At 37.8% G+C, this 72,089-nt stretch overlaps 3 protein-coding genes and 2 pseudogenes across 5 annotated transcripts; 1 reads left to right on the top strand and 4 right to left on the bottom strand.

Annotated features, from left to right (window-relative positions):
- Window positions 1-5,353: 5,353 nt before the first annotated feature.
- LOC131006892 (cytochrome P450 72A397-like) lies at window positions 5,354-8,042 on the bottom strand. The gene is made up of 5 exons (XM_057934038.1): window positions 7,629-8,042; window positions 6,978-7,198; window positions 6,538-6,782; window positions 6,009-6,396; window positions 5,354-5,940 (listed from the first exon to the last, which is right to left on the bottom strand). The coding sequence occupies exons 1-5, from the start codon at window positions 7,900-7,902 to the stop codon at window positions 5,515-5,517; spliced, it is 1,554 nt and encodes a 517-aa protein (XP_057790021.1). The 5' UTR covers window positions 7,903-8,042; the 3' UTR covers window positions 5,354-5,514.
- Window positions 8,043-10,006: 1,964 nt separating this feature from the next.
- LOC131006893 (cytochrome P450 CYP72A219-like) lies at window positions 10,007-16,923 on the bottom strand. 3 transcript variants are annotated; one of them, XM_057934040.1, is made up of 7 exons: window positions 16,598-16,923; window positions 13,750-14,265; window positions 12,432-12,659; window positions 11,561-11,781; window positions 11,165-11,406; window positions 10,673-11,060; window positions 10,007-10,604 (listed from the first exon to the last, which is right to left on the bottom strand). In XM_057934040.1, exons 3-7 carry the CDS (start codon window positions 12,529-12,531, stop codon window positions 10,179-10,181), a joined length of 1,377 nt encoding a protein of 458 aa, XP_057790023.1. In that variant the 5' UTR covers window positions 12,532-12,659; window positions 13,750-14,265; window positions 16,598-16,923; the 3' UTR covers window positions 10,007-10,178. The 3 variants fall into 3 exon arrangements, with proteins under 3 accessions (XP_057790023.1, XP_057790024.1, XP_057790022.1); XM_057934041.1 differs by lacking the exons at window positions 12,432-12,659; window positions 16,598-16,923 and having other exon boundaries at window positions 13,750-13,881; XM_057934039.1 differs by lacking the exons at window positions 13,750-14,265; window positions 16,598-16,923 and having other exon boundaries at window positions 12,432-12,720.
- LOC131006900 (uncharacterized) lies at window positions 13,597-14,252 on the bottom strand. The gene has a single exon (XM_057934049.1). The coding sequence runs from the start codon at window positions 14,250-14,252 to the stop codon at window positions 13,893-13,895; it is 360 nt and encodes a 119-aa protein (XP_057790032.1). The 3' UTR covers window positions 13,597-13,892.
- Window positions 16,924-17,581: 658 nt separating the features above from the next.
- LOC130993416 (pentatricopeptide repeat-containing protein At2g36730-like) lies at window positions 17,582-19,167 on the top strand (annotated as a pseudogene).
- Window positions 19,168-63,802: 44,635 nt separating this feature from the next.
- Window positions 63,803-67,866, bottom strand: LOC131006889 (protein kinase STUNTED-like; annotated as a pseudogene).
- Between the last annotated feature and the right edge of the window lie 4,223 nt (window positions 67,867-72,089).

Here is a 72,089-nt window from a genome sequence, read left to right as displayed (position 1 = left end):
GACTCTTTTATCAGTTTCCCCAGCTTGCTCTCCTCACTCACTACCAACTATGGGCTCCTAACCTTGTGCACAATAATTGTAAAATAATAGTAACACTTGAGCTGCTTCATGCATGATTTTTTTACGAAAATTAAGCACAAAACAACTATAAAACCAGGAAAGAAAAAAAAAAAAAAAAAAAAAAAAAAAAAAAGAGCCCAATTCATCTCTACAAGACTCAAAGGGTGTTTGACTAAGCTTATTATAAACTCTTTAGAATAACTTATAAGTTCTAAAGAGCTTATACGCTCCATAAAAAATTAGTTCATCTACCTCAACTTACTTTTTGATAGTCTTATACTCCCTCCGTTCACTAATTGTTGGTCTACTTGCCTTTTTTGTCCGTCCACCAATTTATGTCCTATCTACTTTGGGTAAGTTTATATTCATATTTTAATCAAAATTGTGGATCCCTTTAATAAATTGTGGCCTAATTGCATTGACTTTAATAAATTGTGGGTTCCTTTCTCCACTCAACTAATAAAAATACATTTTTTCTTAAAATCCGTGTTTTGCCTCCTAGGCCAACAATTAGTGGACGAAGGGAGTATATAACAATTATTTTACAAATACTATTCAATTATAATTTGTTATTTTCTTTATTTAACATTTCAAATTCATGTCTTTTCGAATTTTTCTAAGAAATATTTTCTTTTTTTAGCAAAATATTCACTCTTTAAATTATAAGCTCGATTATTCAAGGCTCAAGCACTACTTTTACAACTTATAAGCTCTTGAAAAACTACATTCTATAAGTTCTTAATACATCTTATAAGAACTTATTATAGAGTTGGTCTTGGATGAGGTCAACCTCATAGGGTGAGACGGGTCGGATCTGTCTTGACCCGACGCAAATATTACGGATATATTACTCTTTCGACAATTAAAAGCAAACTGAAGGCTGTGGTGCACTGACAATTGCGCGTGTTTATCTTCTGCATAAGGATATATTTTGTTTTAGTTTTTCCATCTTTTTGGTTTTTGCTTCCTTTTTCGTTTTTTTTTCTCTTCTGTATTTGCATTTTTTTTCTTTTCTTTTTCTGTTTTGTTTTTATTTTATAGTTTTTTTCTTCTTATATCGCTTAATTTGTATTTTGTTTATTCTTGTTTTTTTTTATGCTTTTTCTTCAGCACTTTTTTATTTTATTTTATTTTTGTATTTTATTTATTTTGGTGTTACTTTAAAGTAATTATTATTTTTGTGTTTTATTTTTTTCATTTATTAAATTTTTTTTAATATTACCTTTATTTATATCAATTGTTATTTTTTCATACGATTATAATTACTTGATCAAATAATTAAAATTAAAAGTTTTTGTGAGTAAAAATAACAATTTCGTGAAAAAGTAATAATTTTGAAATATTACATTTTTTTATATGAATAATTATTTTTTTTTATTAAGATTATAGTTACTTTTAATAAGTATAAAACGTACACTTGTTTGCACAAATGTATACTTATGTTAATATAAGTATTTACCTTTATTCAATATAAAGTATTATATTTTCTAAACTCTAACAATTGAAAACTAAACCCTGAACACTAAATCTTGAACTCTAATAGAAATATTTACTTTTATTAAGCATAAGATATACATTTGGTAGCACAAATGTATTTTTATATTAATTTAAATATTTACCTTCATTCAATATAAAATATTATATTTTCTAAACCCTAAACTCTAAACACTAAACCATAAACCCTGAATACTTATTAAACTGAAATTTTATTAAGGAAGAAAAAAGAGAAAACAGAAAAGAAAAGAAAATCTAGGAAGAACCCTTGAAAGCACAAGAGAGCAGACTAAGGGCCGAGCCTCATTAAAACCTGTTTAAGAAAAACCCAACACGGGAAACCTTAAACAGGAAAAAGAGTGCTCGTCTAGAAGACCACGCGTTCATAAGCGGAGTTAGGATTATTTCAGAGGTTCCGGCCTTACCATCACCCCTAAACAATCCCGGCTCACAAACGATTACAAGCTCAATTCATATAACAATTACAAACATAATTCGTAATTAACGTGAATTTAATTAACATGAGCTTAATACCATAAATAAAAACTATAATATTAATGTTTACCTCTTATTCTTTCTTGTGTAGCCTCCAATCTTCTTCAATTGACCACTAAACCACGATCAGAGCGTAGTGAGGTCGTCGCCGGAAACTAAAACTCTGTGAAATCTCCGATTGCGCGATCTGCCCAACAATCAACGACCATGCCAAAAGCAACTCCAATAGAAATATTTACTTTTACTAAGTATGAAATATACAATTATTAGCACAAATGTATACTTATGTTAATATAATATTTATCTTCATTCAATATAAAGTAGTATATATTCTAAACTCTAAAGCTGAAAACTAAGTTGTAAACCATGAACACTAAACCCTAAAACTCTGAACACTAAATCATAAATCCTAATAAGAATATTTACTTTTAATTAACATAAGATATACATTTGTTCGCACGAATGTATACTTATGAATAAAAACAAACATTATTGTGAAAAATATAGTGTTTCAAAACATTACCTTTCTTCATAATAACAATTACTTTTTATTACAATAATAATTACAATAAATGTAATAATTTTAAAATATTATATTAATTGTGCATATCAATAATTACTTTTATTATGATAATATTTACTTCGTCAAATAAATAAAAGTACAAATTCTCATTCATCAAAGTAATAATTATTGTGAAGAAATGTAATAATTTCAAAATATTACATTTGTGCATATCAATAATTGCTTTGTATTATGATAATGTTTACTTCGTCAAATAAATAAAAATACATACATATATGCAGTGCTCCAGATCTTAAATTTGGCTATGCACAAACACAATAAGGCCAGATTCTTAAAATTACAGCAAAAAATCTCACCCCCTTCTAATAAACTGCACACATTGGCGACGACACTTAAATATTTTACACAAATTTCTAGTATCTTTCCTTATCCTCCAATACTCACCCAAGATGAAGATTGAAATAGTATCCACACAAATCAAGCCTTCTTCAGTGACCCCTTCCCATATTAGAGATTTCAAGCTCTCTTTTATTGATGAGAGGATTCCAGCTTCTTGCATACCTCTCATCCTTTACTACACTTTCAATGAAGACAAGAACATTATCCAATTCGAATAAAAGTAATAAATTATCATGAATAAAAGTAACAACTATCGTGAATAAATGTGATAATTTAGAAATACTTACATTTCATTGTAACAATAAGTACTTTTTGTTACGACAATAATTACTTGACCAAATAGTTACGAAAAAATGTATTAACATGTGAAAATAACATCACTTTTCTTCACACCAAAATTACTTTTACTCACAAAAATTATTACTTGAGCAAATAACAAAAAGTAAAAGTTCTTATGAATAAAAATAAACATTATTGTGAAGAAATGTAATGTTTCATAAACATTACATCTTTTCATAATGATAATTACTTTTTATTACAACAATTATTATTTTGGTTACACCAATAATTATTTGATCAAATAATTAAAAGTACAAATTCTCATGAATAAAAATAGAAATATAATAATCTAGAAACATTACATTTTTTTATATCAATGATTATTTTTTCTTATAACAATAATTACTTGACCAAAACAAACTTTAGCAAAAACATCAAAAATCAATGTTGGAGCAAAAAAAATAAACATCTGAAAATGCATAATCAAGTTATCAAATTCATCAATGCTGAGAAGCAGAATTCCATATGCTATTAGAGCATCCACAATGGTGGGTGCGATGGCCGGATCGAACCCGGCCTATCGCACCCACCACCGTTGCTGCTCCCGGGTGCGATGGAGGGGAGGCGAGCGCTCGCACTCGACGAATGTGGGAGCGAAGGAGGGGGCGTGTAAACACGCGCCCCTTTCCGAAATTAAAAAAAAAAAATTTAATTTTAACGGTCAAAAGACCGTTGCTCAACGGTCTTCGGCCGAATTTTTTTATTTTTTTTTATTTTTTTTTCTTTTCTTTTTCACCTATATATATCCCCTTCAATCACAAACACAATTCATCCAACAATTCTCTTCAACTCCTAAAAAATGTCTTCATCCACCAATTCTTCCAACAATAATTCTTCCTCAAATTCTTCATCCGAAGAAGAAGTTCAAGCTTGAAGGATGCACGATTGCATGCTCGCCTCCGCGACGATTTGGTTGAGCATATATGGGCACGCTTTGGTCCGGTTGACCCGTAGTTTTAAATATTTGTTGTTTTTTTTTTTAATTTTATTTGTAATGTTTGGATTTTTAATTGAATGAATTTTATGTTGTTAAAATTGAAGTTGTTTAATTTAAATTTAAAAATGAATAAAAGTAAAGAGAAAATGAAATTAAAATCTATTGCACCCGGGTGGGTGCAATACCATTGTGGGAGTGGGTGCAATAGAAGTGGGACCCATGGTATTGCACCCACTATGGGTGCAAGCATTGTGGATGCTCTTAGAAATCAAAATCAAAGCTGAATTGATTGAATGATACACCTTAACACCTATGTCATCACTCATCAGTCATAAATAAAACCAATAACAAGACCAAATCCCTGCTAACTTTGTTGGAGACTTTGAGTCTTGACAGGTGGCGGACTGAATGGGTATCTCAATTTGAAAACCACACATTCACCAAACCAAACATTCCTCTCTCTACAAGAACTGGGAAAGGGTGATGGAAGGAGGTAGCAACAGCGAAGCCATATTCGAATCATTAAATCTAGGTCCGCGCCTCTTCATTAATGAGGTTCTCAATGGTGTAGACGACCTGCTTGACGAGGCCCCTTCTGTAGACGTCGGCGGCGGCTCCGAGCGAGGCGGTAGCTGGAGGTCAGACGGCGACTTGAGGCAGCAGCAACGGCTCCAGGCTGCGCTGCTTCAGCGGCGGTGGCGTCGGGCAACTGCTGTCGGAGCGACGCGGCAGGGCGGCTCTGGATTCGAGAGAAACAGCGACAACAGCGTCGCGTATGTGTGTGTCAGCGAGACAGAAAGGGGGAAGGGGGAAAGAATAGAAAACCTTTTATATTCTGTGGACCGGGTCGGATCGGGCCTGTATATGGGTAGGGTGAGGTCACCCAAGTTTTTGCGCTTCTTTGAAAAAAGTTAGTCAACACCCTCTCAGTCAATTTTCTTTGATTAATTACACTTTCATATGGTTCCAATATTACGGTTTCAGGCTCAATAGGTTTCTCAAGATGATTATTGTTTGAAAGGTCGAATACATATTATCATTCCTCAACAACTATATTAAAACTAATCCGTGTTCAGCATTTCAAAATGAGAAACGTTTTGGCTCTCTTGATAGCAAATCTTGAGCAATGATTTTATTGCAATATAAAGTCCAAATATCAAAAGTGTTTAGGGTTTAAGCTGTACAATATATTATGCATCAAGAAGGGCTGTGTTGAAGATTTATGACAATAATATCTATACATTATCAAACTGTGAAGGCTGAAAATCTAGAGCTTGTGCAGGAGCAGGTGAGCACCATGCTGAGGTTGAGTAGTAATCAAACTGAGAGGCGCATGCGTATACAACGGAGAAAGCTCGAACGAGAAGCTTCTTAGAAGCACAGCCACTGCCATTTTCGCCTCCAGCATTGCAAACACTTGCCCTATACATATTCGAGGTCCCCAGCTAAAAGGGAAAAATATACCTGGACCCTTTTGTGCCTTGGCCACTCCTTCACTGAATCTCTGTGGATTGAACTCCATCGCATCGTCTCCCCAGATTTTCGTGTCGTGATGTAATACAATTATTGGCAGTGAAAGCAGAACTCCGGCTGGTAACGTAAATTTCCCCAACTTGGTTTCCTCACTGGCTCTGCGGCCAAGAGCTATCACCGGTGGATAAAGCCTCAACACCTCATACAAAATCATTGTAACCTGCAATCAAATATCATCAAGGTAAGTTTATTCAATAAGATTAACATGTTTGATAGGTAGCTACTTACAATCTTGAGCTGATTCAGGCCATCGAAATCTGGCTTTCGGTTACCAAAGACTTGCATGACCTCTTCCCTGGCTCGTGTCTGCCAGTCGGGATATCTACTCAGTAAAACCATTGTCCAAACAAGCAACACGGAGGTAGTCTCCTGCCCAGCAAAATAGAACAGCTTGCACTCTTCTACTACTGCATCTATGGTCATCCCGGAACTCTTGTTACCACTTTCCTCGATTTCTTGGGAGTTGGACGCCAACAATATACTTAGCAAATCCTCATCATGTCTAGCCTCCCCCGTCTTCATAGCCTCGATCCTTTTACTAATGAGACCTCGAATTGTTGACTGAACTTCTCTTTCAATTTGTTTCATTCTCCGGTGCCTTTTGGTGGGCACAAATCTACAACATTGAGAAAACACATCACACATGAAAATGGAGAAGCTCATTACTCTATGTAGCTACTTAGAACTACTATCTTTCTTGATGGGATCTAACTTTAGCATTAAAGATTTTAGTTTCCGTGATTCATAATGTTATTACCTCCATCCCGGAACATATATAGAGCGCACAGCTTGAATGATGTGCTCAACTTGTTCTCTTTGAAGCTCGAATATTCTCCTACCTTCTTGGTAGCTGCTACCAAATGCAGTTCTTGATATTGCATCGCTCGTTAGATTTTGTAAATAAGGCCATACATCCACCTCATAAGATCCTTCCGATGAAACATTCTTTTCCCACGTTTTCAAAACTTCATCACAACTCAAATAGAAGGCTGGGATCATGAGCTGTGCCCGAGCAATAGTAAGAAAAAGGTAAACTTATCTCAACACATTATCCTATAACAGAATCATCAAAATTGCTTCTCAACTACATAAACTTGAAATGAGATTGTTTCATCAACAGGGAGATCAATTTGGGCTAAAACACTTCAATTTCTCAACTATAAGAGCACACAAATACAAGAATTTGCAATAGAAAACCTTCAATTTGTCAAGATGGAAAGCAGGGTTGATGATTTTTCTGTGCTTGGCCCATTCATCTTTCTCATAGCTCACAAGTCCTTGTGCAAGCAGCTTCGTCATCGGATTCCTGTTCACCGGCTTCAGGTACAGGTAACTCTTGATCAGAACCTCCTTAACTAGCTCTGGATCAGTCAGGATAATGGAAGGCCTTGGCCCAGCCCAAATAAACGACTCATTTCCTACATAAATCGGTATTAACCCAAATAAGAAAACAAGAAATTCAGTTTGATGCTGAAAACTCAATTCAAGATAGCTGAACTCACTGAAAATCATTGGCATCATTTATCACTAACCAAACTAAATTGATACATTCAACCCCCCAAAAATTGACATCATTAATTATCACTAACCAAACTAAAATTAACATAAACTCACTGAAAATCATTGAATTGCATATGGTATTACTGCAAACCTATCCACTCCCCATCTTAAATTATCTCAAACAATTTAACCAATTCATTTCTAGTCAAGCTACAGGACTTCATTTTTCCAACATATGGTAAACATAGTATCAAAGATATTAATCAAAAATCAAGTTATGAAATCCCTCTATCTCTCTCTAAACGTCCGATCAGAGCAAGATCGTAAATAACTAGAAAATCAGCATACCATGCTTGTGAATAGTGTTGACGAGAAAGGGAGCAACTCTATTCTTGATATCATCATCAAGATTGATGGGCTTGTTCCTGGCTTCCATGCTCAACTGCATGAGTTCCTTCAAGTCGCCATACACCAATTTGTAGGAATTACCTTTGAACCCTTGCTTACTGAGGGCTTCACCCAGCCTCTTCGGCGTGATGTAGGCCCAATTCAGTAATTTCCATGTGTATATCAACGCCGCAAACGCCAAAGCAGACGCAAATATTTGAAACACAGCTTCCATTTTTCGTTTTGAGCTTGTACATATCTACTACTGAGCTGTTGCTCATTTTATAATGTAGTTTTGATTACTTAGTAAGGTGGGTTTCTGACTCTATTACATTACAAAAAAAAAAAAAAAACAAGTGGGTTTCTGACTTTCTTGAGCTGTACAAAGAGTGAAAGAGACCCATATGTTATTTGGAAAAATGGAGTTTATGATGGTAAATACTATCCTTCACCAAGGTCGCCAGCACTCCTATGGCAAAGTAAACTTTATGAGTTTAAATAAAGTTAATTCCAAATTAAATGAGTTTAAATAAAGTTAATTCCAAATTAAAAGATACCTGGACTAACTTCCGTTTATGTAATCATTTGTAGTAACCCATTTTTAAAAATTTGTCTGATCTAGGTTCAGTGGTCATTCAGGGCACATGTTTCGATGTTCTCGGCAAGAAATTTCGGCAATTCCAATTTAATCGTCGGCAGATAATAATTATATATACTTAAACTTATAACTATTGAAAATAGTATTTTTTTGAAGCATGTTTATTATTTGAAATAAAAACAAGCAAATTGAAATTGAATAAATTTCCTTTATTCTGTAAAAAATTCTACACACACACACACACACACACACACACACACACACATATATATATATATATATATATATATATATATATATATATATAGGGAGAGGTTCAAATAAGAACCACTAATAAAATAAGAATAGAGAACCATTTTAAGCCATTCGATCATCAAGATCTACGATGGATGCATCATCTTGGTGGATGGATGCAGATGCTGGGTTCGAATCCTGAAGGGAGCAAAAAAATTATTTTTTTTGGATGCATTAAATTTAATAGCGGATGCATTAATTTGTATAGCAGATGCAGTAATTTTATTGGTTCTTATGTTCTCACGATAATTGTGGTTCTCACTATAACCGCACCCTATATATATATATATATATATTCCTTTCACGAGAATTCATCTTTTGGGCAGGTACTATTCGGCAACACATGTGTTATGGTTGACAGATATTATTTTTGTTCGGCAAACGTATTTGAAAAATTTAATATATATTAAACTTATAATTATGGAAAATAATAATTTTTATAGTTAGTTTAAGAAGTTTAATAAATACAAACTAGTTGAATTTGGAAAAAAACTTGAATAAGGCTCAAATATGTAATACTTTCAACTTACCATAGACAGGAATTGTATGTCATAAATATTACTAGTATATCAACTATACTCATTTACATAAGTGAGCACCCATCCAAAGTCCAGATAAGTATGTTGATCTCATTTTATAGTCTCCTTTTGCCTTGTCTACACAATGTGGGACTCTTTTATCAGTTTCCCCAGCTTGCTCTCCTCACTCTCTACCAACTATGGGCTCCTAACCTTGTGCACAATAATTGTAAAATAATAGTAACACTTGAGCTGCTTCATGCATGATTTGTTACGAAAATTAAGCACAAAACAATTACAAAACCGAAAAAAAAAAAAAGAAAAAAAAAAAAAGAGAGCCCGAATTCATCTCTACAAGACGAGGGTGTTTGACTAAGCTTACTATAAGCTCTTTAGAACAATTTATAAGCTCTATGAGCTTATACGCTCCCCAAAAAATTAGTTCATCTACCTCAACTTACTTTTTGATAGTCTTATATATAACAATCATTTTACAAATACTATTCAATTATAATTTGTTATTTTCTTTATTTAACATTTTAAATTCATGTCTTTTCGAATTTTTCTTTCTAACAAATATTTTCTTTTTTTAGCAAAATATTCTCTCTCTAAATTATAAGCTCAATTATCCGAGCACTCTTACAACTTATAAGCTCTTGAAAAACTATATCTTATAAATTCTTGATACATCTTAAAAGCTGTTGGAGCTTATTATAAGCTCTTTGAAAAAAGTTTAGTCAACACCCTCTCAGTCAATTTTCTTTGATTAATTACACTTTCATATGGTTCCAATATAACGGTTTCAGGCTCAATAGGTTTCTCAAGATGATTATTGTTTGAAAGGTCGAATACATATTTATCATTCCTCAACAACTATATTAAAACTAATCCGTGTTCAGCATTTCAAAACGAGAAACGTTTTGGCTCTCTTGATGGCAAATCTTGAGCAATGATTTTATTGCAATATAAAGTCCAAATATCAAAAGGGTTTAGGGTTTAGGCTGTACAATATATCATGCATCAAGAAGGGCTGTGTTGAAGATTTATGAAACAACTATTACAATAATATCTATACATTATCAAACTGTGAACACTGAAAATCTAGAGCTTGTGCAGGAGCAGGTGAGCACCATGCTGAGGTTGAGTAGTAATCACACTGAGAGGCGCGTGCGTGTACAACGGAGAAAGCTCGAACGAGAAGCTTCGTAGAAGCACGGCCACCGCCATTTTCGCCTCCAGCATTGCAAACGCTTGCCCTATACATATTCGAGGTCCCCAGCTAAAAGGGAAATATATACCTGGTCCCTTTTGTGCCTTGGCCACTCCTTCACTGAATCTTTGTGGATTGAACTCCATCGCATCGTCTCCCCAGATTTTCGTGTCGTGATGTAATACAATTGTTGGCAGTGAAAGCTGAACTCCGGCTGGCAACGTAAATTTCCCCAACTTGGCTTCCTCACTGGCTCTGCGGACAATAGCTATCACCGGCGGATAAAGCCTCAACACCTCATAAAAAATCATTGTAACCTGCGATCAAATATCATCAAGGTAAGTGTATTCATTAAGATTAACATGTTTGATAGGTAGCTACTTACAATCTTGAGCTGATTCAGGCCATCGAAATCTGGCTTCCGGTTGCCAAAGACTTGCACGACCTCTTCCCTGGCTCGTCTCTGCCAGTCGGGATATCTACTCAGTAAAACCATTGTCCAAACAAGCAACACGGAGGTAGTCTCCTGCCCAGCAAAATAGAACAGCTTGCACTCCTCCACTACTGCATCTATGGTCATCCCGGAACTCTTGTTACCACTTTCCTCGATTTCTTGGGAGTTGGACGCCAACAATATACTTAGCAAGTCCTCATCGTGTCTAGCCTCTCCCGTCTTCATAGCCTCCATCCTTTTACTAATGAGACCTCGAATTGTTGACTGAACTTCTCTCTCAACTTGTTTCATTCTCCGGTGCCTTTTTGTGGGCACAAATCTACAACATTGAGAAAACACATCACACATGCTACTATCTTTCTTGATGGGATCTAATGTTAGCATTAAAGACTTCACTTTTTGTGATTCACATAATGTTATTACCTCCATCCCGGAACATATATGGGGGCAGCTTGCATGATGTGCTCAACTTGTTCTCGTTGAAGCTCGAATATTCTCCTCCCTTCTCGGTAGCTGCTACCGAATGCAGTTCTTGATATTGCGTCGCTCGTTAGATTTTTTAAATAAGGCCACACATCCACCTCGTAAGATCCTTCCGATGAAACATTCTTTTCCCACGATTTCAGAACTTCATCACAACTCAAATAGAAGGCTGGGATCATGAGCTGCACCAGAGCAATAGTAAGAAAAAGGTAAACTTATCTCAACACATTATCCTATAACAGAATCTTCAAAATTGCTTCTCAACCACATAAACTTGAAATGAGATTGTTTCCTCAACTATAAGAACACACAAAACAAGAATTTGCAATAGAAAACCTTCAATTTGTCAAGATGGAAAGCAGGGTTGATGATTTTTCTGTGCTTGGCCCATTCATCTTTCTCATAGCTCACAAGTCCTTGTGCAAGCAGCTTCGTCATCGGATTCGTGTTCTCCGGCTTTAGGTACAGATAGCTCTTGGTCAGAACCTCCTTAACTAGCTCCGGATCAGTCAGGATAATGCAAGGCCTTGGCCCAGACCAAATAAACGACTCATTTCCTAGATAAAATCGATATTAACCCAAATAAGAAAACAAGGAATTCAGTTTGATGCTGAAAACTCAATTCAAGATAGCTGAACTCACTGAAAATCATTGGCATCAGTTATCACTAACCAAACTAAATTGATACAGACATCATTAATTATCACTAACCAAACTAAAATTAATATAAACTCACTGAAAATCATTGAATTGCACATGGTATTGCTGCAAACCTATCCACTTCCACTCCCCATCTTAAATTATCTCAAACAATTTAACCAATTCATTTCTAATCAAGCTAAGGACTTCATTTTTCCAACATATGGTAACATAGCATCAAATTCAAAGATATTAATCAAACCCTCAAGTTATGAATTCCCTCTATTTCTCTCTAAACGTCCAATCAGAACAAGATTATACTCCTTCCGTCCCAATTCAATACGCCATATTTTCTTATTTGGACAGTCCCAGTTCAATAGGTCACTTCCTAAAATGAAAAGTCAACATCTATGCCCAACCCTTGGATAAATATATCTTAAAAGAAAAGTTATTTTCTCTCTCCTATTTATTATTATAAATTATTCGTTTCTTAGCATCTGTGCCCAACCCTTGTGGCTTATTGAATTGGGACAGGAGGTAGTATTAAATAACTAGAAAATCAACATACCATGCTTGTGAATAGTGTTGACGAGAAAAGGCGCAACTCTATTCTTGATATCATCATCAAGATTGATGGGCTTGTTCCTGGCTTCCATGTTCAACTGCATCAGTTCTTTCAAGTCGCCATACACCAATTTGTAGGAATTACCTTTAAACCCTTGCTTAGTGAGGGCTTCTCCCAGCCTCTTCGGCGTGAAGTAGGCCCAATTCAGTAATTTCCATGTGAATATCAACGCTGCCAACGCCAAAGCAGACGCAAATATTTGAAACGCAACTTCCATTTTTCGTTTTAAGCTTCTATATATCTGCTACTGAGCTCTTACTCATTTTATATGTAGTTTTCATTACTAAAGGGGGGGTTTCTGACTCTATTCCATGGTAAATTCTATGCGACACCTAGGTGCCCAGCACTCCTATCTCCGATGTGCACCACGTGGCGCTTTTAAATTGAATAAATTTAAATTCAAAATAAACATAAATGTTTTAACATCCGTTTATGTAATTATTCACAGTAACCCCATTTTTCAACATTTGTCTGATCAAGGTTCAGCAGTCATTCATAGCACACGTTTCGATTATTTCGGCAAGTAATCTCGGCAATAAAATTATAATACTCGGCAGATAATAATTTAGTTCGGCAAATATATTTTTAAATTTAAATATATAATTAAACTTATAACTATTGAAAATAGTCGTAGCTCCTATCAAACTAGTTCTAAGTATATCCAAACAACTCCTAAGTATATTTGGTAAACTTGTGGGATCTCTATAGTCAAACACACAATAATAGTATTCCGCGTGAAACACCGTCGACCTATAAATCTATGCCTTTGGAGGCATTCACTTTGAATTATGGAGATTGATAAAATATAAAGTTGACTATTAATTTGAAGAATAAAAAAAATAAAAAATAAAATCATTAATTCAATAAAATAAATGATAGATTAACTTCAATTTTTTTATTTATTCATCGTATCACTCGAAACAAGAGCTCTTTAAAGTAAAAGTTAAAAAAAAAAAAAAAAAAAAAAAACTGTTGAAATCCACCCTCTAATGTGAAATTAACCTCTGCCACTTCCACAGTTCCTTTTCAAACTTACATTGTCAGCTATAATTTCCAAACCACCATATTCAGCAGCTCTCAAGTTATGACGCATTGCGTAAAAATGATATTTAGCAAAAAAGAATACTCTTATTTTGCGTTTTAACCGCAAACTATCCAAGAAATGCCCACAAAAAAAGGCAGAATCAATTGTTTACACCCCATCGTTTATGTTTAAAATCTGTTACTTGAATAAAGCTGAAATAATACTTTTTTAACTTACCACAGACTGGAAATGTTGTTCATATGATCAAACGACGGGTGAAAGAGAGGTATTTGCATCAGAATCTTCCGCTTCTCTGCACTAGAACTGCAAAACATAGGTTTCCTGGGGAGTATTTATCTTTCAACAGTATCTTAAACCAACTATTTGTTAGCTTTATCAATAGATGGTGGCTTGGGTGTTGATGAACCGTATTTTACTTTTCTCTCTACAACTTTAGCAGAGCTAGACGCCTCCTCATTTTGTTTGCGGATCCTCTCTTGAAGAGCTCGAACTCTGTCTTCAGTGTTGCGTAGAACTCTCCACCTGTAGGTTAACCATAGGCCAAAACCTCCGTATACAAGAATATAAGACCCCCATACATAGGGGTAAGCCTCAGCATGTGCTTTGGTTTTCCTATACTGCTCTTCGATTTTCTGTAACCACCCAACAGGCACAGGCTTTGCTTCTTGCTCATTTTCTGTTCCACGTGTCTGCTCTTCTGCATTTGGGTTTGTCGCCATCTTTTGGCTTGGTCTGCTGGCCTGATTCATCATAAATAATATTAGTATTAGTATTGCAACTTTCCGATCACTTTATATTCACAATATCACAGAAATATACTCATGGGCGAAAAACTACACTCATTTACATTAGACCAACAATTATAGAACGAGAATGCATCCAAATATGCCCCCAATGTCTGCATGGCATAGGCATCCCCGTAGAGGCATTTTGGGATCAAACTTTAAACTGCTGAGTACCACATATCAAATTTACTTGAGAGCAAATGATCCGATTCTTTTTGCTAATCTCAAATTATGAAGCATCTAACTGAAAACACGTCCACAACCACATCAATGATCAATGGTTCTACATAACTCATGAAATCAGCTTTGGGTGATAGCAAACATGTCAAAATATAATTTCACAAAGTCACACATTATTGATGCTGAAAAATTTCACCCAACATCATTTACTCGTAATACAAATCACCATTAACTAAGCAGTTTCACAAATCAAGTCGAAGACTAAATTAGTAGAAGGTAAGTTATAGAGAAAGAACAGTGGGGCAAAACTCAATAAAATAATATGTAATGAGTGGATATAATGTCCTTATTAAGGTGTAACTTGCAAAAGCATGTTTTAACTCTCTCAATGGGCCCTGCTGTCAGGGCATTACGTGCTTAAACTAATAAAAGGAATATGCTTTGGAAATGAAGAAGAATTTGGAAAAGCAAGTTCATCCATCCTTTCAACAAGACAGATATAAACGAAGTGTTTGCTTCAACTTAGAGCAAAGTTGGTTGATTCCATCTGTGGTTCTCAAGTTGCATATACAATTTTTGCCAATACTGAAGCTTCTCATTATCTGTTGATATAATATTTTGTCGCAATACAAGGGCAGACCTCTGTGTTTGATCTTAAATTAACTGCTATTTGTTGCTACCATTGCCTAATAATTGATTCCTATGTTCAGCAATCCTCACCTTAACATTAGAGAAGCAATGGTAACTCGAAGGTAAGTTACATAGGAAGCATTTAAGGGCAAAACTCAAAAAGCTAATATCTTGCCAAGAGAAATGCCACAAGCCATTTTCTCTTATCCTCTCAATTTTTGGTGACAAATAAAGCTAATCACAGAATGCTGGCAACAAAACCAAATACACAAATCCAAAAACTTTGGAATAATATCATGTTTCGATGAAACTTTGATGTCTGTGGCTCACAATTGACAACTGAGAACCCGAACCATACATGCTTGAGCTACAATCTGTCTATAATGTCTAAAACTATGTGTGTGGCACTGCAAATATTGCCATTCATGCCACCAGAAGTTTATGTGAGGGAGTTTGGCTTCCTCTTGTTTCTATGCCGGTGAGGTAAATAACACATGTTTCTCGACACTCTTAAATCATTTGGAATTTTCACAATCAGAAACCTTATGTGCTTCGCTCATTTTCTATCAGACCACTAAACCAACATAAGAAACAAGGTATGGAAATATTTCTACTCTCATACCACAAAACTTATATGTATATCCATTATATGTCGTTGAATTGTCACTTTAAAGTTGACAGAAGAGTTGGGGTCAAAAGAGGACGTACAAATCATCAGAATGGATGCACCAAATGATACATCAAACACTATAAAAGAGTTTCTAAACAAAGCACAAGACGAAAGCTCACATAATCATTGTTGAGTGACGAACCACTACTATGCCTATTTTCGCTACACGGTTGAATAATCTGATTGAGCAACCGAATAATGAAATCCACCTGAATGTAGCTAAAATATAACTTCACATTGCAAGTCTTTGACCAAATCAAAGTGAAAGAGACCCAAGCTCAGATTACCAAGAACACCAAACACATAGTCAGAGGCATTCCATTCTCAAACTCCAAGCAGAAAAAAAAAAAAAGAAAGAAAGAAAGAAAAAAAACCTTAAACAATTTCCCACAACTTGTCATAGTAGTAATTTCAAAGCACGTCGAGATCCACACTTCTCAATCAGCATATCTGAATACCCAAGCCCAAACATTTTAAGCACGGAAGCTATCTATCTATATCTATATATATAAAAGCCAAGCATTGACATGTATAGGGCCTTTTCCCGCCAATACAGTCTCAAGCTGAAGCTTCTGGCGCATAAAAAAGATTTGAAGTAACTAGATTTACATTGAAGAATTTTTTAAACCATAATTTCTTAGTCTAATGTCAGATTATTTTCGTATGCCTACAAAATATTCGTAGTATTTTTTCGTAGATCTTAAAATGCTCGAGTAATCGGTGGATTCTTCCGTAAGGCAGAAAAAAAATAATACTAACAATCAAACTTCCAAAACACCCAAATAGCCTGCCACCTTACTTGTTGTTGGGAACGTGGGCGTTGGAAGCTCCTGCTGCTGCGGAGGTCGCCTGACAGAGGCGGGGCGACGGGGAAGGCTAGGTGAGGGCGGCGGTGCGGCGCAGTCGCGCACTGCTGCTGTCGATCGAAGGAGACGGGGCTGGGAGGCGCACTGCTGTTGTGCTGCCTGCTTGGCGCTTGCAGGTTGCAGCGCTTGACGGAGAGGTCCGAGGCGGCGAGGCCGTGGCCACGAGCTACCTGAGGAGGCGCGTGTGGCGGCGGCGGCGACGGCAGAGAGAGAACAAGAACGAAAGTGAGCGCGGCAGACAGACGGTAGTGAGGAGAAAAGACAGAAATCACAAAACCTATTCCTAATTTCTATTTTCTGTTTTATCTAATTTAAATTGTATTTTAATTAGTACTCCATTTTATTGAAAAATAATATACCTATATATATAAATTAAGTTCATAACTATGTATTCGCTTATATTTGCAATTGAATTTTGATATTAAAAATGTACGGATATGTTTATATAAAAATTTCATTGGGTTAAATTAATATTTATTTATTTTTTGAGAATGGTTAAATTAATATTTAGATTAATTACAATTTCTATTTTAAATTAATTAATAATTTGATTATATAATTGGATATACCCTACAAAACTTTTACCTGATCCTGACTTGAGCCCGAATATTATGAGCATTAGATACCATATACTCCCTCCGTTCCACTTCAATTGACAATTTTACTTTGGGCACGGAGATTAAGAATAAAGGATTGGATGTGTAAAGTGGGTGGAGACCATTTGTTTAATATGTGCAGAGAAGGTAGGGACCACATGCTATTTTTAGAAGAAAGTGTCAATTGAAGTAGGACAAACAAAAAAGACAAGTGTGTCAATTGAAATGGGACGGTGGGAGTAATTAAACTGCACAAAAACTTAAATGCGCGCCTCACAAATTGAGCGCTCACTCCATGCGCGCGGATCTTGGTGCGATCCGACCCGGATCCGGATCCATCATATAAAAAAAATCCTGGAAACCTACCCTTTTCTTCTCTCCTTATTTTTCCTCTCCAGCCGCTCAGTCCGTCTTCTCCCTCTCTTCCACTCTCTTCCGACGATCTCTCTCTCGATCTTCCCATCATAATCACCATTGTCGGTGTCGATGTCATCGTCGCGATATCGATTGATGTTTTCGTCGGATTTTTTGAGGTTGAGGTTGAGGAGACTTGCACTTGCTTGTCCATGGCGACGCACAGCCACACATCGAGGTCGCTTGTTATATATATTACCTCTGTGGCGTCCTCCGTCTTCTTCGTCAGCGGTCTCAAGGCGAGGAACCCCCACCGCCGCCGCCAGCCACGCCTCTGCGATGGTGGTCGCCTGCACTTTTTGCCTCTATGGCAATTCCTGCATCACTGACGAGATCATCCTGTTGTGCACTTCCGGTTCAATTAGGGCGAAACATCAAATTGATTACATAAATCATACTCATCGTGTTGCTAATTTCTATCAAAAGTTGGAATCCTCTTCATGGAACAGTGTGATTAGGGCCTACGCCACCTCCAATTCCGGGTCGCAGCGAGAGGCGATGAGGGCTTTTCTCGATATGCGGCGTTTGGGAGTTGGACCCGTCGAGCATACTTTCCCATATGTGTTTAAGTCGTGCGCTTCGTTTTCCGGCTTGAGTGAGGGGCGGCAGGTTCATGGGGATGCGCTGAAGCATGTGAGGGGCGGCTTCTCAATGTGTATGTGCAGAACTCCCTGATTCATTGTTACAGGTTTTGTAAGAAGCTGATGGATGCGTACAGGGTGTTCGATGAAATGACTCACAGAACTCTTGTCTCCTGGAACTCGATGATGAATGTTAATGTGGAGTGTGGTTGGTTTTATGATTCGGTGGAGCTTTTCTTTAAGATGAGAATCAGTGGATTTGTGCCCAACGAGACAACGATGGTGATTGCGCTTTCTGCTTGTGCAGAGATTGGGAATTTGATCTTGGGAAAATGGTTGCATTCTCAGGTGATTGAGAATGGTATGGTTTTGTATTGCCAGCTGGGAACTGCTCTCGTCGACATGTATGGGAAATGTGGGGATGTTGTTTATGCTAGTTTAGTTTTTAATAGGATGGCTAATCGAAATATCTGTGCATGGAACTCTACGATCATTGGGTTTGCGCAGCACGAGTTTGCTAGAGAGGCCCTGGAGATATTTAGGAAGATGACGAATCATTCGATAAAGCCTAATCATGTGACTTTTCTTGGAGTTCTTTGTGCGTGTAGCCATGCCGGGTTGATGAAGGATGGACAACGTTATTTTACAGAGATGGAGCAAGTTCACGGGATCAAGCCCATGATGGTGCACTATGATGCCATGGTTGACATGTTGGGCCGTGCTGGTCGTCTTAACGATGCTTACGACTTTGTAATGAGCATGCTCGTTGAGGCCGATGGTGTTCTGTGGAGGGCATTAAGTTCCAATGAACTGCTTCCGTCATGTAAAATTACTCTTGTTGATTGCAGTTTATTAAGTTTTGCAGATTGGTTTGAGAGGTCTAAGCTTCACGAGATGAAACCTTTAATATAGAACAAATGATACTATTTTTCAAACTAAATGAAACCTTTAATATAGAACAAAAACAAAAGAGAGCGAAACTTTTAATATCATTTATTAATGATACTATTTTTCTTACTAAATGAAACCTTTAAATATAAAACAAATGATACTATTTTTCTTACTAAATGAAACCTTTAATATAGAACAAATGATACTATTTTTCAAATTAAATAAAATAAAAAAATAATTAAAAATTTGAAACGAAAAAGAAAAAAGAAGAAGAAGAAGAAGAAGAAGAAAAAAATGAAAAAAAAAAGAATAAAGAAGAAGGAAAAAATGTAAAAGAAAAAAGAAGGAAAATGACACTTTTTATTTTGGAAATGAAACTTTTAATAAATAAACGTCACTATTTTTTCTTGGTAAATGACACTATTTTACTTGTAGATGATATTCTTTAGTATAATAACACTTTATATATAGTTCCATTTACATATATTCTTAAAAACAGTAAATGACACTATGTTACTTGTTAAGTAACACTATTAAAGCATCGAATTGATACTATAATCTTGTAAATGACAATTTTCTATAATTGACACTATTCGAAGATGTAAAATAACACTACTTATAATAATTAACACTATAACATTTCAAAGACACTTTAAGATTTAGAATGACACATAGGCATTTCGAATGACACTACAAGATTTCAAAAGGCACTACAAGATTTCAAATGACACTTAGAATGAAACTTAGACATTTCGAATGACACTACTAGATTTCAAATGACACTATATCATTTGAAATGACACTACAACATTTGAAATGACACTATAACATTTCTAAAGAAACTATAAAATTTCAAATGTCACTTTAACAATTCAAAAGAAACTATAAAATATCAAATGACACTATAACATTTGAAATGACACTTTAACATTTCGAACGACACTACAAGATTTCAAAAGGAACTACAAGATTTCAAATAACACTTTAATATTTCAAAAAACAATATAACATTTCAATTGACACTACTCCGACATAAAAATGACACTACAATATTTGAAATGACACTATAACATTTCAAATGACACTTTAACATTTCAAAAGAAACCATAAAATATCAAATGACACTACTATATTTCATTTGAATGTTGTAGTGTCATTTGAATGTCATAGTGTCATTTTTAAAATCTTGTAGTGTCGCTTGAAATCTTGTAGTATCATTTTGAATTGTTATAGTGTCATTTGAAATCTCATAGTGTCATTTGAAATCTTATAGTGTCATTTGAAATGTCATAGTGTCATTTGAAATGTTATAGTGTCATTTAAAATCTTTAGTATCATTTCAATTGTTGAAGTTCCATTTGAAATCTTGTAGTGTCATTTGAAATGTCATAGTGTTATTTGAAATCTTGTAGCGTCATTCAATTGTTGAAGTTTCATTTGAAATGTCATAGTGCCATTTGAAATATTGTAGTGTCTTTTCAAATGTCATAGTGTCATTTAAAATCTTGTAGTGTCATTTGAATTGTTGAAATGTCATTTGAAATAGCATAGTGTCATTTGAAATGTCATAGTGTCATTTGAAATCTTGTGATATCATTTGAAATCTTCTAGTGTGTCACGACCGCACTTGCTAAGGATAGCAAATTCGGGAAAACCGCGACTAAGGGAGGGAATTTAGGAGCGGGATTTAGAAAGGGGCATATTCGGTTTCTTGATGACTTGACTTGTATAAAGAAATCAATCGAAATATCTAGAAATCAATGAAGGCCACAAGGGGACCGTACATAATATTATTCAAAGGGGTACTCAACGAGTTTGAGTACATTATTAAATAGTACATATTGTTTTGACAGATAACATAATGTCTTAGTAAAATCAGTGTTTGCAGCGGAATAATAATTTGAATATATGTATGAAGACATATACTCTACTCTGAGGTACTCGTCCTAGATTGACAGAAGCTCCGCTTGCACACTACATCCTCGATCACCGCTCAACCTGCACATTTAAAAATACATGCAGGGCTAAGTACAAAAGTACTTAGTGGACACTTGCCGAAATTTACATACATGCATAATATTTTATTGTCAAGCCTTTCAATAGTAGTAATATACGAGGGTTTTCCTTTAAAGACTCGTATTTACCAAACATAATATCATTTCTTTCATCAATAACCCGCGCAGGCATTTTAATATCATTAATCACCATATCAGTAACTCGTGCCGAGAGGGAGGCCTCCCTCTACGGACACTATGATCGGCCAACCCGCTAGATGACTCACGATCACAAGGTGTACACTAATTCCGAAGGGATTTGCGGTCCCATTCCAGAATCCGAATTCGATTAACATCAGATAGGCAATTAATAATAAAACATAAAGCATTTAGGCATTGACAATATCATTTAAATTCATAAGCATAAAGTCTTAACAATTCTAATATATAATTTTAGTTTATACGTAGAAAGCCTACCTGAATAGCAGACTCACGGTTTAGCTCTAACTCTGGTGTTTGACCTTTAATTCGAGAAAATAAAATAAGATTCTAATTCTCGAAAAATCTCAATAAATGAGGATGCGTGAAATGATTATGCATGACTCATATTCCTTTAATTAAATTATGAGATGCTAATCCTATTTAAGGAAATAAAGCTCGTCTTATGAGGACGGATTATTAATCTTCAATAATCTACTCATCTTAAAATAATCTAATTTACTTACTAATTAATGATTAGTAAGTCTTAAAAATTTATCACTAATTAAAATAATTAGGATTAAATAATGGCCTAAATTAATAAATCTCATTGGGCTTAACTAATAAATTTCATTGAACTTAATCAATTTAAAATAGTAGGAGTTCAATTAATAAAAATAATAAATCCATTATTAACAATTAATAGAAGCCCAATCAAAATAAATAATAAGAGCCCATTTATAAAAATAATAGAGTCCAAACAATATATATATTAGCCCAATGGAAATAAAATAAGCAAAGCCCAAATGAATTAATATCCGGCCCAACAAATAAACTGAACCAGGCCCAATTTGTCGGCCCAAACCCGGCCCAAACTCCAAACTTCCTTTTTCCCCTTTCTTTTAGAATCATACACGCACACACACACTTTATTATTTATCTCTCTCTCTCTTATCAGTCACCACCAAACACTCACACCCACTATCTCTTTTAATCATCAAATCTCTCTATCTTTATTAAAGTGAAATGTTTTTCTCTCATAATAATTCGGTTCTCCCCCTTTTTTTTTTTAAAAGCTTAACCTTCTCTCTCTCTCAATTATTAAAACAGAACCTATCTCCTAAAACAACAAAAAAAAAACGCTGCATCTCTCTCTTTCTCTTTCTCACAACACACTCACACACTATTCATCATCTCTCTAAATTCTCAAGAATCGGACACTACCCAACATCTCTCTCTCTCGCTCGATCCAGCCGCCTCTCTCTCTCTCTCTCACAAAGCTCCGCCGCTGCGGAAGCTTCGCCGGGAAGCAGCGGCGATAAGCCGCCGTCTGCTGCTGTTCCCGGAGTCGCGGCCTGGAGTTGCAGAGCTCCGAAATCCGGCCATCTCCTCCCTGCGTCCTGGCCGTTCCGGTCGCCAGCGAGGCCGCCGCGTGGAGCTGCTGCCGCTGACTGCTCGTGGAGCACCGAGGCGAGCTTCTCGCCTGAAACCGTCGACTGGGAGCCGCTGGAGTGAGCCGCTGGAGTCCGCTGCTGCTTCGCCGGGAGTCGCCGCTGGTTTGCCTGCGATCGACGGCCAGCAGCTCGCTGGAGGAGCGCCGCCGTCAGCCGCTGCCGTTGGCAGCAAGAATCCGGCAGCCGCCTCTCCTGGAGTCGCCGTCGCCGTGAGTCGCAGAGCTCCGACAATCCACCATCCTTTCTCTCTCGTTTTATCACTCACGATAGGTTCGTAAATTTGAATAATTTTCAGAAAATTCAACTTTGTATAAAGACTTGATTTTTGGAATGAAAACTTAATTTTCTGTATTCTTATTTTTACAACATATCATAGCTCATTATGTATCACAGAAACGAATGGTTTGCTGTATTTGCTATGTCCATTTATGCATATGTAGGTTCTCTACCATTCTGTATTCCTAATTAAACCGAAGCGTGCAAATGAGATAGTGAATACCTTGAAAGTTTTGTTTGTTGGTTGTTGTTGCTGAGTTATATATGGTGATCTTGTTTCGTCTAAAATTCTTTGCAGCTGCTAAGGATTTTAGGTAAGTGAGGATGCCTTTTATAGGGAGTAAATACTGAAGCTGCTAGTGTGAAAAAATATGGTGAATAGTGCGGCTAAGTTTAGGCGTGGTTGAAGAATTCAATGAGATTATATTTGCTGCTGACAAATTAGATTTGTCTGTTGAATACTTGAGATTTTGGTTGAAGAATTAATGAGATTAGATTTGTTTGTTGAAAACTGAAACCAAATGAAGGTGTTCGGGTGTGAAAATTTTGCAGATATGCTGCTGGAGCTGTAGTCAAAGAAGAATATTACACAGGCGTGGAGCTGGAGTCAAAAATATGGCTGAGCATGCTTGAGCATGCTTAAGGGATATCTGCAGATTTTCTTCACACACATACACTATTCTTTTTTTTTTTTTTTTTTTTAAGTACTAGTAGATAGATAGAAAAATAGGGGTTTGTAAAGTGAAGTATAAACAGAAGCAGTAATTCTTGTCTTGGAATTTCTATATCTGTAATATTGTATTGCATTTTTTTTTTTAATATAAAATCCAACTACTGGGTTTTGTTAATATCGCGTGTTTATGAAACTACTCGATATCTGCTTCCTTTCTTAGCTAGAATAAATTCTAAATTAAATCCGTAGATTTAATTCTTCATAAACCGGAATAAATCACGACTCAAGAAATAATAATAGAAAAATAATTCTATTGTGATTAATAAATAACATGACTTAACTAAGTCAGTTATGAATCTGAAATAAATAATTATTGGCTTACTCAATAATTCTCATCGCGGTTTTATTTACGCGAAGCTACTGACTTGGTAATAAAATAATAATCCTGCTTAATTAGAATATAATCCAGTGTCATAAGTTGAATTTAAATAATAAATAATTACTGGGTTTAAATATAATAAAAGAGCGGGTTGTTACATACTACCCCTCTTAACAAAAATTTCGTCCCGAAATTTGCATACCTATGTGAAAAGTTCTGGGTATTTTTCTTTCATCTGGTCCTCAAGTTCCCACGTTGCTTCTTCCGGTCCATGGTGTCTCCACAGTATTTTGACTGACGCGATCGATTTATTCCTTAACTCTTGCACCTTTCGGTCCAAAATGGCTTCAGGTTTTTCCTCGTACGTCAAGTCTGGGTTAAGAATCATTTCATCTTGGTGAATCACGTGTTTGGGGTCAAACACGTACCGTCTCAGCTGTGACACGTGGAATACATTGTGGACGTTTCCAAAGCTAGGTGGCAGTGCCAACCTATACGCTACGGGACCTATTCTTTCAAGGATCTCATAAGGTCCTACAAAACGGGGTCTCAACTTACCCTTAACACCGAATCTAACGATCCCTTTCGAGGGTGATATTTTAAGGAAAACCTTGTCTCCAATCTGAAATTGTAGTTCAGTTCGTCGGGTATCAGCATAAGACTTCTGTCTGTCCTGGGCCTCTTTAATTCTTGCTCTAATCTGGCGGATGGTCTCAATCATCTCGCTTACTGCATCTGGCCCAAGGATCTTTCTTTCACCCACTTCATCCCAGTAAAGTGGTGATCTACACTTCCTTCCATACAGCGCTTCATAAGGTGCCATATCAATGGTTGCCTGGTAACTATTGTTGTAGGCGAATTCGATTAACGGCAGCACTGATTCCCAACTTCCTCCTCGGTCTAGCACCACTGTCCTCAACATATCTTCAAGGGTCTGAATTGTCCTTTCTGATTGTCCATCTGTTTGAGGGTGAAAGGCGGTGCTAAAGTTTAATCTCGTTCCCAACTCTTTCTGCAAACTGATCCAAAATCTAGAAGTAAATTTTGAATCTCTATCTGAAGTAATGGATATTGGTATTCCATGTAGCCGTACAATCTCACGAATGTACAGTTGGGCTAATTTTTCCGATCCATGGGTAATTGGAATCGGTATAAAATGAGCGCTCTTCGTGAGACGGTCTACTATTACCCAAATAGCTGTGTTGCCCCTATTTGTCTTGGGTAAACCCGTCACGAAATCCATCGCTATGTGCTCCCACTTCCATTCTGGGATTTCCAATGGCTGTAATTTCCCATATGGTCGTTGATGTAAAGCTTTCACTTGCTGGCATGCAAGGCAACGCTCTACAAACGAGGCTATATCTCGTTTCATCCCGTCCCACCAAAACTTCTGTTTTAGATCTTGGTACATTTTGGTACTTCCGGGATGAGCGGTATAGGGCGTGTCATGAGCTTCACTCATGATCTCGTTTCTGAGTTCCTCGTTATGGGGAACACACAATCTTCCTTCAAAAAGAACTGCGTTATCCGTTGCCTCTTGGTAGCCTCCTGGCGTGCCTGTTCGGATCTTGAGACGAACTTTTTCCAAGCTCTCATCCGCTCTCTGGGCACTGACGATCCTTTCTCTGAGGTCTGGGACGGCTACTAGAGTTGCAATAATTGCTCTTGTCGTTGCCGGTGGCTGAACCACTTCTATCTTCAATTTGCCAAAATCCCTTACAAGCGTGTCCTCTTGAGTGAGAAGAAGTCCTAACTCGGATTGAGTTTTACGACTTAAAGCATCAGCTACTACATTAGCTTTTCCCGGGTGGTAGTTGATACCGCAGTCGTAATCCTTCACGAGCTCGAGCCATCTTCTCTGTCTCATGTTCAAGTCTTTCTGCTCGAAAAAATACTTAAGGCTTTTGTGATCAGTGAAGATTTCACATCTAACTCCGTATAGATGGTGTCTCCAAATTTTCAAAGCATGCACAATTGCTGCTAGTTCCAGATCATGAGTGGGGTAGTTCAATTCATGTGGCCTTAGTTGTCGCGAGGCGTAGGCAATGACCTTTCCTTCTTGCATCAACACACAACCTAGCCCATTTTTGGACGCGTCTGTGAAGATCACGTATTCTTTATCGGCTGCTGGAACTGCTAGCACTGGTGCAGTTGTCAATTTCTTCTTCAGCTCTTGGAAGCTGGCTTCACACTCTTCGTTCCACTTATACTTGATTCCTTTGCGAAGTAATTGTGTCATTGGTCTCGCTATTTTAGAGAATCCTTCGATGAATCTCCGGTAGTATCCCGCCAAACCTAAGAAACTTCGGATTTCATTAGGTGTGGTTGGTGATTTCCACTCGCGCACTGCTTGCACCTTGGCGGGGTCCACCTTGATTCCATCTGCTGATACGATGTGCCCTAGAAACATTACTTCTTTCAACCAAAATTCGCACTTGCTGAATTTGGCGAACAACTTCTCCGTCTTTAATGTCTCCAGGATGATTCTTAAATGATTTTCATGCTCTTGGTCATTCTTAGAATAGATGAGGATATCATCTATAAACACTAAGACAAATTTGTCTAAGTATGGATGGAAAACTCGATTCATGAGGTCCATGAATACTGCCGGTGCATTGGTTAGACCAAATGGCATGACAATGAATTCATAGTGACCATATCTTGTGCGGAAAGCGGTCTTAGATATATCCTCTGGTCTGATCTTCAGTTGATGATAACCAGACCTTAAATCTATTTTTGAGAATACACTGGCTCCTTTGAGTTGATCGAACAAATCATCTATCCTTGGAAGAGGGTATTTGTTTTTAAGCGTCAGTTTGTTCAACTCTCGATAATCAATGCACATCCTCATGGTTCCATCTTTCTTCTTGACAAAGAGTACAGGCGCTCCCCAAGGCGAGACACTGGGTCTGATGAAACCCAAGTCCAAGAGTTCCTGTAGTTGCACCTTTAATTCTTGTAGTTCCTTTGGGGCCATCCTGTACGGTGCCTTTGATACTGGGGCAGATCCAGGTTCTAGATCAATGGTGAAATCTAGTTGCCTGTCTGGAGGTAGTCCTGGCAATATTTCAGGAAAAACTTCTGGAAAGTCTCGTACTATTGCCACATCTTCCACCTTCTTGTCTTCACTAGCTTCCCCGTTTAGGTAGACGAGATAAGCTGTGCTTCCTTCCTTCATCATCTCTTTTCTGGCTTGTAATGCGGATATCACTGGTACTCTTTTCTTCATACCTATGCCGTGAAATTCCGTCGGTTCCTTTCCAGGTGGTCGAATAGAAATTTTTCGTTCACTACAAAGGATGGTGGCGTGATTCTCAGCTAGCCAGTCCATTCCTAAGATTATATCTACATCCCACATAAGCAGAATATTAAGATTGTTCGCTACCATCTTAAGTTCTCCTATTTCAAATTCTACGTTCGAGCAAACATGTGTGGTGGTAGATCTTCCTCCTGAGGGTGTAGTGATTCTTAAGGCACACTTAGCTCGTTCTGATTCGATTTCTAAGGTATCTACGCAAGGGGCAGATATAAAAGAATGCGAGGCACCAGTATCGAACAGAATCATTATGGAAAAACCTTTAAGCTTGCCCATACCTGCCAGGTTTCCTTGGTTTTTCTCGGGCTGGTTTTGGGTGAGAGCAAAGGCTCTCGCCTGCTGCGGCAATGGTTGCTGGCGCTTCTGTTGCTGTTGGCGCTGTTGGTGCTTGTGTTGGTATTGCTGCTGGTATGGCTGTTGTTGGCGGGGCTGGTATTGGTATTGCTGCTGGTATGGCTGTTGTTGGCGGGGATGGTGTTGCCCTTGAACTGCTTGCAGGGGCTGGGCATAAGTGGCCCTGATTGCCGCGCCCTGCTGTTTGTTGGGGCATTGTGAGGAGTAGTGGCCCTTCTGGCCACACGTGTAGCAACTGTCAGTTCCAGCCTTACAGACACCACGATGTGGTTTGTGGCATTTTGGACAAAGGGGAACTTCATTTTGTCTTTGGCTGCCTCCAGCCGGGGCAGGACCCTGTTGCTTCCCTTGTCCTTGTTGCTGATATTGTCCAAACGGCGCATTTCCTTGCCATGGCCTCTTGTTAGTCTGGTTTTCATTTCCTCTATGGTCGTTCCAGTTGCGCTTCCCTTTAAAGTTCTGAGGGCGTGCAGGTGGGTTGGCTGGCGCTGAGGTCTGTGGCGGAGCCAACCTTTCTACTGGCATCGCAGCTTCGATGTCCAGTGCCCTGTTCAAAGACTCAGTGTATGAGAGTCCACCATGACTAGCTAGAGTCATCCGAATCTCGTGCCTCAGACCGGCACAAAATTTCTCCGCCATTTTCTCATCAGTATCCACCTGTTGTGGAGCATAACGCGATAAATCGCAGAACTCTCTGTCATACTCTGTCACCGTCTTCTTCCCTTGTTTCAGGCTATAGAACTCAGCCTCCTTCTTCTTTCTGTAGCTTTTGGGAATATACTTATCATATAATCCCGTCTTAAAGTCTTCCCAAGTGTATGCTGCCCATTGTTCGGGAGTCAGAGTCTTTCGGCGGGCTTCCCACCAAAAATCAGCCGATCCGGCTAGTTGGAAAGACATACACGAGAGTCGCTCCTCTTCCGTGCAGTGTAGGAAAGTAAAGATACGCTCCAAGGCGCGTATCCAAGCTTCGGCCTCGGCTGGGTCGCCTGTCCCAGTAAATGTGGGCGGATTCTGTCGAAGAAACAGTTCTTCAGTCCTTCTAGCAGGGGGTGGAGGGGGTGGGGTAGGTTCCCTATCGTTTCGCCGCCCTTCAGGTATTTCATCGCGATTTCCATCATTGTTAACGTTTCTCCTAGGGGGGCGACCTCGTTTAGGCGGCATTCTGCACAATACAAACACCCATTTTAACGCATTCTATACAGGAGTCTCTAAGGTAGTTAATAAAGATCTGTTTGTCAAATTTAACTTATCATAACTCCAAAACTAGAATATAACAGGAACCGTTGCATGCACAAGTCACATTATTCAAAATTACTATATTCTTAACTGACTCGTGAAGAATAAAACTCGTAGAGAAACATAAAACATACACGAGATCGTCGTAGAAAGCCCATGCTAGGGTCATATATATATATGGAATATTGCCTCATCGAGGGCTTTTACATCGTCAACCCAAAATGTAAGTAAAGTCTATCTAGTACTCCCTATGATGTATTGGCTTACTAGTTAAGCAATCACAAAAGGGTTTTTATTCACGGAACGTCCTAGAGACCAACATTTCCGTACTAATGCTAGCTAGAAACAACATAAATAAAATCATAGTCATTGGAACGAATTATTGTTTCCGGAGTACATTCACAAGCTAAAACTATCAAATCTATGAACTCTGAGTCGCGGTACGACTGTTCCTCGGTGACGCCAGGGGGTCCTCTTCTGGATCCTCCTCGGGGTCCTCCTCCTCATCCTCCTCGGGGTCCTCCTCCTCATCCTCGCCCGGCTCCCAGCTGGGCAACGGAGTCTCTCCCTGGCCCTCGCCTGTCTCCTGCATGATCTGGGCTGAGCGGAAGATATCGTCCACAATCTCACGGATCGGATCGTCTCTGGTGCTGATCCTGGCCGTGGCACGAGGCTTGATTGGAGCTGGAGTTGGCACGGGCTTGGGACGAGTAATTCTCATCGTACCATACTGTGCTGTATCGTCATCCTCCTGCATAGGGTATTTGCCCCTATCTAGAAACTCCCTCATGTTGGCCATGACCCTGTCGACATTTGCCATGGCAGCCTCAAACCTTGCGTCTATCGTAGGTATCAGTGGTGGTGGAGTAGCAGTAGCTCGGATTACTGAGTCAGGGGGCGATGGGAAATCCCTGCGAGCCCGTGGACGAGAAGGGCCTGCCTCGTCATCGTGCCTACCACGGCGCCCTAGAACTGAGGCTCGTGGTGGAGAATCTCGTGGCAAGGCCATCGGAGACTCAGGGGTAGTAGCGGGTGTCTCCGCTGGCAAAGGCGTCCCCACCTGTACGTAGTCTCCCGGAAGGATGTAGGGCCCTAGAGGAGCACGGCCCCACAAAGTGAAACAGATCTGAAGCTCTGCAATAAAGCTAGGGAAGTCTCCCATGAGGTCGTGGTAATCTTCTCGGCGAAAGATGTAGTGGGCAGAAATCTGTCTAGCCCATCCCTGCCACTCGGAAGGTAACAGTAAGATCAACCTCTGGATACCGTCATACCCTGATACTCCATGTGCACTCGCCTCGACCCAGTGTCTGTGAAAACCTGCGAGGAACTGTCCGAGGTTATCCCCGTGACATGGAGCATAGGTGCGGTAGGACCGCTCGACCTCCTCTGGACTAGCCCATGGGGGCAGTGGTCGTCGTCGGGTGAAAACAGTTCTCGCCATCTAACAAAGGAAATTCTATCGTCAAAAGTAGCACACGACAAGTAACTTAAGGCGATAAGGTTCTAAATATCTAAAATCGGAAAACAAGTTTGGTTCAATAACCATAACGTGCAAAAACACCTCATCATCTAAATCTAGCATTTACACAAGCCATACAGGTTCTTAATACTTAATTACAGATTACTAATTCGACTATCATATAGTTCTAGTGTCGTTGTTTACCGGACTTAGGGTTTGTTTTGTGATGATGATATTTTCTTAAATCTAGCAACGAGCACTAAAAGTTTCAACAAAATAAATTCAAAAGGCCAAGCTAATTCGAGATCTCATCGTAGAAAAACACTCGAATATTTAAGCTATGCCCATGCCATTAACGTACTATTGGCGTTCGTTACGTTGCTCAATCTTCATGCTCGTGGTTTCATCATGCGACCCTTCGTGTGATTCTTCTTTCTCTATTTCGACCGTCATTGTCGATGTCATCGTAACATGAAGAAAAAGTTAAGGCATCTCCCTAAGTTCTCTTCTATGTTCCGTCATGAGAGTGAGCATATATAACTTAACAGTTCTAAGTTCTTGTGATTCATACAATAGTCATACTTATTCATGCTTCATATATTTCAAGAAATTAACTTAATTAAAACTTGAAAGTACTTACCATAACCTCCGTTGAGCGTGACGAGATGTAGTGCCAAGCTTTTGTCAACTAGTTCAAAAGTGTATTAACTTACTTAATCTAGACTCAACTTAGAAGGAATGAGTAGTACTCAGAGCAAAAGAAATGCTCTGATACCATTCTGTCACGACCGCACTTGCTAAGGATAGCAAATTCGGGAAAACCGCGACTAAGGGAGGGAATTTAGGAGCGGGATTTAGAAAGGGGCATATTCGGTTTCTTGATGACTTGACTTGTATAAAGAAATCAATCGAAATATCTAGAAATCAATGAAGGCCACAAGGGGACCGTACATAATATTATTCAAAGGGGTACTCAACGAGTTTGAGTACATTATTAAATAGTACATATTGTTTTGACAGATAACATAATGTCTTAGTAAAATCAGTGTTTGCAGCGGAATAATAATTTGAATATATGTATGAAGACATATACTCTACTCTGAGGTACTCGTCCTAGATTGACAGAAGCTCCGCTTGCACACTACATCCTCGATCACCGCTCAACCTGCACATTTAAAAATACATGCAGGGCTAAGTACAAAAGTACTTAGTGGACACTTGCCGAAATTTACATACATGCATAATATTTTATTGTCAAGCCTTTCAATAGTAGTAATATACGAGGGTTTTCCTTTAAAGACTCGTATTTACCAAACATAATATCATTTCTTTCATCAATAACCCGCGCAGGCATTTTAATATCATTAATCACCATATCAGTAACTCGTGCCGAGAGGGAGGCCTCCCTCTACGGACACTATGATCGGCCAACCCGCTAGATGACTCACGATCACAAGGTGTACACTAATTCCGAAGGGATTTGCGGTCCCATTCCAGAATCCGAATTCGATTAACATCAGATAGGCAATTAATAATAAAACATAAAGCATTTAGGCATTGACAATATCATTTAAATTCATAAGCATAAAGTCTTAACAATTCTAATATATAATTTTAGTTTATACGTAGAAAGCCTACCTGAATAGCAGACTCACGGTTTAGCTCTAACTCTGGTGTTTGACCTTTAATTCGAGAAAATAAAATAAGATTCTAATTCTCGAAAAATCTCAATAAATGAGGATGCGTGAAATGATTATGCATGACTCATATTCCTTTAATTAAATTATGAGATGCTAATCCTATTTAAGGAAATAAAGCTCGTCTTATGAGGACGGATTATTAATCTTCAATAATCTACTCATCTTAAAATAATCTAATTTACTTACTAATTAATGATTAGTAAGTCTTAAAAATTTATCACTAATTAAAATAATTAGGATTAAATAATGGCCTAAATTAATAAATCTCATTGGGCTTAACTAATAAATTTCATTGAACTTAATCAATTTAAAATAGTAGGAGTTCAATTAATAAAAATAATAAATCCATTATTAACAATTAATAGAAGCCCAATCAAAATAAATAATAAGAGCCCATTTATAAAAATAATAGAGTCCAAACAATATATATATTAGCCCAATGGAAATAAAATAAGCAAAGCCCAAATGAATTAATATCCGGCCCAACAAATAAACTGAACCAGGCCCAATTTGTCGGCCCAAACCCGGCCCAAACTCCAAACTTCCTTTTTCCCCTTTCTTTTAGAATCATACACGCACACACACACTTTATTATTTATCTCTCTCTCTCTTATCAGTCACCACCAAACACTCACACCCACTATCTCTTTTAATCATCAAATCTCTCTATCTTTATTAAAGTGAAATGTTTTTCTCTCATAATAATTCGGTTCTCCCCCTTTTTTTTTTTAAAAGCTTAACCTTCTCTCTCTCTCAATTATTAAAACAGAACCTATCTCCTAAAACAACAAAAAAAAAACGCTGCATCTCTCTCTTTCTCTTTCTCACAACACACTCACATACTATTCATCATCTCTCTAAATTCTCAAGAATCGGACACTACCCAACATCTCTCTCTCTCGCTCGATCCAGCCGCCTCTCTCTCTCTCTCTCACAAAGCTCCGCCGCTGCGGAAGCTTCGCCGGGAAGCAGCGGCGATAAGCCGCCGTCTGCTGCTGTTCCCGGAGTCGCGGCCTGGAGTTGCAGAGCTCCGAAATCCGGCCATCTCCTCCCTGCGTCCTGGCCGTTCCGGTCGCCAGCGAGGCCGCCGCGTGGAGCTGCTGCCGCTGACTGCTCGTGGAGCACCGAGGCGAGCTTCTCGCCTGAAACCGTCGACTGGGAGCCGCTGGAGTGAGCCGCTGGAGTCCGCTGCTGCTTCGCCGGGAGTCGCCGCTGGTTTGCCTGCGATCGACGGCCAGCAGCTCGCTGGAGGAGCGCCGCCGTCAGCCGCTGCCGTTGGCAGCAAGAATCCGGCAGCCGCCTCTCCTGGAGTCGCCGTCGCCGTGAGTCGCAGAGCTCCGACAATCCACCATCCTTTCTCTCTCGTTTTATCACTCACGATAGGTTCGTAAATTTGAATAATTTTCAGAAAATTCAACTTTGTATAAAGACTTGATTTTTGGAATGAAAACTTAATTTTCTGTATTCTTATTTTTACAACATATCATAGCTCATTATGTATCACAGAAACGAATGGTTTGCTGTATTTGCTATGTCCATTTATGCATATGTAGGTTCTCTACCATTCTGTATTCCTAATTAAACCGAAGCGTGCAAATGAGATAGTGAATACCTTGAAAGTTTTGTTTGTTGGTTGTTGTTGCTGAGTTATATATGGTGATCTTGTTTCGTCTAAAATTCTTTGCAGCTGCTAAGGATTTTAGGTAAGTGAGGATGCCTTTTATAGGGAGTAAATACTGAAGCTGCTAGTGTGAAAAAATATGGTGAATAGTGCGGCTAAGTTTAGGCGTGGTTGAAGAATTCAATGAGATTATATTTGCTGCTGACAAATTAGATTTGTCTGTTGAATACTTGAGATTTTGGTTGAAGAATTAATGAGATTAGATTTGTTTGTTGAAAACTGAAACCAAATGAAGGTGTTCGGGTGTGAAAATTTTGCAGATATGCTGCTGGAGCTGTAGTCAAAGAAGAATATTACACAGGCGTGGAGCTGGAGTCAAAAATATGGCTGAGCATGCTTGAGCATGCTTAAGGGATATCTGCAGATTTTCTTCACACACATACACTATTCTTTTTTTTTTTTTTTTTTTTTTAAGTACTAGTAGATAGATAGAAAAATAGGGGTTTGTAAAGTGAAGTATAAACAGAAGCAGTAATTCTTGTCTTGGAATTTCTATATCTGTAATATTGTATTGCATTTTTTTTTTTTAATATAAAATCCAACTACTGGGTTTTGTTAATATCGCGTGTTTATGAAACTACTCGATATCTGCTTCCTTTCTTAGCTAGAATAAATTCTAAATTAAATCCGTAGATTTAATTCTTCATAAACCGGAATAAATCACGACTCAAGAAATAATAATAGAAAAATAATTCTATTGTGATTAATAAATAACATGACTTAACTAAGTCAGTTATGAATCTGAAATAAATAATTATTGGCTTACTCAATAATTCTCATCGCGGTTTTATTTACGCGAAGCTACTGACTTGGTAATAAAATAATAATCCTGCTTAATTAGAATATAATCCAGTGTCATAAGTTGAATTTAAATAATAAATAATTACTGGGTTTAAATATAATAAAAGAGCGGGTTGTTACATAGTGTCATTTGAAATTGCATAGTGTCATTTGAAATCTTTGAGTGTCATTTTAAGTGTTGAAGTGTCATTTAAATTCTTTGAGTGTTATTTAATGTGTTGAAGTGTAATTCGAAATTTCAAAGTGTCATTTTAAGTGTTGAAGTGTCATTTCAATTCTTCAAGTGTTATTTGAAGTATTAAAGTGTCATTTGAAATGTCACCATGTTATTTGAATTCTTCAAGTGTTATTTCAGGCTTAATGTTTAGGTTTTAGGTTTAGGGTTTCAAGTTTAAGGTTTAGGTTTAAGGTTTAAGGTTTATATTCAAGGTTTAGGGTTTCAGGTTTCAGGTTTAGATTTCAGATTTAGGGTTTAGGTTTCAAGTTTAGGGTTTAGGTTTCAAGTTTAGGTTTAAGGTTTCAGGCTTAAGGTTTAGGTTTCAGATTTAGAGTTTAGGTTTCAGGTTTAGGGTTTAGGGTTTAGGATTTCAGGTTTAGAGTTTAGGTTTCAGGTTTAGGGTTTAGGATTTAGGGTTTCAAGTTTAGGTTTTAGGATTTCAGGATTAAGGTTTAGTGTCATTTGAAATGTCATAGTGTCATTTCAAATCTTGTAGTGTCATTTGAAATGTCATAGTGTTATTCGAAATGTTATAGTATCATTTGAAGTGTCTTTGAAATCTTGTAGTGTCATTTGAAATTTCATAGTGTCATTCGAAATGTCATAGTGTCGTTTATATGTCGGAATAGTGTCATTTGAAATCTTGTAGTGTCGTTTGAAATGTTAAAGTGTCATTTGAAATCTTGTAGTGTCATTTGTTTGTCGGAGTAGTGTCATTTAAAATGTTATAGTGTCATTTGTTTGTTGGAGTAGTGTCATTTGAAATGTTATAGTGTCGTTTGAAAATTGTAGTGTCATTTGAAATATTATAGTGTCATTTGAATCTAAAGTGTTATTTAAAATGTTAAAGTGTTATAGTATCATTTGTATGTCGGAGTAGTGTCATTTGAAATCTTGTAGATCATTTGAAATGTTATAGTGTCGTTTGAATTTTGTAGTGTCATTTGAATCAAAAGTGTTATTTAAAATGTTAAAACGTTATAGTATCATTTGTATGTCGGAATAATGTCATTTGAAATTTTGTAATGTAATTTGAACTCTTATAATGTCATTTGAAATGTCAAAATGTCATTTAAAATCTCACCGTGTCATTTGAAATCTTGTAGTTCCATTTGAAATTTTATAGTGTCATTTGAAATCTTATAGTATCATTTGAAATCATGCATTGTCATTTTTATGTCATAGTAGTGTCATTTGAAATTTTATAGTGTCATTTAAAATTTTGTAATGTCATTTGTTTGTCGTAGTAGTGTCATTTGAAATCTTATAGTGTCATTTGTATATCAGAGTAGTGTCATTTGAAATTCCATAGTGTCATTTGAATCAAAAGTGTCATTTGAAATGTTAAAATGTTCATTTGTTTGCCGGATTAGTGTCATTTGAAATCTTATAGTGAGATTTGTATGTTGAAGTAGTGTCATTTGAAATGTTATAGTATCATTTGAAATATAGTGTCATCTAAAATCTTATAGTGTCATGTGAAATCTTGTAGTGTCATTTGTATGTCTTAGTAATGTTATTTGAAATGTCAATATGGCATTCAAAATCTTGTAGTGTTATTTGAATCAAAATGTCATTTGAAATTGTCACACCCCAATTCTTGAAGGAGTAAATATGATCGAGGTGTGAAATAATTCATAGAAATAAACAAGGAACAACCTTGTTAAAACCCGTATAATAAGATAACGAGTCGGGCTAGGCCCCTTTGGATCACAAGTTTTGTTTCATATTTCTGACAACCGACATTCATTGACTTGAAACTAGAAATTTTAAATTGAAGCTCGACATGAAGTCATCTTAAGTTGAGAAAACAAAAGATGTATAAGAGTTATTACAACAGCGGAAGTCTATATAGCAATTGAACCTTAGCCTTAGCTCAGTCCCGTCAGCACCGGCCAGCCAACCTGAAAACATTTGAAAGAAAATTTTTGGGCTAAGTACTAATGTACTCAATGGGCATGCATTTTCATAAACATTTCATACTTTCGTAAAAACAGTTTATCCAATCATACTTGACATGACTTAGAAGGTTTTAAAGTGAAAGAACTTCTAAGCATGTTAAAACATTTCTTTCATTTGTGCGCACATGTCACACTCCCTTTCTGTTACTCGCTGTGATCCCGGACCTTTTAGCCACCAACGGATCCGTTTCTCCCATTTACTTGAACTGAGGGCATAACCCAGACAAGTTTACTTTGACCTTGGGACGCTACCCAGGCAGGCCCTTACATTACATGCTTCGGAACACATCCAGCAAGCACCCTTATAACGCCTCTTAGTTAGTGCCCGATGGAGATCAACCCACCGAGTCAGCTAACGAGTGTACACAATTCTCAAATAACGTGTTAGGCCATAAGAGAACCTCAATTGATTCGTTGTGGCGAGCCTTAAACAGAGCAGAGTGCACATAAACATTTTATTGGATAAACAGTTTGCATTTCATTGAATAAATAATTTGCATTTCATTGAAACATTTAGAGCTTAATAACTCAATCATACTTTATACATTTGGAAAGTAAGCCCACCTGTATAGGCAAAGCCTGTCGTTTAACCTTATCTCTGAATCGGAATAGCAGTGCTAATCCTCCTGACGTTCAAAGCCTACAAGAAATCTATTCTTAATAGGTCTCCTTGAATCTAATCTTAAGTCACGGTAAAGTACTTAACATTTTATGATTCACTTAGCCGGGTTTTCAAAATTTATAGAATAAATAATTGAAAACATTTCTCTTGAGTTAAGAACACCAACAATATTCTTACTCATCCTTCTTTTGTAATTGGAATTATAAATAAAACCAATTAAAACATGATGCAATGCATGGCTCATTTCATAATTAAGCATAAAAAGTTTTTACTAAAATATGCACAAGTGTTCTACATCCATTCTGCTCTGTTAACCAGCTCTGGTCTCTACCAGCTCTGGCCTCCCAGCCCTGGCATTCAGCTCTGGCCTCCGAGCTCTGGCCTCCCAGCTCTGACTTTTTAGCTCTGACATTCAGCTCTGGCATTTTCAGCTCTGGTATTCAGCTCTGCCATTTTCAGCTCTGGTATTCAGCTCTGCCTTTCAGCTCTGGCATTTCAGCTCTGGCATTTCAGCTCTGGATTCCAGCTCTGGCATTTCAGCTCTGGCATTGAGCTCTGGTGGTCAGCTCTGGCATTTCAGCTCTGGATTCCAGCTCTGGCATTGAGCTCTGCCTTTCAGCTCTGGTAGGTCAGCTCTGGCGGTCAGCTCTGATGGTCAGCTCTGGCGGTTGTCAGAAATATGAAACAAAACTTGTGATCCAAAGGGGCCTAGCCCGACTCGTTATCTTATTATACAGGTTTTAACAAGGTTGTTCCTTGTTTATTTCTATGAATTATTTCACACCTCGATCATATTTACTCCTTCAAGAATTGGGGTGTGACAGAAATGTTAAAGTATCATTTCAAATGTTAAAACATTATAGTATCATTTCTATGTCGGAGTAATGTCATTTGAAATGTTATAGTGTCATTTGAAATTTTGTAGTGTCATTTGTTTGTCAAGGTAGTTTCATTTGAAATCTTATAGTGTCATTTGAAATGTTATAGTATCATTCGAAATTTTATAGTGTCATTTGAAATCTCACAGTGTCATTTATTTATCGGAGTAGTGTCATTTAGAATCTTATAGTGTCATTTAAAATCTCATAGTGTCATTTGAAATCTTGTAGTACCATTTAAATGACACTTCTTATAATTGACACTATAAGGTTGAAATTAACACTATAATATTGTAATTGACACTATAACATTTTAAATGATACTATTTGGATATAGAAATGACACTATAAAAAAGAAGAAAAAAACAAAAACAATAAATTTGAAAGAAAAAAAAGAAATAAAATAGAAAAAATTCGCAAAAAAAGAAAGAAAGAAATAGAACAAAAAAAACAGAAAATTTAGCAAAGCAAAAAGAAATAAAAAACAAATTTCCCACAAAATGATACTATTTGGATATAAAAATGACACTAAAAAAAAGAAACAAAAACAATAAATTTTAAAGAGAAAGAAAGAAATAGAACAAAAAAAAGCAAACAAAAAATTTAGTAGAAAAAGAAAGAAATAAAAAGCAATACACCGCCTACCCAACTCTGCTAGGCGCTCAATTTGTATAAGTTTCATTCACTCTTATATAAATAAGGTAGTAAATTCGTTTTATATTTTTTTTAATAGTGATGGACCCGGATCCGGGTCGGATCCGACAACCAAGATCCGCGCGCACCATATGCGCGCATGATTTGTGCAGCGCTCATGTAAGTCTCCCCCATTAAACTGAGCATCGAACTCGATTCGGATATTAGCTTGCTTTTAATTTCTACTTCTATATTCTAATCTAATTTTTTACGGTACAATTTAATTATTTAATTAATAAATTAATTATAAAATAAGAAAATAAAAATCAATTGGTGGAAGTAGAGAAGGCCAATGAGTGGGCCGATTTTTAGGAGGTTTGGGGCGATTTGAAGGCTCTATTTTTTAAAATTCAGCACAAGTCCATTTAAATTGGCAGTCAATGTTTAAAATTCAATTTAAAAGTTCATAATGATGACTAACATGGGAAATCACAAAGTGAGGGCACCAATGCATCCCATGCATGGGTGGAAGTCATCCCCGTCTATTCCGGTTTTTTCCATCTTGCACCTAGGTGCATTGTACTTAGGTGTTGAATGGTCGACACGTGGCGTGCAATTCAATTCTATTTCCTTTTATTTTTTTGAACCATTTAACTCAACCCAAGTTCGAAAAGTGGGCCCCACCTGTCAGCTGGGTATGCTCAATACATTCTTTATACTGTATTTTATTTTAATTTTAATTTTAAATACATATGCAGGCCCCACTATTGCAAAAGCTTCCAAGGGAAGCTTCTATTCCTTAAAAAGATCTGAAACATCATTTAATTATTTTTGAATTTTACATGTGGGTCCCATTTTAGTTCGAATTTGCAAAATTTTGTGGCAAAAATTTTCGTTCGTCATTTTTTTTGGTGGGAAGAGAGAATGCGATTTTGTTCTACATTTTTCATCAAACTAAGAAGTCTGTCACCGTCAACTTTGGCAGCTTTTCCGGAGACATCTTCCCGGAGCAGCAGTTGTCGTTAAGCCCCTGGCGGAGGTTTTTTGGGTTGGAAGGTCCAATGGTACTATGTTCGTCATTTTGCATCTATCTTTAAGAAGTATGTCACCGACTGCATTGACAACATCTTCCCCTAGCTGTGGATGGCGTTAACCCACTAGCGAAGCGAAGTTTCGGTATGGCGGTATAGCAGAAGCAAGTGAGATTCTGAAATAGCGAAAATTTTGGTAGACATTTGTTCTTTTAAATTTTGAAAATCTTTATATGTTATTCCTATATACTATATTGTAGAAATGGTGTATGCATGTAGTTGTTGCTCTTATTAAATGTGGCAGGTAGTTAAATGCAATTAAGGTTTTTAGTTTTGTGTGTGGATATGTAATGTGAGCCCTGAGTTCGTCAATTTGGTGTATATAAAGGTTGTTTTTTTTGTTTTTTGGCTGAGTTCTTGGATCTGCGAACATTATTTTTCTGGAGGAACATATACCCCAAATGGGTTATTCGATGGCTTCTTTATTTAATATGAGTCTTTTGATTCCTGTAGTATTGTTGTATAATGTTTTGTCATAAAATAATTGTTTAATTGTAGTCATTTTTTCTTTGATTAGTGAAAATGGTGTTAGATTTGAATGTGCCGGCTGGAATAGATGAATTGAAATATTATAATAATATTGTGAATGATGATGCAATAGACTGGGGCATGAATAATGTACGTGCTGAGGATTTTTCAGCATATGGGTTTGAAACGGAAGAAAATGTGAATGTGGAAGATGTAGATGTGAATGAAGAGGTTGTGAATGAAGAGGTTGTGAATGAAGAAGAAGAGAATGTTCAAGATGTGGAATCTGAGTTTCTCGATGATGGTGAAGATGTGGCGAATGAAGATGTTAATTCAACATCTAGAGAGTTAGAGGACAAATTATCACCTGGGTGTTTAGTTGATGGAGCCGATGAGGCTTTTTTGTTATATTGTGCCTATGCCAAAATGACCGGATTCAGTGTAAGGAGAGGGAACGAAGAAAAATTTAAGCGGACAAAATTATTGCGTATGAAGACATTTGTATGTAGTTGTCGCGGTTCGACACCTAGTAGTCACATTGATGGTCGTTTACCTGTATATAAGAAGCAAACAACTCGGTTCCAACTGTCAAGCCCTTTTGAGGGTTCCTCGTGTTGAGGGAGGGCCGTGGAAGATAACGACATTCACTAAAGAACACAACCACGAGTTACTTGCCAAGGATCAAGCCTATTTGCTTCGTTCTAGTCGTCACCTTTCGCATGGTAACAAGTCTATGTTGGAAGGCTTTGACTTCAGCCGGCATACCTATAAGCCGGGCTTGTCGTTTCATGGAGAATAAATCTGGTGGGCTTGAAAACGCCGGATTTATTCGTAAAGATGCTTACCATCATATGGACAATGTTAGAAGAAAGTCTAAGATGACGGATGGAGATTCTATGGCTCTCATGCAGTACTTCGTTGACAAGTCGAACAAAGAGCCTTATTTCTACTGGAATATGCAAAAGGATGATGATGGCCGACTTATGAATTTCTTCTACCGTGATTCTCGTAGTGGGCTTGATTACGAGTATTTTGGTGATGTGCTATCTATTGACACAACCTACAAGACCAACAAATATGATCTTATTTGTGCTCCCTTTGTAGGTATGGATCATCACTTTTGAATAATTGAGAATGCCCTTGATTTATGCTTAATTGTGCTAAATTTTGGGGTTTATATGAGCTTTATTTTAAGAGAATCTTCTGGGTAATGGTGCGTTTTATGGCTTGTTTGATGCTTTGCAGGAGATTTAGGTTTTTAGATGGAAGAATACAATTTTGGAGATTTCGGGGCTAAAGAGGTGTTTTTAGCATAACTCTGTAGCCAGAGCAGAGCAGCATAGCTCTATCGCCAGAGCAGAGCAGCATAGCTCTATCGCCAAAGCCCGCGCTCCAGACCAGACCAGAGAAGTCAGCCGAAGCCCCGAGTCAGAGAAACCAATCTCCAGAGCAGCGAAATGGATAGTCAAAGCAGAGAAATCAAGAAGTCAGAGAAGCGAAGCCCGCGCTGAAAAGTCAGAGAAATCCACGAAAGCGCCAGAGGAATCGAAGCGCCAGAGGAATCGAAACGCCAGCGGAATCAAAGTCCAGTGCAGCGGAACCGAAGTCCAATGCAGCGGAACCGAAGTCCATTATAGCGGAATCGAGAAGCCAGAGAAATCACCGTTCCTCTGGCGATAGCAGAGAAATCACCATTCCGCTGGCAACCCATTCCGCTGGCAAGAGCCAGAGCGGAAGCCATTCCGCTGGCGAGAGCTGCGATTTCCGCCATAGTGGAGATTATTTCCAGAGCGCGCGTCACAGCTGGACTTACCTTCCTTTGCACGATTCTTTTCCTTTTAGAGTCCGGCTTCGCATGGCAACTTCCATAGTGATCAAGAAGGATTTGAAGTCTATAAATAGGGCCTAGTTTTTCTTTCAGATAGACAATTCCTTGCCCTAATTTTTGTTTTTCCGAGAGATCATCTTTCCCTTAGCAACCGCAAACTTTAGACTTAGATTTATTAGTTTAACTTTGATTACGTTCATCCTTTGCTTTAGTTTTCAGTACAGACGAATTCTCTTTTCATTCCTGAGTGGTGATTTTATTTTCTTCGCAATTTAATTTATTCTCTTGTTCTATGTTTACTTTTATTTCTTTGCTTGTTCTTAATTTAAGCATGAGTAGCTAAATTTTCAATTCGGCGAGAATAATGAAACTCTAATTTAATTATCTGTGAGACCTAATTGGTTTAAAATTGATTCTTATTGATTCCGATAGATTCCTAGGTTCAATGATAAATATGATTTTATTAAGTCTGATCAACATAGGTTTAATTGGATTATAGTCAATTAGCACCTCCAATCTGTAATTGTTGGAATAGGGCTGATTAGTGACAAAACTACCATGTTCGTAGTAGGAATTAATTGGTATATTAATTATTACTAGCGAATCTAGGATAATTGATATAAATGGGGTTCCTTCACCTTAATGCTATTAGAATATTAAATCTAAGACTGACGTATCAAGCTAGGTTATATTTTATTAAGGGAAATAGACAAGACTAGCGTATCTAGCTGTCTATCGACACAGTAAGTAGGAATTGGGGTATGTCAGTGCGTATCACGGTATCCTATAACTAGTTGGTTAATAGGGATTAATTGATTATTGCGTCGAGGATCAGAGATTAAATTAGTGTGGATTTATTTGAGCCGAATTACCTTTCTATTGATTTATTTTAAGAGTTATTTCTATTTGATTTATTGCATTCTTAGTTAATTAATTCTCCTCTCAAAGTTAAGGCGTGGTGGCATCACCGCTTTTATAGATTTAGGGATTTGAATGATTTTAACTGCTCTCTGTGGGATCGACCCTGCTTACCATTATACTAATTTATTTTGGTAATTTCGCAGGAATTATTTGGTGGTTGGCGACGTCCACCAAATTGGCGCTGTTGCCGGGGAGCAGTGTTAATCTATTTTTTTTCCCTTTGTCTACTTTTTTTATTTATTTCTTTGTTTATGAGCAGATCATCCAAGCCGAAACTCCTATACGAAAGTGAGATCGAGAAAACAGAAAAGAGACTGAGAAGGGAGGCTAAGGCGAGGAAGTTGCTGGAACTGCTGGATTCGCAACTTGACCGGTCCACCAACACGGAACAGTTCATTGAGGCGGAACCCAGTGCTGCCGCTGCTGACGAGACTCTGTTTGCCCAAACAGACCGTGAATCAGAGGCAGAAACTGATTGTGAGGAGGAAGTTAAGTCAAATTCCGACGAGAGCACCGGAGACTGACATGGCTGACGATCCTAGACTGTGTGACCTCTCCAGTCACGAGGCTGATGACCCACCCACCCCAATTCGTATGCCGGCAGCTGCTACCGATATTGAGATTAAGCTTGGACTGCTTAATGTTCTCCCGAAGTACTATGGCAAGAAGGGAGAAGATCCGTACAATTTCTTGAGCGAATTCATAAAAATTTGCAAGGTCCAGAAACGCCCAACTGGAGTTACAGATGAGCACTTTAGATTGGCGGCTTTCCCCTTCACTATGACAGCAGAGGCAAACTCTTGGTTCGCGAGTCTTCCACCTTATTCTATCACTACATGGGCAGAGATGAAGAGGCTATTCCTGGAGCATTTTTTCCCTCCCACCAAGACAAATGCGCTAAAGAAGGAGATCAGTGGTGCAAAGCAGGAGTATGATGAATCGTTAAGCGCCTACTGGACCAGATTTAGGAGATTGGTGGATAGTTGCCCGAACCATAAATTTTCCGAGGGAGATCTTCTGCAGTACTTCTACCAAGGGATGACAATAGAAAGCAAGAATTTGGTGAATTCAGCGAGTGGAGGAGGATTTTCCCAAAACACTGTGAGTGAAGCCAAAAGATTAATTCAACACTTGGTGGAGGCTACGAGGGAGTATGAGGAGCCGCGCATACAATTGCTCAAGAAAGCTGCTCAAGCTAGTTCGTCGGATTTTTAGGATAAGTTCGAAGCAAGGATGGGGAAAATTGAGAAGATGCTCAGTACTGTGGTGGAGAAGGTTGCAATCACTGGACAACCGACAGAGAAGCCATGTGGCGCATGTGGTAATCCAAGCCACACGAGCTTGCAATGCACAGAAGATGAGGAAGAGTATCAAGCCCATGCGAACTCTTCCCACAATTTTTACAGCTGCGATGCGCCACTGCCTCCTTTGCCCAAACGGGACCCGTACACGAACAATCACAATGCACCATGGAGAAACCATCCTAATTTTCGTTGGAGGGATCCGGAGCAGAGGCAACAATAGCAGCCACCAGCGATGCAACCGCCGCAGCAGCAAAACTACCGTCCTCCTCATCAAAGGACGGGATATCAAGCTCCACAATGCTCAGCAACATCCTCCCGAGACGCAAGGCAAGTCACTTGAGGAGATGATGGCGGATTTGATTGGGAACCAACAGTTTCTGCAAGGTAATGTGCAACAGCTTCAACAATCTCAAGCCGAGTAGAAGGTGCAAATCGAAGGACTATCCCGTCAGATGTCTCAGCTCGCCACATCCATGAATCAACTTAAGGGAAATAATGGAGCTTTACCATCTCAAGTTCATGTGAATCCCAAGGACCAAACTCATGTGAATCAACTGTCGGGCACTGTGAACCAGCTACAGCAGCAACAAAACCAAACTCATCAAGTGCTAGCTCTGGCGAAGAAGCCTAGAGCAGACTAGGATGCCAGCCCTGACTTGCCAGCCAGAGCAGAGGAGAAGGATGACAGAGCAGAGGAGAACGCCAGAGTTGATAAGGCCAGAGCAGAAACTTCACAAATCCCTTACGCCTTATCAACCACCGAAGTCCAGCCCGCCTCTGCCACCATCAAGTGTTGATCCAACCCAACCATTACCAAAGAAAGAAGATCCAGGGAGTTTCATTATTGGTATTAATTTGGATCGAGCTGGAGAATTCTCGGGAATGTTAGACTTGGGTGCGGCAGTCAATTTGATGCCGTTTGCAATATTCAAGAAATTGGGCAGGAATGAAGAGGAGCTTAAAAGCACCAAAACAAGACTTCAACTAGCTAATGGAGCAAATTGTAGCACTCGTGGTCTTTTAAAAGATGTTGAAGTCGTGGTGAGAGGAATCACGGTGCTAGCCGATTTCGTGGTGCTCGAGGCAGGGCAAGGTATTACCGGAGAGAATGGACAGTTTGTTCTACTTGGCCGGCCTTTTATGGCTACTATCCGAGACACGCATTAATGTGGGTTCTGGAACCTTGAGTATGGTCGGGTCCGGTAGATCGGTAACATTCTCCATTTTTAATAAGAAGCATGTTATTTCTAACTCTTCTATGCATATTTGTTCTCTTGTTGAGATTTCTGACCATAAGGAAGAAGTGGAAATTGTGAGTGCTAACAGTCTTTTGCCAGCTTTGCCTAGCACTCCAGCTCTGACCTTCGCGCCAGCTTTGCAAAGCGCAATGCTGCTTAGTTCAGCCCTGACCCATCCGCCAGCTCTGAACAGCATATGCCAAGATTTTACTAAGGAGAAATTGATGAGCACCGGCCCGGAAGAAGAAAAGGAGACGTCGGTTCTCAGATCAGCAGAGCTGTCTCGGGAGAAAGAGGGTGTGTTGCTAAAGGATGTGTTTGACCCTGGTGAGAATGCTAAGGAGAATTCCAAAGTAGACGGTCACCGCATGAAACCCTTCTATGGGCATTTGAGTACTTCGAAGGTGGTGGAGCTTCCAGCTCTGCACGATCCTCACTGATGATTCAAATCTGAAGTCGGGCTGGAGACTTTAACTCTAGCGCTTGGTGGGAGGCAACCCACCGTTGGTTTGTTTGTGTTTTTCTTGTTCTTTCCTTGTTTTTAGTTGTTTACTTTGTGTTTGTCCTAAGTTCGGTTGCTATGCGGATACTTTGATACCCGGTGTTCATGTCTTGATTCAGCGTGACCACTCTTTACTCTGCCCTGTCAGCGCCACCACTCTCTACTCTGCACAGACCACACACTCCACTCTTCACCGCCTCTCACGATGCTTCGGTTTTTCATTGCCGATACTCAGGGACGTTTTCTAAACTCTCCTTATTTCTTTTATGCCCTGAGGTCATGGCATGCTCTAAGTGTAGGGGGGTGTTTTGTTGTGTTTATATTTTCAAGTGGGTGAGATCAGTCTTTCTATGCTTAGTTTTGGTCTTTGTCTCGTGCGAATTTGAATGAATCGGTGGAAGAAGAGATGGTTTTCGATGTGACTTTCGGGTATGTGAATGAATGGTAGTTATTCTTGTTTTACCTTCGATATATGTTTCTTGATTGTGCAAAGAATTATGAGTTTTGTTGCAACATTTTTGTAAGTTAGTAAAACGTGATTTGTCCGGTAGATGCTAGAAGGAGTGTTGTCATTGTAATTGCCTACGATCGTATCTTATTTGTGAAAATGTTGGACGAATTGCCAACTTTGAAATTGCCAGCTCTGAAACATCTGGCCTGCTCTGAAAATGTGACAGCTCTGAGTCTCTGCTCCTCTAGTTCAACTATGAGCATGGGAAATCACGTGAAAAAACTTTGGATTACATCCAAATGGTTTTATTTCATGAATTATGGCTCAACTGTCGAAAATCTTAAGTAAAAAGAGTGTAAAAATGGTGATATTGATTATAAAGGCGATCACATTAGGGAATTCACTTCTAGCGGAGAATGGGGTCTAATCGAATTACTTGCATTACTATTTTGTTGCTTCTTAAACTTTGAGTTACTTGCATGATCGAGAAGATATGTGTTGATTGTAAAATCTTGAATTGACGTGTGAATGTTTGGATTGGAAATTAGCATTGTTGAAATCAATCTCTTCCTATGATTCATCTGGATTTTGCTTGAGGACAAGCAAAAGGCTAAGTGTGGGGGGGTTGATTTATGCTTAATTGTGCTAAATTTTGGGGTTTATATGAGCTTTATTTTAAGAGAATCTTCTGGGTAATGGTGCGTTTTATGGCTTGTTTGATCCTTTGCAGGAGATTTAGGTTTTTAGATGGAAGAATACAATTTTGGAGATTTCGGGGCTAAAGAGGTGTTTTTAGCATAACTCTGTAGCCAGAGCAGAGCAGCATAGCTCTATCGCCAAAGCCCGCGCTCCAGACCAGACCAGAGAAGTCAGCCGAAGCCCCGAGTTAGAGAAACCAATCTCCAGAGCAGCGAAATGGATAGTCAAAGCAGAGAAATCAAGAAGCCAGAGAAGCGAAGCCCGCGCTGAAAAGTCAGAGAAATCCGCGAAAGCGCCAGAGGAATCGAAGCGCCAGAGGAATCGAAACGCCAGCAGAATCAAAGTCCAGTGCAGCGGAACCGAAGTATATTACAGCGGAATCGAGAAGCCAGAGAAATCACCGTTCCTCTGGCGATAGCAGAGAAATCACCATTCCGCTGGCAAGAGCCAGAGCGGAAGCCGTTCCGCTGGCGAGAGCCGCGATTTCCGCCATAGTGGAGATTATTTCTAGAGCGCGCGTCACAGCTGGACTTACCTTCCTTTGCACGATTCTTTTCCTTTTAGAGTTCGGCTTCGCATGGCAACTTCCATAGTGATCAAGAAAGATTTGAAGTCTATAAATAGGGCCTAGTTTTTCTTTCAGATAGACAATTCCTTGCCCTAATTTTCGTTTTTCCAAGAGATCATCTTTCCCTTAGCAACCGCAAACTTTAGACTTAGATTTATTAGTTTAACTTTGATTACGTTCATCCTTTGCTTTAGTTTTCAGTACAGACGAATTCTCTTTTCATTCCTGAGTGGTGATTTTATTTTCTTCGCAATTTAATTTATTCTCTTGTTCTATGTTTACTTTTATTTCTTTGCTTGTTCTTAATTTAAGCATGAGTAGCTAAATTTTCAATTCGGTGAGAATAATGAAACTCTAATTTAATTATCTGTGAGACCTAATTGGTTTAAAATTGATTCTTATTGATTCCGATAGATTCCTAGGTTCAATGATAATTCTGATTTTATTTAAGTCTGATCAACTTAGGTTTAATTGGATTATAGTCAATTAGCACCTCCAATCCGTAATTGTTGGAATAGGGCTGATTAGTGACAAAACTACCATGTTCGTAGTAGGAATTAATTGGTATATTAATTATTACTAGCGTATCTAGGATAATTGATATAAATGGGGTTCCTTCACCTTAATGCTATTAGAATATTAAATCTAAGACTGGCGTATCCAGCTAGGTTATATTTTAATAAGGGAAATAGACAAGACTAGCGTATCTAGCTGTCTATCGACACAGTAAGTAGGAATTGGGGTATGTCAGTGCGTATCACGGTATCCTATAACTCGTTGGTTAATAGGGATTAATTGATTATTGCGTCGAGGATCAGAGATTAAATTAGTGTGGATTTATTTGAGCTGAATTACCTTTCTATTGATTTATTTCAAGAGTTATTTCTATTTGATTTATTGCATTCTTAGTTAATTAATTCTCCTCTCAAAGTTAAGGCGTGGTGGCATCACCGTTTTTATAGATTTAGGGATTTGAATGATTTTAACTGCTCTCTGTGGGATCGACCCTGCTTACCATTATACTAATTTATTTTGGTAATTTCGCAGGAATTATTTGGTGGTTGGCGACGTCCACCAGCCCTTAAATATTTTATCTTTGATTGCATGAAGTGGTTATAGTTCGTTAATTAAAGCTAAAATTGATAATGCCTTTCCACATACATTCGGCCTCTAATTTGTGCTAATACATGACAAGCCCAAAAATGAAGATGATAGACATATTTTATATTTTTTTTCCTAAGGCATAATTATTTTTATTTGGATCCAGATAACATTACATATTTTTATAAAAGTTTATTTGAACATTATTTGCCATCCACACAAATTGTTTTTGGAGCTTTATTTGGCTTAATTTAATAACAGCTTATGTACACCTTTGTTCTTACATACATTAAGGCTTAACATTACCTATTTTTCTCAAACTTTTATTTTTATTATGTTGATTTTGTAGGTATTAATCATCACTTGAAGAATTGTATGTTTGGGTTGGCTTTCCTATCTAATGAGGCAACGGAGACCTTTGAATGGTTGTTTTCAACCTTCCTCGAGTCGATGAATGGGAAGCAACCGCAAGTTATATTCTCCGATCAATGTCAAGCTTTGATGAATGCTATTGATTCTCAATTCAAAGGCGCTAGCCATCGCCTATGTCAATGGCATATCAATCAAAATGTCCTTCTCACTTTGGGTCCTTGAATGGTAACAGTGAGTTCAAGAGAGATTGGCATCATTGCATGAATTGGTGCGAGAGCGAGGAAGAATTTGAAAGAGTGTGGTCGAAAATGATTGGAGATTATGGATTGAGTGAGCATCGGTGGTTTGCAAGTATGTACAAACTGCGTAAGAGATGGGCTTCTGTTTTCACTAATTCTCTTTTTTCTGCCGGATTGCATGCTACTTCGCGAAGTGAAGTAACGAATAGGGTTTTGAAGGATTTGAGTAGAAGAAGTGGTTCGCTATTTCAATTTGTCCTCAATTACGAACAAATTCAAAAGGATTGGCGGGTCAAAGAAAGAGCGGACGATGCTTTGTGTATTGGGATGCCCGGTCAATTTGTAGAGCACAATCCATTGGTGGAGGCTGCAGCAAAATTCTTTACACGAGCTGTTTTTGTTTCTTATGAGTTTGAGGCCAATCACTCATTGAATGTAAGCATTGTTGAAAATCCTACGAGGCCGACCAACAACAGTTGCGTTTTATTGTGAAAACGACGACATCTGTAAATCGGACACGATGTGTACTAGTCCATCGTACGTCTCACGAAGCTTGGTGCAGCTGTCGGTTGTGGGATACTTCAGGCATCTTGTGTCATCATATTTTTTGGATATATTACCATATGAACGTGCATTTAATACCGAAAAAGTATTTGTTACGGAGGTTGTCAAGGGATGTGAAAACACGCAATAGACTTGATGTTGGGGTCGGCGTTACAGGTCCGACTAATGGTCATATTTTGTTGCTTAATTCTGCCATGAACAGCCACATGATGCGCGGGATGCATGAGTTGTTGAACGATGATAGATTGGATGAGACTTCTCGTCAAATAATTGTCCAGAAATTTGATGAGTTAGAAAAAAAAATTCACAAGCGGTTGCAATATGTTAGGCAGGGTGCGAAGCCACATGATAACGCGTCGATGCTAAATCCAACGTCGTTTGCGCGTACAACCATCCATGATCCGACGATTCCAGTGAAGCGCAGGTTTACAAACACGCGTCTTAGCCGACACTGGGAGAGGCCGAAAAAGAGAGGAAGAAAAACTGGAACCGCATTAGGTATTCTTTGGCTTGTATGTATTACTCCCTCCGTCCATGAAAAAGAGTCCCATTTGGGGTTCGGCACGGGTTTTAAGAAAGTTGTTAAAGTAGGTGTAAGTGGAGAGAGAAGTAAATTTATAGGGGTAGTAGTAATATGACTTTTAAAACTCCTTAATCCTCAATTTCATTTTAAATCAAAATTTCTTACTTATTTGGAACTTAATTAGAGTTCCTCATTAATTAAGAATTCAATTTGAGACAAACAGAGACGATGAAAGGAAAAAATTCCAAATCAAAGGCCATACTGCTGATGTTCTTCTCCTTCAACACTGAGACAAGAATCTATTTTTCCTATTTTTAGCAAACAAATTCAGCGAATTGCAAACAATTTCAGTAAATGAATAAATAAAATAAATTCAACAAAATTCCAATAAATTCGTGGCATTAAGAAATCAATTGAGCAAACAAATTCACCAAATTTCAAACAAATTCAGTAGATGGGTAAAGAAATTCAACAAATTCAGCAAATTTCAATCAAATTAAGCAAATGGGTAAAGAAATTCAACAAATTCAACAAATTTCAATCAAATTAAGCAAATGGGTAAAGAAATTCAACAAATTTAGAAAATCTGGCAACAAATTTCAAACCACATTTAGGAGCTCCTCTTGGAGTTCTTCTGCGAGCCGGCGCCGATGGAGATGTTTCGCAAGGCGCCGACTTTGGTCCAGCAGCGCTTGCAGCTCCGGCAGAAATGGATCTAGCAACGCAAGATTCGATTTTTTTTTTGCACCAAGCTCCGCGATTTTCTAATTTGGGCTAGTTTTGAGATGATGGGAAGGGCGACGGTGGCGGCAGCAGGTCCTCCTGCGGCTGCTGATTGCTGCGTCGCAGAGAGAGGTAGTCGGCGGCGGCGTTCCTCACCGGGGAAAAGAAGTGGCGCCGTCGCAGAGAGAGGTAGGGTGAGAGCGAGTTCCTGTGGTGCGGAGCGGAGCGGAGCGGAGCGCGTCGTGCTCAGAGGAAGGCGGTGAAGAAGAAGGAGAGAGACGCAGCCCCGAGATCTAGAGAGATCTAGAAGATAGGGTTTGAAGAGTTGATGTGGGCGGTGAGCCGAGGCACGGTGGCGGCGGCGACGACCTAGCTGCTGCCGGAGAGGTGAAGGGGAAGATGAGCGTAGGTCGGGTCCGAGCCTCGCCGGAGGAGGAACCACGCCGGGGAAGAGGGGAAGGGGAAGGGGAAGAAGGGCGTAGGTTTGATGAGAGAGAAGAGAGAGAATCTTATGGTTAATTGTCTTTAATTAAGTTTAAAGTGAGGAGAGTTTTTAATTATTGAGGTGGGTCCTCAATGGCAAATGAAGTAAATACATAAAGTTATAAAGGGTATAATGGTATAAAAAGTGAAACAGGACTCTTTTTTGTGGACAAAAAAAAGAGGGGAAATAAGACTCTTTTTCGTGGACGGAGGGAGTATTAAATTAATTGTTTTATATATACTATTATTGCTTGTAAATCGAAAATTATGCTTCGTTTGTAGGTACAGAAGCAAACTCTCAACCCACGATAGCTAGTAATGTCCCATTAAATGTTCTTGATACTTCTAATGGGGTAAATATTATTTTGTTTAAAGTTTTTGGTCTATTTTGCCAATGTCTTTAATAATTAACAATGGACTTTTGTAGGATATGACACATCAAGTTGAGGCATGCTTTTTCTCAACCCAATAGCTGTTGTATCAACTTACTTTTGCTACTGTCGATCATTTTGCTTGATGAGGTAATTTTTCGTTTGAGAATCTTCTTTCTTAAATTCAATGGTTGTAGTGCATTCTTGATGTGACGAACTCTATCTTGATATCTTTCACTTGGTTGTAGTGCTTTCTTGATATCTTTCACGGAAAAGGTGCCTACGGCGTTAAAACGAAGTATTGGGCGTGTTTTGAATTTCACGGTTGGGCAGCTGCCGTTCATTTACCTTGGAGTGCCGCTTTTTGTTGGCCGAGTTCGTGCTTCGTACATGAGATCCATTCATGATCGGATCATCCAAAAATTTTCCAGATGGCGTGGACGACACCTCTCTATGGCGGGTAGGGTTTGTCTGGTGAAGTCTGTTATCCAGAGTTCTCTTACGCACTCAATGATGGTATACAAGTGGCCACGTTCTTTGTTAAAAGAGCTTGATGCCAAGTGCAGAAACTTTATTTGGACTGGCAACACGGAAAATCAATCCACTTGCACGGTTGCTTGGGCTCGCGTTTGTGCCACGAATGAGGAGGGAGGCCTCGGAGTTAGATCTTTTTCTTTGATGAATAGAAGTTTCCTTATGAAACGTGCTTGGAGCATTATCGATGGTTCCAATTTTGGTATGGAGATCATGAACAAACGTTATTTGAATAAATTCGGCCATATTAAATCTATTACCGCTCCCTCTTCGGTTTGGCTGGGTATTCGGGATGAAGTAGAGCCTCTTACTGTTATATTGGCAACGGAGAATACACTAGTTTCTGGAACGACGATTGGCTCGGATATTCTATTGCTCGGAAGTGTGGCGTCCCACATTATGTCCAGGATTTTCTTCATCATTCTGTTGTTGAGTACTTCTTTGATGGCATTTGGCATTTCACGAGCAACTTTGTTAATGCTTATCCCGAGATTGTTTGTGACATTCTTATTCTTCCCATCGGAGAGGGTAAGGATACTCGACTCTGGCGACCTTCGCTCCATGGTAATGTCACCGCCTCTTTGGCCTTTGCTCGTCATTGCCACCGTTTCCCGGAAGTTCGTTGGGGGAAGTGGATTTGGGAAAAGTACATACCTATTCGCCGTTCGATGGATTGTTGGCGGATTCTGCATCGAAGACTTCCCACTCTTGACACTCTCATACGTCAAGATCTCATTGCGCCTAATCACTGTCCTTTCTGTTTCAGAGATGGTGAAACGATTGAGCATGTTTTCTGGAGCTGCAGTAAAATACATCCTATTTGGATGGAATTTCTTGCATGGTTCAATAAAGAACATGATATTCATAATGTTGACATTTTTTCTATGTTAGTTGCAGCTTGGGGTTACGATTTCAGCTCTCAATTGGAGAGTTATTGGAAGGCTGGGATCATCACGCTTATTTGGAGCATATGGAGGCAGCGAAATAACTGCATTTTCGAGAATGCCAATTTTGAGGCTAAAACTGTGATCCATTCGATCAAAGTCTATTTTCGGGAGATGGAGGAGAACTTTAAACTTGGTGCCATGGCTAATACTTGGGAAGATCTTTCCATTCTCAAAAAAATTGGGATAAAGGGTAGAGCGTCGCCTCATCCTGAGTTTGTGAATGTGTACTGGTGGCCTCCGCATAATCACTGGATCAAGGTCAATACCGACGGCTCGGCTACGGGGGGGCCAGGGCCGAATTGCTGCTGGTGGCATGTTTAGAGATAAATATAGTGTGGTTCGTGGCTGTTTTCACAAAAAATGAGGAGTTGGCTTCGCTTTTGAAGCAGAGCTTCTGGCCATCATAACGGCAATCCAAATTGCTCATAATAGGCAATGGCGCTATCTTTGGGTAGAAGCTGACTCCATTTATGTCGTTCGTCTGTTACACGAGCGTTCCTCTTCTGTTCCTTGGCGTTTCCTCGCTCTGTGAAAGCAGATTCTGGCCTTACTCTCTGATTTCCAACTTCATGTTACGCACATCTTTAGAGAAGGGAATGCAGTTGCTGATATTCTAGCAGCCGATAGTATGGAGGAAGGTTGGTGGCCTTTGGAAATTGATATCATCAAGACGGCGGTACGTCGGGACATATCCAATCATAGCTATGTTCGACAAATCCGTTAACTGGTGTGGGTTTTCTGTTATGGTTTTAGTTCTCTTTTTCGTTTGGATCAGCTCTTTTAACAAACACTTGGTGGTCGGTTTTTATATGGCGAATCTTTGGCGGATTGCAGCGGTTTGGTTTGATCTCTCTTTGCTGGAGTCACCGGATTGCTTAGGCGCTTCTGAGATCGGGGTCTGTCCTGAGTGGGAGCTCGCGCAGGGGGGGTGTCGGTCGAGGTTTTGGTTCGATTTGGTTTGGTTATTTTTTCGAGCACTTGGTGGTCGTCTCTGGTTTTGGACTTTCAGCGGAAGATTATTTCCTTTGCGAAGGCTCTAGCTCGAGGTTATGGTTCGTGGAGTACTACCGGCGACGGCGTATAACCAGCCGTGTAGTTACTTTTCTTGTGTGGCTCTTGGTTTTGGTTTTTCTGGTGACCTCACGGCGACGGCGTATCACCAACCGTGTGGTTCTCGAGGAATGCTCACGGCGACGGCATATAACCGACCGCGTAGCTTTCCTTGTTTGTTCGGGCTTACAGCGACGGCGTATTACCAGCTGTACAGCTCTTTGTGTGGGTTTGAGTTTAGATTTTTTAGATAACACACGGCGACGGCATATAACCGGCCGTGTTGTTTTCATTGTTTTCGTTTGTTTTTTGTCTATGTTCACGGCGACAGCGTCTAACCGGCCGTGGTGCTTGTTTTGTTGGGATATAGCCGGGATTGTTTGGAGACGATGGTTAGGCCGGAGTTCTGGAAACTTTCCCTTCCACTCTTTCCCTTTCGTGTTTTGCTTAGACGAGTACTCTTTTTCCTCTTCACGGTTTTTCCCACTGGGTTTTCTGTGAAAAGGTTTTAACGAGGCTCGGCCCTTAGTCTGCTTTTTCTGTGCTTTCAAGGGTTTTCTTAGGTTTTCTTTTTCTTTTTCTTTTTTAATAAAATCGCAATTTAATAAGTGCTTTCTTGATTGTTAAGCTATTAAACAAAGTAAATATGTTTACCAAAGTCAATTGAATTTTAAAGGTAAATTATCCACTTACCAACTTAAAGATACTATAATTTACACATCCTGGAGGACCCGGGGGGGGGGGGGGGCTAAGAAGATATTTTTACATTTTTCCTCCATGGTGAAATAGTAAGAAAATCATGCTTAAGACCTTGTATTGCTAGCATGCAGAAGCTTTGACCTTAAATTCAACACTACATTATTGAAAAGATTCTTGCATGTGATTATTGGCTCAGTATGTATTCATTTTTAGCTTGAAGTTTGCAGGTGTTGAGAAAAATGGTCAAGTTGAACATGATTGGATGTACAAACAAGATTCTTTTGGGTAATTATTTCTTATATTATTTTATAGGTACTGAATCAATTTGAGGCATTATTTTATTCAACCCAATAGCTATATATCTTTTGACTTTGAGAATCTTGCTTCTTAAATTCAGCAGGTACTTCTTTGTGAATTTTATCTCGTGACTTTTGGGAATCTTGCTTCAGTTAATAATGACAATGGCCTACTATTTGCATGTAGCAGGTATTATTTTGTTTGAGAGTCTTTCTTCTTAAATTCAAGTCATCATCATAGTTGCTAGTTAGGTGATTCTTGCTTCATTTCTACCTTTTTGTTTGTTTGTGGTTAATTTCAATCTTATATGATGATGATCCAGAAAGCTTTACAAGTGACTCCTCCACTGCAGGGAATCTTGCTTCAGTTAATAATGACAATGACCATTGTACCTTTTGGAATCTTGTTTCAAAAATTCAATGTTCCATTATCGTTTTGATTCTTGGATATTCCCTTTTGTTGAGTATAAATATATAAACTCATCAATTACTTAGTTGTGTTCATGTCTTTGTTTCATTAAAAGCAATTTTATCCTACAAAAAAATGCCTCCCAATTCTCAAGACATACTATATTATAGAGAGCCTTGGACTAGATTGGTTGAAAAAATAGTATTGCTACAACTGAAAAAAGCAAACGACGAGGACAGATGGTTCCCGCAAAATAATTATTGGAATAAAATTTGTCTCGATGAAGTGCGTGATGAATTATCGGGGAGCCCTTTTTATCTGAACTATATCACACAACATCAATATCGTTTAAAGTATGCCGAATGGAAGGTAAGGCATTTGCAATTTAAGATGTTGCTCGAGCATTTCACTGTTTGGTACGATGATGAATCAAACACTGTTTATGCCGCTGAAGCAACGTGGGAGCTCATTCGGCGGGTGAGTTTTATTATATGTATTCACAAATCATTTTCCTTCCACAAATCAATTAATCATATATGATATTTTGTAAAGTATGTTTCAGTGTCTGTTTTTTTTAGTAAATGTAACATTTAATTTACAGCGCTATCCGGATTTGATGTGTTACAATCCAGAGGGAGAGGAAAATTGGGCCATCTTAAAGGAATTATATGATGACCCTGAAACGACTACAAGCGAATCGAGCTCAAACGTCGAATGAATTTTGTTTATTCGCCTAATATATTAGGGTGTGGCTTTATTTTGTGTAATTTAAAGCTTTTATTTTATTCTATGGTTATCCAAATATCCATTCCTCTTCCGTATGGTATTTGGTGTAATATACTTTATGATTGTATTTCACTATATTTTGGGATAAGTTAGAAGTGTGTTTTATTAAAATGTGATTTTAAGAGGAACACCACCAATTGTCGTCCTATTCCAAATGATAGGAAATGATTCTATCATCAATGATATCCTATTGAATTTTAACAATTGGATTTTTCAATAAACCGTGAGTTGGTCCATCATTGCACTTTAGATTTTAGAAAATTTATATGCTAAACATATTGCCTAAATATGACAAATGGAAGAACGAACTCGGTCAATGAAAGGCAAAAAATTTTGATATAAGAATATAGTTATTCCAACAATGCCAACCCCAATTTCGCAAGACATTGTATATTCTTACCCACCATGGTCTCGTGCAATTGAACATCTTGTTTTAGTTGCATTCGATCGTGCAAAAGAAGTCGGTATTTGGGAACCGGGTGATTTCCTAGGAAACACTCCAGTAATTGATAAACTATGTCGCACTTTTACCGCATATCCTTTCATGATACCAATTCCAAACCAACTATATCATGACAAGGTTATGGAGTGGTTTAAGCGATATTGCCGATTCAAGTCTTTATTGAAGGATGAGAGAACTAGCTTTTGCGAATTTAGTAAGCGAATAATTGCTACAGATGCGACGTGGGCGACAATTGAATCAGTAAGTTAAGTTTCATTTATAATTGTTTATTAAATTTTGTATTTTACGATTACTAATATTGGATATAACTTTGATAGGAGAAGCCTTATTTACTTTGTTACATGGAAGAAGGAGAAATAGATTGGGATATTATTAAGCGTTTAAATGAGGTCCCAAGTCCATTTGAGGATTCAGACGAAGATGACGAAGATTATAGTGAATAGGATAAATTTGAGGGAAATTTTAAATATGGAAACAATTTTAATTATCAAATGTTTCTTTTCTTAAGCGCCTAAAATATTATGTTTGTTAAGTCGACGTCCATTTGGAACATTCATTCAAGAAGAAGCATATAATTCCAAAGTTTGAACAACGAAATATTTTTGTTTTATTTGTGTTTCATTTCAATCTTATATTATGATGATGGGTTTTTCAAACATAATTATCTTGTTGCACGCCCTTTTGTAAAATTCAATCTTCCTTTTTTCTTTTGATTCTTGCATATTATTCCCTTTTGTTCAGTATAAATAAATAAACACAGCAAGCATTTTTTGTGTTCATGAAGTTCTTTTCAACAAGGAAATAGACATAATACATTCTCATCGTCATGCTGACAACACTTAGGTAATTCTTATTGAAAGAAAATGCCACGAAGGAGGAAAAACATTGGTTCACCGTGAAACCTATATGCACGAAACTCTGGATCCGCCTACAAAAAAAATGATAAGATTTTTTATTTAAACAAATCAAGACTAATTAATGTACTTATAAATACATGTACGTATTCCATGAAAGCTCCCGGGGAATAACTCATAATATTATACAAGGCATCCCATCGTACTCTACGATCCTGAACGAGGTGACAAAAGCGGTGAAATCGGCTTCTCAAACGTTGAACTTTCAGCTCATAATATTATGGGAGTAAAATATTGAACTCTCTATTGATGTCGTCGATTATATCTCGAGCAAAATCATAGCAAAAAGTTGTTGATTCGCCATCCCACGCCCCGAAATCAACATATGGCAAAAGAGCCGAAAGGAACTTGTACTCCATAGTCTTGTTCCATCTATTTTCATACCACATTTGTGTTTGTTGTGTGTCAATGGTGTTTAGAAGATTCATTTTGCAAGACAATGAATAGCAAAATAAAATGAAAACATAAACATGGTGCGGTAGGCAAAAAAAGGACTTTAAATAAGTGCAAATAATGGATAAAAAAATGAAGGAAAGTGCATACGCGTGATGTGAAAGAACTTTGCCATATTAAAGTTATGCATGGCCCATGACCTACCAGCTTTCTGCATTTTCCCGTGATCTAGCAAATAATGGCTAAAAAATGGAAACAATTTGGAATATAGCACTCATTTGAAAGATAGCACTCTTTTTCAACACACAATTCTGCAGGTCCCGTGACCTAGCAAGTTGATACACAAGGTGGTGGAGGACAATTAAGCTATTATTTTTAAATTTCTTTATATATATGGCATTTACTTAAGGAAATTTTAAAGAAGGCAAAATTAGCATACTTCAATGAATATCCTTGACACTGTAGATCATCATCAACAACAATTATTTTATGAAGTGTATTGGACTCCTGCTATGGAGTATAAGTTCCTTTCGGCTCTCCTTCCATACGTAGATAGTGGAGCGTGGGATGGAGTAGCTCGTAATCTCTCAGTCGAAATCGCCCGTGATGTTATCAACGGCATTCGTATGGAATTCGCTGGAGGACGGCCATATTCTTTCTACATACGAAAAATTACCGCATTAAGAACTAGATTTTTATTTTTTTCTCGACTCATACAAGACCTTGAAGTGCATTGGGATCCCGTGCATAACATCATGACTATCAGCGATGAGGTTTTTGCGTCCTATCTTGAGGTATGATCGCTAAACTAGAATCATATGTCAGCTTTAAGTTTAACAAAAATCGCGAATTTTTTGTTATTGGCTGAACCGTTAATTCGCGGATACAAGGAGCACGGGGAAGCAATGTTTTTCTTACTTCGCGGAATCTTCTTTGGTGACGCGTGAAGTTTTATATGTGACGAACTCTATCTGTATATCTTTCATATGGTTGTAGTGCATTCTTGTTTTTTTTTTTTTTTAAATTTGTTACAACCAAAGAAAGGAAAAAACCCACTCACACTCTAGCTCCTAGGGTGACTCGAACCCCCGACCTATTGGTTGGAGGGGAAGCGTCTTACCAACAGACTGCGCTTCATCGTCTTGTAGTGCATTCTTGTTTGTTAAGCTATTTTAGAAAATAAATTTGTTTACCGAATTCAATTGAAGTGAAAAGGTAAATTATCCACTCACCAACTTAGATTCACTATAAGTCTGTAAACATAAGAATATATTTTTCCAGCCCACCAATAAACATAAGAATATATTTTTAGGTAATTCCAAAATGGTCAAATACTAACAAAATCAGGCTTTCAAAATCTCAAACAAAAATTACAGAAACTATACTTTTTTTTCACTGGTAGTGGCATCCTCCAATTTCAGCTGAATACACCATATATTGTGGAAAATAATAGCACAAAACTCACTTAAATGGCCGAAAACAATTCTGCATTTACATCGGAAAAACAAAAATCATGAACAATTCCAACACAAAAACCCCAGCAAAACCTAAAAATGGACACAGCCACCACACTTCACAAAACATCATAATCAAACTGGGCAACATAAAAAAGGAACCGATTATCCAAACTCCTAACTTTCAACTGCAAACTTATACAGTTTTGCACAATACGAGTTGCGGTAATCTTGAGCAGAATCTCCAGATATAGAATCCATTGGAGTGTTTGTCACCAAGCACTCGAAGTACTTAAGGGCTAGAATGCCGCAATTCATCGTCGATCCTTATTGTGGCAGATCCGGTATAATTTCTACCTTCCATTTGCCCCTCGGCTTTTTTCTATATCCCCTTTTTCTGCCACACTTTACATTAGCCGCAAATCCAATTAATATTTTTCCCAACGTCAATGAAAGCATCAATAACCTTTTCAGGGTCCCTTTGGAGGGAGAGTGAGTCGTAAACATCGATTTTTTGTTCGTCTTTTAGTATTTTTACCTATTCAACCACATGGTGGGACCCTTTCTCACTACCTACAAGGTGGGATCATTTCTCCACTCAATATACGTAACTACTTTTATTAAAACTCATGTCACCCCCTTATAAGATTATTTTTATAGGACAAATGATGTATAAGTTAGTGATTTATTATGCCATTACCACAAAACTAATCGTATGTTCCCTTGATTCTTTCATATCAAACAATCTTAATATGGATCAATCAAATTTTTTGAATTAGGGCTGATATTTCGGCCGATTGGTCCTATTAGAGTATATGATATACTCAATTACATTGTCATTATGTAGACAATAAGCAAGTACCAGCAAATGTACTTTCTAGAATTAGTATAATATCAACCATTGTACTTGTTGATGTCTGGATCAGATTAATGCTTATATCTGCGAAGTTTTAGCAGCTTTTTGAAGAGATATCTTTAGGAGATTTTTTTAATATGCATGGCTTTATTTCTCCATATTTGTTGAAGTCTAATTTGATTGCAATTACAGATATACTCTGCTTTTATTTATTGTTTCCTCATCAAGCCAGAACTCTTGTTTCCATTCACAATTAGAAAAGGATTAACTTGGGCTTCAAAAGAAGATAAGATACGTGAAGGCTATTTAAAAATATCATATTTCATTCAAGATGGTAGGAAAAATTCGTGCTAAATTGCTCTCGTCATGTAGTCTAGAATTCTTGTGTTCATTCTAGATGGTCTCCCCAGACTTGTTGTATGTAATACAGTTCTTGATACTGTCAGTGTTTATGAGGTATACACTTATGAGCGTACATTGTAAAAGATTTATAAACTCTTCTTTATTTAGTTCTTGTTATCAAGGGATTAGGTTGTGGACTTTAGTGTTCTAGTCGTTGTCTAGCTTACAATTGTCCACAGTTGGTGAAGTTTTGGTAATATATAGAAGCGCAGTAAGAGAGAGTCTTATTGTGTAAGTCCTTGTATATCTTCACTTCAGATAGTGGATTGTTTTTCCTAGGTGAGGCCTCCCAAACGTAGGTGTTTTATCACTGAATTGGATAATTATTCTTAATGTTCTATATTTTTTTTTTGATACATACCGTGATATTGTATCTTCGTATGCACTACTATTACTTGTTACGATATATCTCACCACATGTTCTATGGATTAGTCATTCTTTTAGGTTCGATTCTCAAACACATTGAAGGTCGAATCCCTCTATTTTTTTTTTTGCGAAAATTTTCTTATTGTGCTTTTTTTCTTAGACAGAGAAAGATTTCAAGTTATAAATATGGTTAATTGCATATAAATTATTGAACTTTCTCATTTTGCACACGAATTTTAAAATCTTTATTAAAAGGGATAATTTCCTTTAAATCCATAACGTTTACTCGAAATTGATTTTTCCTCCTAATTTAAAAACTCTACTTTTAAATACATAACCTTTCGTTTTTGTCTCTAATTTTTTCGGCAACCAATTTTTTCTTACGTTGGCACCGAAAATGACACGGTGGCAGCCGGAATTGACACAGTAGCAACTGAAATTGACACGTTGGCACATTTATGACATGTGAAATTTTTTTTTTTAAAAAAAATAAAAATAAAAAATTCACATCATCTTCTTCCCCAACCTCCCCCACCCCACTCCCAAACCTTAATTTCTCCGCCGCTGCCGCCCGCCGGCCTCCTACCACCTTCTCCACTTCTCTAACCATTCAAACCTTGTCCAAACACAAGAATTCGAGCTGAATTTCAAGCTCAGAAAAGGGGCGAGAATTTCCCACAATGGAATACGAATTCGAGCTCAGTTTGGAGTTCTCCATCGACGGTTGCTACGCCAAATCAGAACCCAAGAGTTTAGAGAAAGAAAATTCGACGTTGCTGTTATGAGTTTAGAGAGATGCAGTCGATTAAGATGAAAAAAGCTCGGATGAAGAGGGAATTCAAGAAATCGAGGGGCGTCGGCCGTGTGCTGATTAATTGCAGAAAATTAGGATCCGCGGAGGGTTGAGTACGTGGAGGATGGTACGAATCAGAGCGATCGATGGAGATGGTGGCAGACGGCGGCGGCTGAATGGTGTTCTCCGACTGTTCAACGAAATGATTGTGTAGGATTTCAGAGGATGAAGAAGAAGAAGACGACGAGCATTGTCGGACTGATGGAAGGTTGGTGCAGCGCTCTTCTCAACATTTTTGCTCATAGTTACACTTTCCGCTGCTATCTCAGTTCAGAAGTAACTACTTCGCGGTTACACCGGTGGTGGCGGCAGCAGCAAGGGGCGGCGCCGGCGGTGGTGGTGGCCGGGGGTGGGGGGAAAGGGGCTGCCACCGTGTCATTTCTGGCGCCAGCGTAAGAAAAAACTGGTCACCGGACAAATTTGAGACAAAAACGAAAGAATAAATGTATTTAAAAGTAGAGTTTTTAAATTATGAGCAAAAATCAATTCCGGATAAACGTTATGGATTTACAGGCAATTACCCCTTATTAAAACTACTCAAGTAATTTTCTCTCATTTTGCATATTTATCCATTTTTCATCATGGTGGCATGGTGTAAATATGCTCGGTGTGGAAAAATCGAATTGACGTTGTATTATAAAATTGAATGGAAACGACGTCGTTTCAGGTCCAAAATTTGGCCGAAAAATAGGCATATATGCAAAATAAGAAAAAATTAATAGTAATTAATTTTATTAAAAATTTTAAAGTTCATGTATAAAATAAGAATTTGTTGAAAGTTCAATAATTTATATGTAAATAATCCTAATAAATAATAACAAAAAGACTCTAGTTTGAAATTAAGCACAAAATACAATTTACATTTCAACTATTAGGCCTTAGACTTGGGTAACATTGTCGTATCTCATAACTCGCGTTGCAACTCCATGAGAAATAAATGATACACAGCATATTTCAGAAATTGAGATGAGTGTATATAAATTGTTCAACTAAAAAGAATTTTACCAACTAAGTTGGCTTCGTCGTCAAACTCAGGTGTTACATAAAACATACCCGCTCTTGACAGATAATTAGATAGGCCAATTCAGTAGCAATTTTTGCTACATCATCAAAGAATCTCGAGAATTATGAATCCAGCTGAAGCAGTCCAACACTTAGATTAGGTCAAGATTGGAAGTGCAAGGCTTCCAATTCTGATCCTCTCATCTCATGTCTTCATCCAAGACCTGCCAATACATAAAAGAGGAAAAAGGTTGAAGTAAATTTATGTACAATGCCACATAATGTGTCTGTCCGAGAAGATGATTTAATCGAAGCTTGAGGACCGGCTCCATCTGCAAACCAAGTAGTCCTCCACCGAGATATTCTGCTCAACGCTGCTTGTGGACGTGGTTTCATCTTCCAAATCAAGCAAAGCAAGATTAATGAAGGATTGGATGTCTGTTGCAGATTGTTCACGGTTCATGGCATTGATATCTTCCGCGTGTCTAGCCTCCTGCCTCGCCCATTCTATAACAGTCTGAGTCTCCTTGAAGGAGTTTGAGAACCTGCTTTAAGTTCATAAATCAATTCATCTCATCACAATTTAGCACTACATTAGGTCAATAGTGTAATGCTTACGAGGCTAATACTAGGACGGGATTGAGGTGTATGTCTGATACAAAGGGTTGCAGCTAAGACCACATCCTCGAATTGCTTGCTGTCATAAGCATCGGCCAAACTGGGATCTTGCAGTTCTGAGATTTTTCCTTCCTTCAAAACGCGTTTTGCCTGAAGAATTTCCAACTGTTAGCTGGGAAATAATTGAACGGGAAAAGCCTTAAATCAAACGCACGGTATATAAACAGATACAGACGTGAAAACGAAATGAAAGAGACCTATTCATACACCCTTGAAACACTGAGATAGCAGAAACCGTTCCATGTTGATATCTAGAGAAACATTGCAGACATGAAAAATTAGATACTCACCCACATTACCAAGCTTTCCTGGCCCTTTGGTAGTCCATTATCAATAGGCTTTCTACCTGACAAGAGCTCAAGGAGTACAACACCGAATGCGTAGACATCAATCTTTTCATTTAGTTTCTCATGCATGAAATACTCCGGAGCTAAGTAGCTGCGACAAAAGGAATGTTAGAAACTAATTTGGCAATGAGTGGATGTCACACTGATATTATACATAAAACTCACCCAAATGTTCCAGCAACATCAGAGGTGTCCATATCATGAGAACAACTTGATGCCCATGTGGCAAGCCCAAAATCCGACAGCTGTAAGTTGAACGAGCATTGTCAGGATGAAAAGAGCACAGAGATCAAGTTGATCAAATTTAAATTGCAGATGCTAAAACAACTTTAAATTGCATGGTACCTGTGGCTCAAAATCATCAGAAAGAAGGATATTTGAAGATTTTACATCTCTGTGGATAATTGGTTCAGCTGTATTATGTAAAGCGTCCAATGCCTCAGCCACTCCCAAAGCAATCTTATATCTCTCCGCCCAGCCAAATGGATCTTGAGATACTAAATTACCTAATTCAAAGCACAGAGATTGAGTACCATATACAATTAACAGCAATGCTAGTAATTCCATGTAAATAGTAGAAAATACACATGTAAATACCATGGAGATTCTCTTCTAGACATCCTCTGGATAAAAGATTATACACCAAAAGTAGACGGCCTTCATCATAACAGAAGCCAACTAAAGATATTATGTTTTTGTGATGAAAAGACGTAAGAATTTCAATTTCTGAAACAAAATGTTCCAATACATAATTTGATGGGTTTAGAATCTTCACAGCTATTTCCCCGATTCCATGGCAGACAGCCTTTATAGACCTGGCTGCTTCCCCCCTTTCCAATCAAATATTCTGAAAATATAGTTTAGTGTAATAAGTAAAACCTCCAATAGTGAATAAGAAATATTATAACAAAGAAATGTTCAGAGAACAAACCAGGTATGAAATTATTTGTTGCTAATGAGAGTTCTTGGTAGCTAAACAACTGACATTTGTTTGAGTATTTCTCTTGAAGATTTCTAAGTTCTTCCGAGAAAATCTTATTGGAGTAAGCACCAGAGTTAGTATCAGCTGAATACAGTGTGACATGATTCTTTTCCTCCTCCAAGTGTGAACAGCAGTCATCCCTATTGGATGCACTGAACTGCTTCTGATCAGGATAAATAGCTGCAACAGATTGTCGGCTTGGTAGTTTCGATAGCCAATGCAACACCAATGACTTTTTAGAAGAAGAATCTTCAGATTGTCTGCTTCCATGTAAAAATGTCCTGCGAAGTAGTGTCCACCCTGATCTGCGAGCAACCATTTCTTGAGTTTTACAAGGTACTAGAGTCATCGAGATGCTCCCATTTCCAATACTTGACATTGAGATGCTCTCACTCCCACTACTAGATGATGATGAGACTCTCTGGGGTGGTAGACTCAAAGGGCTACTGGACAAAGTCTTCCTCTTTTTGAATCTTGATTCTGATGCATCAAGCCGTAGAAAGTCCATGTCAAGGGGACCAGTTGATTCACTTTGGAACACAATCTTACCATTGTCAACACATATAACTGATACATTCTTTTGGAGACTCTTGGCACATGACTTTGCAAGAGAGATTTTGGATCGAAGTGTGTTGTGGACTTTTGAAGTACCAACTACTAAACTCATTGCACCACAAGATATTGCCTCCCTGGACAAGACTTTCCTAACTGGAGATCCTCTACAGACCTTGAGCTTTAGATCCACCTAACACCATCTCGCACATTATTAGCAGGCTGATTTTGTCTCCTAAATAATGAAAGTACCGTACCTCATGCTTTGTACTAACATATTACAGAGTAAGGATAAGCCAAAAATCTAAACCCGACATAAAGATGATAATAAAACTTTAGACGTTCCTGGAAAAAAACTAAGGAACTAAATTATTCACATAAACTCCCCAAAAAACAGAAAAAATACACAATGAAAGAATTAAAGACAAATACCAAAAGCTTCTCTAAATACTTTTGTGTGACTTTAGCATAGTAAAGAATGCATAGAAAATTAAGATCAACTCTCACTTCTGCATCTGGAACATAAGGAGGTAAAAGAATTCAAACTAAGAACTTGCAGGCAAAACACATTTATAAATAAGTACTAAAACTTATCATTTTTGAGATTCTAAATTGTTTATTACAACCAATCCATTGCAAAACAATAGAAAGGCTAAAAATCCTGAAGCGAGAACTATAGGAGAATACGAGACATACCTGTTTTAGGTTACAGAAACCTTCATATGCAGCCAGCACTGAGTCGAAAGTCTTCACCAGCGACAGCATACTTGTTTTAGCTTCTCCACGCACAAATTAAAAGCCAGATAACGCACTAATTAGAAACAAAAGGAGTAACAATTCTCAGTAAATGCTTCTCCAGCATCTATTCCTAATTAGCTGCATAATGGAACGAAGTCTAGACAAATAGGCTGAACTCTACTCCAAACCAAACTGGACTCAAACTAAATCGAAACATGATTTTCCGTCCACATCTCTCGGATGGCAAATTCAAGATACACACAATAGTATGGCGGAAAATCACGCAAGGAAGATAGATACAGAGAGAGAAATACAAGGCGTGGTGCGTGATTGCAGAGTGTGAGAACACTCACCAGCGGTGGGGTCGACGATGTAGAGAGCAATGACGCGATCCCCGGAGTTCGCCACCTTCACCAGTGCCCACGTCAGCAGCTCTTGGCTCCGGCTATCCAGCTTAACTCCGACCACGACCACCGCACCGCCTTCGCCGGCTGCGGCGTTACTACATACCGGAACTTGTGTAGTCCCGGCGGCGGACCTCATTTCCGGCGACGGACACATCGCAGTACGGAAGGATTCCGTTGGATTCTTGTGTCTTTGTGGAGTCTCAGCTTAGTTTTCTACTTTCTCTCTGGAAAAGCAGGCAGTTTTTGTCCAATTGCAATATTCCGCTATGTGTCTTCCGCTGCGTCGAAGTTTGATAAGACAAAAGATGGTTCTTTCGTCGGGATTGGTAATATAAAAAGACAAAGCTCGCGACAGTTTTATTGCCCTTTATTATTTTTAATATATTAAAATAGTTATTTTTTATTATAAAGATAAAAAATAGTTATAAAAATAAATACTCCCTCCGTCCATAAAACAACTTCCTATCTTTCCTTTTTGGGACGTCCATAAAAGAACTTCCTACCTATTTTTGGACTATACGCCACCACTTATAATTATCTTACTTTTCACTTTTCACAACTCTCAATATTAATTATAACATCTTTTCGCCACTCTCAATGCACTCAACTACCTTTTATCCACTCTCAATACACTCAACAATATTTTTTCTTAAAACCCGTGCCACTCCCTCCTAGGAAGTTCTTTCATGGACGAAGGGAGTATTATTTTTAATATATTAAAATAGTTGTCTTTATTATAAAGATAAAAAATAGTTATACAAATAAAAAAAATTGTTTTTTGTTTAAATACTCCCTCTGTCCCGTAAAACTTGAACAATTTTTTTCTTTTCGGCACGAGTTTTAAGGAGTTAGTATTTTGTGTGTTAAGTGTGAGAGATGCAAATAATAAAAAAGGTGAATAAAGAGAAAATTTTTTGTCATATAAGGGATGTGATGATTAAGATGATTTCATAATGCGAATATTAGCTAAGAGAATTGTTCAGCGATATCTTGGTTCAACAATCGGGTGCACGCGGGGGAGTACACAACAAATTATATTTCATAAGTTAGTTTTAACTAACTCTTTTTTTCTTTTTAAGAGAGTTTTAACTAACTCAAGTGAGTTATGATCAACTGCTTCTCACGTGCATTCTAGATGGATCTGGAGCTGGGTCAGTTCTTCTTTAAGCTTGCGGTTATTAGAGTTTATTAGCTCATTCATTCATTGTATTGAAATTCATCTCATTGTAGTTGAGAGGGATAAGAAATATATACATCAAAAGAAAATAGAGAGTTGAGAGATCATAGTAGCTGGTGTTTTTCAGCTTGATATTTCAATTACTTTCTTATAAACAAATGAAATATTTTAAAAGGCCAAAAAAGGGTTTAATTTACAATTGAAAAGTACATTTTCAAATTTATTATGAAGCGTTTATTAGTTTGGTAACTACAGTGATTTTAATTCTAATAAAATTGTAAAATACTCTGTAAACTTTATAATGAACTAGTATACCCATCCGTGCGTTGCACGTCGAGAGTTACACGGTGAATGTTATTCTTAAATAAAAAAATATAAAATTAAGACATTGTATCCATATAAATAAAATTAAGTTATCACTAAATGCAAAAAAAAAAAAAAAAATCACACATAATGTCATACATTTTGAAAAACTTCCCTATATACAACATTTGTAGTAGTAGTATCATCATTTCTACCATCCTCAGAAAGCAATATTTTAAGTCCTCCTTGACTTCGTACTCTTGACACTGCAACATACAATTGGCCATGTGTAAAAATTGGTCTTGGCAAGAATAAGCCAACATGAGAAAGCGATTGACCTTAACTTTTGTTGATCGTCATTGCATAAGAGACGATCAGGGGAAATTGTCGTCGTTCAAACTTAAATGGCAATCTTGGATCAGCAGGCGTCAATGACATTCTTGGATTTATTTGCATTATCTCCTGTAAGAATTTGAGCTTCCAAAACATGATGTCCAAGTCTTGTTATCATCAATCGAGTTCCATTGCACAATCCATTTGCATGATCAATGTTCCTCAACAACATAACTGGAGTTTCAACCTTCAAATATATTTCATGATTTGGTACTCCTGAACATTTGATGCTATTCTGGAGTATGTACCTGTTGTACCAAGTCAGTGACTGAATCTGATCTTGAAGTTGAGTCTGAGCTTCTATATAAACGATCTTCACTTTTGTTCAAATAAATCATGTACTGATTTACAGATTCAACAACATTAAGTGTAGGAGCGAGTATTGCTCTCTCTTATAGATAACTTGTATCTACATTATAGGTACAATCTGATGGATAAATGGTGTTAACAATGTGCTCAATCAGATTTCTAGACCATTTTATCTAAAGATCTGTTGGAATATCAATATTGATACGACCATCATTCGCACTTCCAATTGTTCCATCGCCTATACTCGCAATCCATTTAGAGAACTCTTCCAACTCTACAGCTTCAGCACTGGAGCGCATAGTTTGAAGCCTCATATTTTTTGTCAACCGTAAAACCTTACAATATTTCCAAAGATATGAAGAATTTATTGTTGCAAAAATAATATCTTGCCTACTTCATTTTGGTATAACAGGCAATATCTGTCTAAAATCACCCCAAAAAACAATTGCCTTGCCTCCAAAAGGGGTGGATGCACTTGACGGATTGGCAAACCGCATTATATCTCGTAGACTTCGATCCAATGCTTCAAAACAAAACTTGTGCATCATCGGTGCCTCATCCCAAATAATAAGCACCTAACAATCAATTCTGCAAGTGGAGATCCTTGGCTAATGTTGCACATGGAATCTTCATTGACATTAATGAGAATTTTAAACGTGAATGAGTTGTCCTCCCACCAGGCAATAATAAGGACGCAATACCACTTGAAGCAACATTTAAAATAATTTCTCCCTTTGACCTAAGAGCTGCTGAGAGAGTGTTCCATATGAATGTTTTTCCCGTACCTCCATATCCATATATGAAAAATATTCCTCCAGAATTTGATTGTGTCGCATTAATAACAATATCATAAACACATCGTTGTTTATCAGTAAGCATAGAAATCAAAACTTTGTGCTCATCTGTTAATGCTTTTCGATCATATCTCAATTCATCACTGATCAATTGATTTTGATCAGTTTTGAAGAATTCAGAACTTAGATAAGGAATGCCTTCAAACTCTCTCAAAGTCCTTCCAAAACTACTCAACAATTTTTTAATTTCCACAAGTGTATAACACTTGATTTGATCTTCAGTTAACTGTAGTTCTGCAATTAAAAATATATATATAATTCCATAATATAATTTAATTTTACCTGGATGATGCAGCAAAGTTCTTGATTGTATAAGATATCATTTGATAAATATATCCAGCATGCATTCCAAACATCTTTTACGCTTCCGAAAGAGTCGGACGATAACAATTTGACGAATAACTTTCTTAATGACTTAGCAGATGCCCAACAACTTGAACCACCATATTTAGCTATAATTTATGGATCACAGTTGATTTTGGTGACAACATATGCTCCATCAAACATCTTTGATTCTCCAAACTTTTATATTTATCTTGAATAGAGCATTTTTGTTTGTGATAGCATCAATATCAAAGGGCAATTGATTTCCAGCAGCATCCTGCAAAAACATTTAAATTAATATTAACTACAATATAATTAGTAATTGTAATAATTTTTTTGAATTCACTTACACAAATTATTTCTTCAGCAGACTTTCCAATTAGTTCTAATCATTCCCTATCCCATAAGGTAAAAGAAGCACTTCCAGAATCATCGGCAACACAAACTCTTAGCTTATACCTATTTTCAATATGCAACTCATTAGTAACTAATATAAAATATTTTTGAATTATGAATATTTAAATTTATAATTACCTCAATTTTCCTGAAACATCAAAGCTTGCACAATTATGACAAAAAAAATTGTCATCATCTGCTTTCAGGTTTTTTAGCAAGTATTGCATGCTAAGTAAGCCCATGCTCCAATTGTTTCCACCTCACATATTGTACCGTAAAACCAGAACATTCCACTCTAGAAAAATTAATTGAAAAAAAAAACTTATAAGATTTAAATGTTAACAAATATTCAATGATAATAAATATAATATTATGTATATTAAAACCTTTTGATCAATCAACTCAGAAATAGTTATCAACTTTGAAGTGCCTTCATTTATCTCATCATCAATGCTTCGAATTTTTGGTGCAGTCAACAGTTTCATATTGATAGATCTTTCCATGTGGATTTTGAAAAATCTGCGAGATAAATTAGTGTCAACAGTTTGATAATATTAGAAACATAAATAGTTGTTTAAAGTACTTACTTAACCCTCATGTCTTTGATCTCTGCAATATTTTTATCAAAAATTATGTTCGTCACATTGTATGAACTTGTGATACGTACTTCACCTGTTTTATTAACAAAAATATTAGCACAAATGAATATTGGTGAAAATAATTTTTTTTATACCTCGAAACATAGTTGGTCGACAGAATTGTAGTATAACACAAGTT

Source organism: Salvia miltiorrhiza, chromosome 1 (genome assembly GCF_028751815.1).
Source record: "Salvia miltiorrhiza cultivar Shanhuang (shh) chromosome 1, IMPLAD_Smil_shh, whole genome shotgun sequence".
NCBI classification, from domain to species: domain Eukaryota; kingdom Viridiplantae; phylum Streptophyta; class Magnoliopsida; order Lamiales; family Lamiaceae; genus Salvia; species Salvia miltiorrhiza.
This window is presented reverse-complemented; position numbering and strand designations above follow the sequence as displayed.

Excerpts from the sequence above, each read along its gene's own strand:
- LOC131006892 (XM_057934038.1), bottom strand. The coding sequence starts at position 7,902 with ATGGAAGCTGTGTTTCAAATATTTGCGTCTGCTTTGGCGTTTGCGGCG. Across the intron at positions 7,199-7,628 it reads CAACACTATTCACAAGCATG|GAAATGAGTCGTTTATTTGG; the intron begins GTATGCTGATTT and ends CGATTTATGTAG. Across the intron at positions 5,941-6,008 it reads GCCTGAATCAGCTCAAGATT|GTTACAATGATTTTGTATGA; the intron begins GTAAGTAGCTAC and ends ATTTGATTGCAG.
- LOC131006893 (XM_057934039.1), bottom strand. The coding sequence starts at position 12,705 with ATGGAAGTTGCGTTTCAAATATTTGCGTCTGCTTTGGCGTTGGCAGCG. Across the intron at positions 11,782-12,431 it reads CAACACTATTCACAAGCATG|GAAATGAGTCGTTTATTTGG; the intron begins GTATGTTGATTT and ends GATTTTATCTAG. Across the intron at positions 11,407-11,560 it reads TCCATCTTGACAAATTGAAG|CTCATGATCCCAGCCTTCTA; the intron begins GTTTTCTATTGC and ends GCTCTGGTGCAG.
- LOC131006900 (XM_057934049.1), bottom strand. The coding sequence starts at position 14,252 with ATGGCGACAAACCCAAATGCAGAAGAGCAGACACGTGGAACAGAAAAT.